Source organism: Crocuta crocuta, unplaced genomic scaffold (assembly GCF_008692635.1).
Source record: "Crocuta crocuta isolate KB4526 unplaced genomic scaffold, BGI_CrCroc_1.0 scaffold231, whole genome shotgun sequence".
NCBI lineage: Eukaryota > Metazoa > Chordata > Mammalia > Carnivora > Hyaenidae > Crocuta > Crocuta crocuta.
Genome location: NW_027528357.1, coordinates 7,095,454 through 7,167,542, shown reverse-complemented (window position 1 = coordinate 7,167,542; position 72,089 = coordinate 7,095,454). Strand labels below are relative to the sequence as shown.

The 72,089-nt window shown below is 40.6% G+C and overlaps 1 protein-coding gene, 2 long non-coding RNA genes and 1 other non-coding gene across 6 annotated transcripts in view; 2 read left to right on the top strand and 2 right to left on the bottom strand.

Moving 5' to 3' along the window:
• Nucleotides 1-1,283, top strand: part of LOC144223124 (uncharacterized) — a 35,419-nt gene extending 34,136 nt beyond the window's left edge. The window contains exon 3 of the long non-coding RNA XR_013332574.1: nucleotides 1,136-1,283. This is a non-coding gene — a long non-coding RNA (uncharacterized LOC144223124). The remainder of the gene's footprint in view (nucleotides 1-1,135) is intronic.
• Nucleotides 1,284-21,713: 20,430 nt separating this feature from the next.
• On the top strand, nucleotides 21,714-60,039 carry RNF125 (ring finger protein 125). 3 transcript variants are annotated; one of them, XM_077753830.1, is made up of 6 exons: nucleotides 21,714-21,952; nucleotides 36,746-36,899; nucleotides 41,068-41,162; nucleotides 43,261-43,351; nucleotides 53,431-53,538; nucleotides 58,872-60,039. In XM_077753830.1, exons 1-6 carry the CDS (start codon nucleotides 21,789-21,791, stop codon nucleotides 58,911-58,913), a joined length of 654 nt encoding a protein of 217 aa, XP_077609956.1. In that variant the 5' UTR covers nucleotides 21,714-21,788; the 3' UTR covers nucleotides 58,914-60,039. The 3 variants fall into 3 exon arrangements, with proteins under 3 accessions (XP_077609956.1, XP_077609955.1, XP_077609957.1); XM_077753829.1 differs by having other exon boundaries at nucleotides 56,174-60,039; XM_077753831.1 differs by lacking the exon at nucleotides 58,872-60,039 and adding an exon at nucleotides 54,636-56,158.
• An 8,779-nt stretch (nucleotides 60,040-68,818) lies between these two features.
• On the bottom strand, nucleotides 68,819-68,927 carry LOC144223172 (U6 spliceosomal RNA). Its single transcript, XR_013332602.1, has one exon. It is a non-coding gene; the product is annotated as a U6 spliceosomal RNA (small nuclear RNA).
• Nucleotides 68,928-69,986: 1,059 nt separating this feature from the next.
• The window catches only part of LOC144223151 (uncharacterized), a 5,625-nt gene continuing 3,522 nt past the window's right edge, over nucleotides 69,987-72,089 (bottom strand). Inside the window, exon 2 of the long non-coding RNA XR_013332596.1 lies at nucleotides 69,987-70,536. This is a non-coding gene — a long non-coding RNA (uncharacterized LOC144223151). The remainder of the gene's footprint in view (nucleotides 70,537-72,089) is intronic.

Here is a 72,089-nt window from a genome sequence, read left to right as displayed (position 1 = left end):
AACTTAATAACAAGTTTGATGTCCTTTATGCATTGGAAAACAATCCATGGCTGGGGGAATCCAGTGCCTCACACGCAGTGGGGCATCCTTCCGAAGGGCTGTTCATGAAAGAGCGAGTTTTATAAAATGTGAGAAGAGGCAATATGGAAATAGGGCATGATTGGCTCAGAGGTTGGGGATTTCCTTATAAGCCTGGCAGGTCAATCAGAATACAGAAAAGGTATTTTTCAGTTGATTGACTGAGTTCGCATATCTGACCTTATTTAGAATAAGGAAATAATTACAGATTCTTGGCAGTTGGGGATTGGCTGGCTAGATATACTGAGATTCTGGTCAAGTGAGCATTTACAGGGATGCGAAAATTATCTACGTTTTAGTTTGCTGATGTGGAACCCCAGGCCGGAGCAGCTCCATCTTGGGCCTAGAAATGTATTTCAACCGGACTTGGTCCCACATGACTCCCCAACACCCCCACTTCACTTGCCAATCACAGGTCCGGGTTGCCACCTTTGCTTCTGACTGACCAAGTATAAACTGGAAGTTCCCACAAACCCTCCTCAGCTTTGATTAGTTTGCCAGAGCAGCTCACAGAACTCAGGGAAACAATGTATTTACTAGATTCATGGTTTATTTCAAAAAGATATAACTCAGGAACAGCCAGATGGAAGAGACTTATAGGGCAGTGTATATGGGGGAGGGGGGGGAGGTGGAGCTTCCATGCCTTCTCTGAACACACCCCTACCCTCAAACCTCCACCCACAAGCTCTCCAAACCCTGTTCTTTTAAACTTTGATGGAGACTTCATGACATAGGCATGACTGATGCAACCTTCAGTCCCTCTTCCCCTTCTGGAGGTTGGAGGGTGAGACTGAAAGTGCCATCCTGTGATCACTGTGGGTTTCCCTGGCAACCAGCTCCCATCCTTAGAGGAGCCTGTCTGTGTTTATGTCACCTCGGTAAGATAAACTCTAATGCTGTAACAAAAGTCGCTGCCAGGGCTCCTATCACTCAGGAAATGCCAAGAGATTTAGGAGGTCTGTGAAACAGAAACAAGGATGAAGACAAAATCTATATTTCTCATTATAAATCATAATATCGTGGTATCTTACTTCACCATTTCTATTCTTTCCATCAGGAGGGGTGCAAACTCTAATCAGAGGCCTCCAGTCAGGTTGAGCAGTGTGCACAAGAGCAAGGAGATCGGATATTGGAAGGTGTGTTCGGAGTTCTGCAAGCAGTGGATTGGACAAGAGCGGGGATGTCAGGAAAGTAGGAGGGTGGCATCCCACCAAAGAAGGTAAGTAGGAGCACTTAGAAGGCCTTTAGGAAGCAAGGACTTTGTAAAAAGTTTTTAAATAGCAGTCTGAAGAGCACAGGGGACCTTCACATTTGGGCCTGGCCCTCCGTGCCTGCAGCACAAGGTGGGGCATGGAGCTCAGGGTCCTGGGTTATCCACTCTGGTTGCAAGTCCAGGGTAAGGTACCTGCTATGGAAAGAGAAAACAGTCTAAAACTAGAAGGAACTGGGGCACCTGGGCTGCTCAGCCAGTTAAGCATCCTGCTTCAGTTCAGGTCAGGATCTCATGGTTCCAGGGTTTGAGCCTTGCATTGAGCTCTGTGCTGACAGCTCAGAGCCTGCAGCCTGGTTTGGATTCTGTGTGTGTCTCTCTCTCCGCCCCTCCCCCACTCATGCTTTCTCTCTCTCTCTCTCTCTCTCCCTCTCTCCCAAAAATAAATAAACATCAAAAAACATTTAAAAACATAAAACCAGAAGGACCAGATAAACTGCACACTAGTGTCATGGAGTGCAAAGCAAAAGGGCTTTGGAGTCCATTGAGTTTAAATCTTAAATCTCCCACTCATTGTGTACATGACCTTCACCGGTCACTTAACATCTCTTACATTCAGTTTCCTCATTTGTACCTACTTTTCCATACACTTTGTAGTTGACTTCCCCAAATTCCTTTTACCTCAGCTGATCCATCTAAGATAATCACAAGAATCTCATTCTCTTTGCTAATAATTGAAACTGGGATGGCTAAGGAGATATAAAAGACTGCGGACTGAATGGTGTCCCCACAAAATTCATACATTGAAGCCTGAACTCACAATGATTCAAAAACAAAAAAGTAGTGCCCACTACCTCTAGCACCCATTCCATATAACCAGGGAATTTAGCTTCAGAACACAGACATAAAATTGAACAGAGTTGCAGGGAAATGGAAACAGAACCCTGATCAAACCTTGCCTGAAGCCAATGTTACATTTGCACATTTTTTTAAAAAATATGAACCAGTATAATTTCTTACTGTTTCAGCAAGCTTGGGCCAGATTCTGTTAGACTACAGCAACCTAGGTTTACTGTGAGATTAAAATCAAATAATGGGGAAGTGCATGGCACATATAAATAATAGTTATTATTATTTTAGGCAGGTGACTAATCTGTAAGTCACCCCATGTAGTGTCACAACTGGGAGATCTATATGGATATGGAGAAGTTTCCTCTCAGTGAGTGTAGCATCAGCAGAAATGTTATGGTGAACACAACCACTGTGGAAAAAGGAAGAAGACCGGAATTAGAGGTAGCTAAGTGACCTGGCATTTGCCCCTGGCAAACTGGATTTAGATTCTGGTTGACAGTGAAGAAGCCAGCAGAAGAACAAAACAGAACTAACATAAATGGTGAGACCTGCAGTCTCTTCCTAATCTCCATTTTTCGGCTAGTTTTCCTAAGCTTCCTAGCAAATCAAACAGTCAGATCTGCTTTAGAAATTTCCTGAAGTCCTGGGGCACCTGGCTGGCTCAGTCGGTTGGGCGTCCGACTTCGGCTCAAGTCATGATCTCATGGTTTGTGGGTTTGAGACCCACATCGGGCTCTGTGCTGACAGCTAGCTCGGAGCCTGGAGTCTGTTTCGGATTCTGTGTCTCCCTCTCTCTCTGACCCTCCCCTGCTCACACTGTTTCTCTCTCTCTAGAAATAAATAAAACATTAAAAAATTACTTTTAACTAAAAATTTCCTGAGGTCCTTTCTTTGCTGTCACTAGAGTTCCCCTTATGAGCTTCTCCAGAATGTGCTCTTCTATAAACTCTACTTCTCCTGCCTGTTTCAATGTTTATACGACTCAAACAGGTAAAAAATGGTCAAATTAAGGGAGCTCATCTAGTTCTTATTCCGTTGTACTTTTCTTTAGATTCAAATGCCTTCATTATATATTTAAAGCAAAGCAATAAAACATCTGAAAATTCTTTCAAAACCACACTGTTTACTTGATGGTAAGCAGCGTTTACACAAAACCAAAGTAGCCAGGAAGATAGTAGCTCTGGGCCACTGGACAGCTCTTCCTTGAATTGTTGTAGCTGGTAATTAAGCTGGTATATACATGGTATGATTGTTAGTGTTTTCTATTTTTATCAGTTGCTCCTCTAAATTCTGAAAACGATTCAGTCCTTGAACTACTTATGAAATCATTTCCTCATTTTAAGAAGCATGTAAAACAGATTAAATTCCCTGTTATGATCCTAAAGCAAAAATTAAGGAAATGTACAGGTTTGACTGCAAGGATGGTCCTTGCAGCATTATTTATAACAGCAGAAAGGAAACTAACCAAACGTCCAATACTAGGGGATTAGTTCAATCAATTACAGTACATGGATAAATGCCATTAAAATATGCAGTAAAACTATATAACTTCTCATGTGTCCATTAACGACAATATGAGCATATGAAGATTTTTATATATTTTTATATTCTATATTAATATAGGATCAGTGATAGTAACTAACAGAGATGGGGGTGCCTATTAAAAATCCTAGGTAGGAGGAGCGCCTGGGTGGCTCAGTCGGCTAAGCATCCGACTTCGGCTCAGGTCATGATCACACGGTTCGTGGGTTCGAGCCCCGCGTCAGGCTCTGTGTTGACAACTAGCTCAGAGCCTGGAGCTGCTTCTGATTCTGTGTCTCCTTCTCTCTCTACCCTCTCCTGCTCATGCTGCCTCTCTCTCTCTCTCTCTCAGAAAAATAATAAAACATTAAAAAAAAAAATCCTAGGTAGGGGCACCTGGGTGTCTCAGCCGGTTAATTGTCTGACTTCAGCTTAGGTCACCATCTCGTGGTTTGTGGCTTTGAGCCCCACATTGGGCTCTGTGCTTTCAGTGCAGAGCCTGCTTTGGATTCTATGTCCCCTCCCCTGCTGACACTCTCTTTCTCTCTCAAAAATGAATAAACTAAAAAATTAAACAACGAAAAAAGCATAGGTAAAGGGGCACCTGGGTGGCTCTGTTGGTTGAGTGTCCAACTAATTTATTTATTTTTATTTTTTAATTTTTAACATTTACTCATTTTTTTGAGATACATAGAGAGAGTGAGCAGAGGAGGGGCAGACACACACACACACACTCAGAATCTGAAGCAGGCTCCAGGCTCTGAGCTGTCAGCACAGATCCCGACACAGGGCTCAAACTCACAAACTGTGAGATCATGACCTGAGCTGAAGTCAGTCCCTTAACAGACTGAGCCACCCAGGTGCCCCTCCAATTTTTTATTTTGGCTCAGGTCATGTTCTCACGGTTCATGAGTTTGAGTCCCACATTGGGCTCTCTACTTACAGTGCGAAGCCTGCTTGAAATTCTCTCTCTCTCTCTCTCTCTCTGCCCCTCCCCTACTCATGCTCTCTCTCTCTCTCAAAATAAATAAATAAACTTAAAAAAAATAGGTAAGAATACTAGGCAAACAACGCTGTGTTAGGCTGAAAATTGGGGCAGGCCTACAAAGGTACAATGCAGCAACCAGCAAGGGGTGGTGCAATGTGATGGAGAAAGTTACTGTAAAGCAGTGATAGTGCCCACTGGGATAGACTCTGTTGCAAGCACATGTGGAAAACATCCTGATAACTCCGAGAAGTACTGATGCTCATGGAGGAAGGCTGTGGAAGACTCCTGCATCACTGAGAATCAGTACAATTGTTAGTGTGTTTCCATGTGTCCCATAAACAGATGAGGCTTGGAAAACTTGACATTTTTTCACTTTTTCCACAAGGAACAGTTTTCACTGCACAACATAGCTGACATATTTATACACCTTCAAAAGCAAATTGTTTTCAAACACTTTCAAATAATTTAGAAGACTTCATTTGCTTATAAAGTATGTAGACATTATTATTAATGATTCAATGTCTCAAAAATGCACTATATTCCTGCATTTTGTGCTAAGTATATAGATGAGAGAAGCAAGCTCATTTTAAAAGTAACAGCACAGGCGCCTGGATGGCTCACTCAGTTGAGCATCAAACTCTTAATTTCAGCTCAGGTCATGATCCCAATATTATGGGATCCAGCCCCATGTCAGGCTCAACACTGAGCATGGAGTCTGCTTACGATTCTCTCTCCCTCCCTCTGCCCGTCCTCCCCATTTGTGCATGCTCTCTCTCTCTAAAATATAAATAAATAAATAAATAAACCAGTAAATGTAGAGTACATGTGAGTGACTAGTTACAAGGAATTTCCACTTGCCATTTACCAAACATTCAACATGTCCTTACCATGTTTAGGGTCTTCTGCTAGATGTTAGGTCTATAAGGTTGAATGAGATTGGATCCCTAACTGGGAGGCAGACAGGGCAATCAATAATTGCATTTTAGTCAACCCTTGACATTAATGATTTCAAAATGAGAATTTATTTTTTTATTTGTTTAGAATTTCTTTTTTTAAATAAGAAAATCTTTAAAGGTCTTTTTATTTTTTATTTTATCTTGAAAAGTTATTTATTTAAGTTCAAATTAGTTAACATACAGTGTACTTTGGTGTCACAAATAGAACCCAGTGATCCATCACTTACATATAACACTTGTTGGCTCATCCCAACAAGTGCCCTCTTTAATGCCCATCACCCATTTAGCTCTTCCTCCCCCACTTCCCTTCCAGCACCCCTCAGTTTGTTCTCTGTATTTAAGAGTCCCTTGTGGTTTGTTTCCCTATATGTTTTTATCTTATTTTCCCTTCCTTTCCCTTATGTTCGTCTCTTGTGTTTCTTCACTTCCACATATGAGTGAAATCATATATTTGTCTTTCTCTGACTGACTTATTTTGCTTAGCATGATACCCTCTAGTTCCATCCACATCATTGTAAATGGCAAGATTTCATTCTTTTTGATTGCCGAGTAATACTCCATTGTGTGTGTGTGTGTGTGTGTGTGTGTGTGTGTATATATATATATATATACACACATATATATGTATGTATGTATACCACATCTTCTTTATCCATTCATCCATCAATGGACATTTGGACTCTTTCCATAATTTGGCTATTATTGATAGTGCTACTATAAACTTTGGGATGCATGTGTCCCTTCAAATCAGGATTTTTGTAGTCTTTGGATAAACACCTGGTAGTACAAGTCCTGGGTCATAGGTTAAAATCAGAATTCCTGAAATGAACAATATATCAGCATACATCAGTGATATAAGTAAGGCCAAATAATTAATATGCTAATTGTTCCTTTCTGCTGCTGACATAATCCCTTGTTAAGCCTTTACCTCAACCTTATTCTAGAATAGATGGTCTCCCTTGAGCAATTCTTTAGGCTGGAAGTACAGTGGGGGATTCTTGAGTGTGACTGAAGATTAGCCTCCAAATTTTTCAAAACTCATTACTGCTTTCTGTACCTTGCCTCTTCAGCCAGTTGCTCCCGTTAAGGTGCTAGTAGGGCAATATGTGGCTCACTCCCCAACATGGATTATTTCTCTTTCCCATTGGATAGCAGCCAAAGGGTTGAGAAACTAATGACCTCTCTAGGGGTATGCCCAACCTGAAAAACCCATCCCCTTCCCCAATGATTAATTCAGGACCCCAGGCCTAAGTTATTTAGGCCTTTCTTACTTTAAGTATGGCTATGACTTAATTGAAGCCAATAAGGAAAGTCTGTTGTGGGCTTTTTTGCAAGTGTTTTTGGATATCTTATGACCATTCAATCTCCAAGTAATTCCATGACCTGGAAAGCCTACCATCAGGAAATAGGTTACTTAATAGATGTAGCCCTTAGGAGAGGATTCTGTGTTGATGCTCACCCCAGATATGGCCAAAGAAGACATTGGACAGAAGAGATCTTCCCAGGGGATGGAGCTAGGACACAACAGAGGCAATGGAAAGGGCCATCCTCTTGTGGGTACAGCCTCAGGCTGGCAATGTGGTTAACCAAGGACCTCACCCCTCTGCATGGCAAGGAGCTCTTGCTGTTCCTGTCTAACAGGATAAGACATGTTTTTGGAACGGTGTGTTATTGTCCAGCCTTCTGTTTTATGATTTTTTAATTAGTTGCCTTGTTCTTTGTGTACTAGGGAGCTGGGGGTGGTTTATCATTCAGACTCAGGCCCCCTGAAGAGCTATAGGTGGGATTGATAAAGATGACAACGTGATGGCCCAGATTGCAGAGGCTGCTGCTGATCCCACAACTGCATGTCTTTGGGTTGACTCCTGGGTGAATGTGTCTCATAAGTGGGTCACGTGGGAAGATATATGTTGTAGATGTTATAGTGCACCACCCAGATCACCCCCTGTGACCAAAGCACTCATTCCAGGAGTGATGTCTGCTCTCACAGCCAGCTCTCACCCTAGAAATTGTCACACCTCCGTATTATGTCTGTCCTCAGGGGAAGCAGGCAGACAACATTACTCACAGAGGGGTAAGGCGGTGCAATGAGAGGTGGTACAAAGGCTTTAAAAGAAGGACAGCTCCCTGCCCACCTCTCCCTATGGGCTCCATTACAACTGCATCACAGATGAACTCCTCCCTCTGCCCAATCCCAGTCTCTCTCACAGTGGTCCATCCCAGAGTACTGCCTGATAACTTTACTGTACCTAAATTCCTACTCCAGAATCTACTTCCTGGGAATTCAACCTCACATAATAAAGGACAATAACAATATTGTTAGGAAATACTTAGGGCTTATTATGTACCAGACACTCTTCAAAATGATTCATACATATTAACTCACTTAATTCTCACAACCCATCATAAACTCTGTTCTATAGATGAAGAGAATGGGGCACAGAGAGGTTAAGTAGGCTGTCCAAGGTCATACAGCTGGCAAGTGTCCAAGCTGGGATCCAAGCCTAGGCATTCCATTTTGAGAGTTCTGTTCTGCCTCTCGACCACTTGGGTAGTACTCACTACACGCCAACTACCTCTATACCCAGTATCACTGCTGAGAAATTCAGAGCCAAGAAAAGATATCAAGTTGCTACAAGAAGAGATCAGCCCAGATAAAGCTTGGCAGCAGGCTCAGCTTGCCCATGGCCCAAAGGATCCCTGACTCTGGGAGCTCCTTGGCTCATCCGGGGCCTCCCTGCTGTCTCAGAAGGGCCAGTCATCAGCTTTATCAAGGTCAGTGGGGAGCAAAGTGCAGACCAAAGACACAGGGTTTTCTTTAAGCAAGAATCATGACAGGGACAGCTGCTGCTGAAGACAGGAGCCAGACTCAGAGGAGAGCCAGAAAAACGAAAAATCTCAGGCAGTCTGGCTCCACAGCCAGTGCTGTTCATACCTACTGCTTCTCAATAAGAAAGAGGAAGGGACGCATTTAAGGATGCCAGCAAGCCCTAGGGACGTTGAACAGACATTGTGGAAGAAATTCCCTCATCTGTTCCATGCCTGCCCTACAGGAGCAGCCATAATCTTAGGGATGAGTCACCTTCCTGCATCCCACATTCCAGATGCCGGTTCAGGACCTCAGGCCCCACCTCAGCACAGGACACTGCCCTGGCCACAGGAATGGTAGCAGGAATTAAGGGCTGTGAGAACGCAGTGGGGACAGTAGAAAGGTTTCCTTGAAGCCGTAGGTGGTAGTTATTTCACCACCTGCCTGAGAGAGAGATGGTCATGGAGGAGGAGGCAAGGCAAAAGGAAATGGTGCTGCTACCTCTGGATTCAGTCACCCCAGAAGCCCGTGCTGGCTCTGAGTTCGTAGCCGCATGAGCCAGTAAGTCTCCTGACCGGTTAGGTCAGCGTGACTCGGATTGGCTTTGCTCGCGGCTGATAGATGTGGCGTCTGCAGACTTCACTCACACTGTCTTCCCTGCAGATCTAGCGATATGTTTATGAGACAGACAGCCGGGGAAATGTTGAGAGAATTTTTTTTTTTTTAAGTATTCATTCAGACTCTTCTGTGGCAAGTGACAAGAGCCAATTGTAGCTATTTAAGCAAAAGAGAACTTTTTGGAAAACCAATGCACTTCACAGAATCCAAGGACAGAGTCACAGCTGGGCCTCAGGAATAGAGCAAAGCCTGAAACACTGTCGAGAATCCCAGGGGCCTCATCCTCTATCTCTGTCTGGTGCTTCCTGCCTTTTTCTCACTGCCCAAAGCCTTACATCTCTATCCTGCTGTCTAAAAAGAGGAACATGACTACGCATGGCTTCCGAATTTTACATGTTCTAGCTAAAGCAGAGAGAAATGGATTCATTTTCTCTCCTCCCTCCATTACTCTCTCCTTCCCTAGCTTTTGAAATCTCTCTGCCCAAATTTCAAAATTTCTACAGAACAAACTTCTCAACACAGCTTGGGTCAGGCAGCCATCCTTGAACTAATAAACAGTGACTGGTGGCTGGAGGAGGTGTGCTGGGTGCAAGGTCATTTCTAGGAAAGCAGTTACTCTTGCTGAACCAAAAGGAGAGAGACAGTGGGGCAACAATAAACCGAAAAGAACTTTGCAGCAATATTCACATGAGCAACAATGCAAGGACACAAAAGCAGTTTTACCAGGGCTATGGGATTATTTATGAAATAATTTTTCTCTATTTTCTATTTTAGAACAGAATATATAGTGTAGCAGTTAAAAACAGAAACTTCAGGGGCACCTGGGTGGCTCGTTGGTTAAGCCTCTGACTTTGGCTCAGGTCATGATCTCGTAGTTTGTGGGTTTGAGCCCCATATGGGGCTCTGTGCTGACAGCTGAGAACCTGGAGCCTGCTTTGGATTCTGAGTCTCCCTCTCTCTCTGTCCCTGCCCTGCTCATGCTCTGTCTCTCCCTCCCTCTCTCTCTTTTAAAAATAAACTAAAAAATTTTTAGAAAAACAACAGACATTTCAGTGCCACACAAGCCGTGTCTGCATTCCAGCTCTACCACTTACAGGCTGCCTGGCCTCATGCCAATTGTTTCACTTAAAATGGAGCAAACGCTCTCTAAGAGTGAAGGATGAATGAGAACAATAACAAGAAAACAATCCAATTTTAAAAATGGGCAGAGAATCTGAATAGACATTTTTCCAAAGAAGCCATGCAGATGGCCAACAGACACATGAAAAGATTAACATCACTCATCAGCAGGGAAATGCAAACAAAACCACAATGAGATATCACCTCACACCTGTTGGAATGGCTATTATCAAAGAGACAAAGAAATTACAAGGGCTGCTGAGGACGTGGAGAAAGAGAAACCTTTGTCCCCTGTTGGTGGGAATGTAAACTGGCGCAGCCACTGTGGAAAACAGGGTGGAAGTTCCAAAAAAAATTAATAGAACACTATAAGACCCAGAACTTCCACCTCTGGGTATTTATCCGAAGAACATGAAAACACTAATTCAGAAAGATATCTGCACCCCTATGTTCATCGCTGTATTATTCACAATAGCCAAGATATGGATACAACCTAAGAGTCCACTGATGGATGAATGGATAAAGAAGATGTGGTGTGTACATACACAATGGAGTACTAGTCAGCCTTAAAAAAGAAAGAAATTTTGCCATTTGCAACAACATGGATGGACATAGAGGGTATGATGCTAAGTGACATAAGTCAGAGCAAGGCAACTACTGTATGATTTCATTTACATGTGGAATCTAAAATAAATAAACCAAATGAACAAACCAAACAAAACCTATAGATACAGAGAATAAATGGTTGTTGTGGGGGAGATGGATGAAGGGAGCCAAGGGGTAAAAACTTCCAGTTATAAAATAAGAAAGTAATGTACAGCATATGGACTAGAGTCAATAATATTGTATTGCAGATTTGAAAGTTGCTAAGAGGAGAGCCTGGCTGGCCCAGTTGGTAGAGCATATGACTCTTGTTGGAGTCACGAATTCAAGCCCCTCATTAGGCAGAGAGCTTACATTAAAAAAAAAAAGTTGGGGGCACCTAGATAGCTCAGTCGGTTAAGCGTTCGACTTCAGCTCAGGTCATGTTCTCACACTCCGTGAGTTCAAGCCCCGCATCCGGCTCTGTGCTGACAGCTCAGAGCCTGGAGCCTGCTTCAGATTCTGTGTCTCCCCCTCTCTCTACCCCCCACCTCATGCTCTGTGTCTCTCTGTCTCTCAATAATAAATAAGCATTTAAAAAAAAAGTTGCTAGGAAAGCAAATTCTAAAAGTTCTCATCTCAAGAAAAACATTTTTTATATCTTTGTGTAGTGACAGAAAATCGACTTACCATAAGATATACAAATGTTGAATCATTATATTATACATATGAAGCTAATAAATTATCAATTATACTTCAATAGAAAAAGTAATTCACTTGGCACCCTACTGGTAACATAAGTGCCTTATAAGTAGTATCTAATATTATTTCTAAATTTTCTTTAATTACTTAAAATACCATTTCAACAACAAACAAAAAGTGAAAAGGGGAAATTTTCTGCTGCTTTCGTCTGAACCAAGCCATAAGTCATTGGCACTGTGAGAAATGGTCTTTGCTCAGGCCTGGAGGAATGAGACTGAGTTGGGTGCCTTCCTCTCCCGAGGAGATCAGCAGTTCACAAGATACGAGGGTTCCAGAGCTGCATTGCCCTATCGATTCGCTGTGAAGGAAATTTTTTATTTTCACAGAGGAGTTGACAACAGCAGAACCATTAGCAGCATCTCCTTAGAGCCATCTGGCATCGATTTTTCCACTGTCTCCTGAAAGAGGATTCTCCAGAGCCTTACAGTGAAGAAAACAATTATTTTTCCCTTACCTCGGCAACCGCTGACCTAGAATCCCCTGATTTTTCTGTATTCACTTTAATAATATAGAGACAAGCTAGATGGGAGGGTCCTGCTATGCCGTGTCAAAGGCCATTATTTCCGAGTCAGGCCTTATATGCGCCAGGGGCATGGTGGTTCAGTTTAGATTTTTTGTTTAGTTTTTACTCCTACAGTTTTTGTTTAATGGCAGAATTAATCTTTGATGAATGTTGATTTTATATTACTCTAACATAAACTTCATTCCATTTGAAGTCTTCTTGTCTTTTGGATTACTGCTACTCTACAGATCACCATTAATAACTTCAGTTTTCTTTTTTTTTAATATTTTTTATTTATTTCTAGGAGAGAGAGAGAGACAGCGTGAGCAGGGGAGGGTCAGAGAGAGAGGGAGTCACAGACTGAAACAGGCTCCAGGCTCTGAGCTGGCAGTCAGCACAGAGCCTGATGCAGGGCTCGAACCCACGAACCGCGAGATCATGACCTAAGCGAAAGTCGGATGCTTAACGGACTAAGCCACCCAGGCGCCCCAATAACTTCAGTTTTCAACCAGCCTTTTTGTCTCTCCATTCTGATTTGGCAATGGAGTTCCAGATAATTCTCTAAAGCAAACCTAATAAAGCAATACTGTCATTACATCATCTGAGTTTGTTAGTTCATGTATTATGGTTAGCAACTGCACCTAAAAGTTAACTACAAGGCAAACTTAGAGCTGCTTATTTTTCTTTAAGTGGAATGATCTTTGATTAGACTCATATGTAAATTAAAAAATTAATAGCTTCAAATCTGACAGACTGCATTGCTGTGTTTCTGATCACAAAATTGCTCACTATATGCACATTGGCATTTTTAAAATTTTTATTTATTTTGAGAAAGAGAGAGAGAGAGAGCACAGGAGGGGCAGAGAGGAGAAAGAGAATCCCAAGCAGCCTCTGCACTGTCAGTGCAGAGCCTGATGTGGGGCTTGAATCCATGAACCATGAGATCATGACCTGAACCAAAACCAAGAGTCAGATGCTTAACTGACTGAGCCACCCAGGCACCCCTACGCATGTTGGCGTTTTAATAGCAGCTGGTTTTACATGCTGGAAGAGTAGCCAGTTTTATACTGGAATCAAGAGAAGAAAATGGCCAATACAGTTGAGTAGAAACATATACAATGTACACTAAAACACAATTGTGGCAAATTCTTAACACGCTGTATCCAATTGCCCAGTGCCTTGAAGAAGGGTTTATGGATTTAAGTTCATTCCCTTTGAATGATCTTTTCTAAAATCTTGGATATTGTGCTTATAATAATGCTTATCACCAGTGATGACATGTTGTTTTGGTATATTGCACTGAAGTTGGAGAAATCCCACACTTTTAGTAATCCAGTGGAAGTATGAAACTAATAAGGTTAATCCAGCATCCACTGATTCATAACATCTGTTCCTCAGCAGTTTAGCTACTTGTAAAGGGACAGAGAGTGACCCCATGCAGCTATCACGCCCCCCCCACCCAACCTGGTGGGGCACCAGCTGTGAGAAGCTTTGGCATCTGGAGACTGCCTTGCCAGGTATCGTCATCTCGCCTGGTCCGTGAGTGTGCACCTGATATCCACATGGACCATGTCTCTCCACCCTGTCCCACTTTTCCAATTGTTTATTTTATTTTTTTCTTAAAATTTTTTCTTAAAAAATTTTTAAAAAAATTTTTTCTTAAAATTTTTCTTAAAAAATTTTAATGTTGATTTATTTTTGAGAGACAGAGAGACAAAGCATGAGTGGGGGAGAGAAACAGAATCCAAAGCAGGCTCCAGGCTCTGAGCTGTCAGCACAGAGACCAATATAGGGCTTGAACCCACAAACTATGAGATCATGACCTGAGCCAAAGTCAGATGCTTAATTGCATCTGAGCCACCAAGGCGACCCCCACACCCTACACCCCCGCTATGCTATTTTTTAAGAGAAGAAATTGATCTTTTAGCTTGAGGCACAGAAGAATAGCTCTTAACTCTAAGCTTCCCAGGAATTTCTGCATAAAATCTATACTCTAGTTGTTGCCACTCATTGAAATTTAACCTCTACCATACTTTCTGTGTGTTTATTTCTCAATTGACCTATGTTTCCAATTCTGAGGGCATCAGCTAGAAGTAAACAGTGTGTTTGGCCTCTGTACATGCTTGCATTTTCCATTTGTAAAATCAGTAGAATAAAGTTTACATCAGCTTTACTCCAGGGACATCTTTAATAGTATAAGATACTTTAAGTTACCTATATTGTGTCTTAAAAAAATCAAGTCTGCCTGTTTTCACCAAGTCCTATGTTATTTTCTAGATTTAGGAATTTAGAAGTTAAACTTCTAACACATTAAAAAGAACAAGCAGCGAAAACAGAACAGACTGAGTCCTCCCTCTATATCTGATGGTAGGATGGAAAAAATTGGTGCTGTGGACCTGTATGTTTGCAGAGTGGTCAGAAGCACAGACTTTTAGGCGGCTGAAACAATATAGTTTCAAACTCTGGCTCTACTATATACAGATTGTTTGGCTTTGGGCCAGTTTCTCTCTGAGCTTAAATTTTGAAAGGAGGATAAGAAAGAAGTATTGTCGTAAACACTAAACTATATACACACATATGTATAGAAATGTTCATGTATATATACATGGTCTAATTGTTATAACACTGACACTTATGTACATGTCTATATACGTGTGTGTGTGTGTGTGTGTGTGTATACTGCATTAAACATTGTTCATGATATAATCAACCAAAATAGTATCTGTTGTTCCCTAATTATTATCTGCTAAGTTAAAGAGGCCTTCCATATGGGAACATATTTACATACACTCAGTATATACTGATATGTATGTCCAATGGCAAACTATTTATATCATTGTTGGTGTCATACAAAATCACAAAAAGATCGTATATTTGTATGCAAATGCATTGGGTGTAGAGATTACTTTAAAAAGCTGTAATAAAAAAATAAACTATTATTTACATCATTTATTGTTACTTACCTTTTCACCATTTGTGATCTTATTTCCCCAATAGATTATATACCCCAGTTCTTCCCAAGTACTTAGGAACTTTATTTTTCTTTTTTTTTTTTAATTTTTAATGTTTTTATTTATTTTTGAAGGACAGAGGGAGGGGGTGGAGGGAGATGGAGCATGAGTGGAAAAGGGGCAGAGAGAGAAGGAGACAAGAATCCAAAGCAGGCTCCAGGCTCTGAGCTGTCAGCATAGAGACCGACTTGGGGCTTGAACTCACAAATTGTGAGATCATGACCTGAGCTGAAGTTGGACGCTTAACGGACAGAGCCACCCAGATGCCCCAGGAACTTAATTTTCGTTCAAATGTATCCATTTGAAATGTTGAAGGGTGCAATGCATACACTTTTGCCTTGTTGGGAATGCTTACTTATCTGCAAAATGAGAGGATTAGGTCAGATGCTTCCTGTGACCCTTTCCCCTTCCAAACATACCATGACTTCACGGTCATTGAAGTAAAACACCCTGAAGGTGGATTTGGTTCAATCATTATGTAGTTGTGCTACCCGCTAAAAGTTACAGAAATATTTACTGAGTTATTCCTGGAGTAAACCACATGCTTTGAGGATATGCTGTAGTATGACTGTTCACAACTGCAGTAAAGAGCAACGGGGCAGGGTGGCATGCGAATAGCTGCCCCAGACATGCTACCTGGGAAACCTAGCAACTTCTGGGAGTGAGACAGGCCACTGGGGAAACTGAAGACAATACTCAGATTGGAAAAACCAGTTATGCTGAAACCAAGGCAGAAGATCCAGGCCCTTGGTTGGTTGATCTCCTGATCTTTCATTTAGTAGAGCTTCATTTGTGATGATGTCCTTCTCCCTTTAAGAAAGGAATAGTCCCTCATTTTATCATCAAACAACACTTCAGATGGTGGAGGTCTGCTAAGCACTATTCAAGATCATTTCTCGGATATTTAGATTTCTGTAGAACACTATGACTCTTTATTACTTTCCATTGGTTAATGGATAGGAAGTTTTTAAATTGTCTTTGTAAATTCAGAACCATGTATGTTTCAGTGCCAGGATATTAACCAGTGTAATGTTGTTATTATTGAGAAAGCAGGGTCATGGTCATGGACAGATTAGGTTAGGAATGAAGGTAAGTGACTCTCTTCCCACCTGATATCCCTGCTGTTGTCAAAGTAACCAGAAGGGTCTGCTGCTTGCCCATTGTATAGAATCGTATTTCTCAAAGAATGGCCCATTGAACTCTGCATCAGAACCAGCTGGGCAAATGTCAGAAATGCTGCTTCTGGGGTGCCTGGCTGGCTCAGACGGTAGAGCATGCAATTCTTGACCTGGGCACTGTGAATTCCAGCCCCATATTGGGCGTGGAGCCTACTTTTTAAAAAAAATGCAGCTTCCGTAGCTCATCCTGGCCCATAAATTCAAATATCTTGTAATGGGACTATTTTAACAAGCTACTCAGGTGATTCTGATACTAGATAAAGTTAGACAACTCTTGACATAGAGTGACTTGTCAAAATTGCAGATACTGTCATGTCATTCTTCTACCTAAACTCTCAATTGGTTTCACAATATCACAAATCAACTTGAAAGTTTTTAACCTGCCAAATACATCTTTCATACATACAGTCTCTGCCCAGGTCTCTAGTTTTTTTCTCTCTCCACCACCTGCCCTGTGCTGAAAATTCCAACCGACAAGGAACTGTTTGTAGATTCTCCAAACTTTCTTCTTTGTCTATACTCACTAGGTCCCTTCTTTCTGGAATGCTCTGCCTTTCTTTCCTTCATTCTAGTTTCCCTCTATCTGGAAAGCTCTTTCTTTCCTCACCTCTTCATTATATCCCCCTGGGATAAGTTAGCACCGTTGCTCTTTCCCTGTCTACACATGGATCTTATATCAAATTATAAATGCAACACCACTTTTCTGTCCATCTTACCTAATACGTCAAGAAAGTCCTTGAGGACCCAGGACAAATACGTCAGTGAGTTTGGTTACAAGCAACAAAACTCAACTTTGAGGAAATTAACCGAGAAAAAAAAGGAAGTATTGGTAAGATGCTGCATAGCTACAAGATATAAAGGAAGTGTATCGGCTTAGGAAGGACAGACACCAGAGAAGCTGCAGATCACAGCAACAGGAACTTCTACCCAGGCCAGGGGAGGCCCATGACCTAGAAAAAGCAAAGCCTATGATGGGCAGCCCCAACAAGTCATGTGGGATGATGAAGGAAAAATTCCACCAAACAAAGAGTATGTGGCGTAGTTACAGAAGAAGAGTGTGTGGTGCTGTTACCGAAGAAGAGTCTTGCTCCCAGTTGCACCGCCCCTCATCCCCCGTGTCTGGTGCAGACCCCGACACACACTAGGCTCTTACTGAATGTTTGGAAAATGAATGATGTCAGAGAAAGAGAGAGAGAGAGAGAGAGAGAGAGCTAACACTACCTGCCAGACAGTGAGCAAGTGTTTCGATGTTATTGCAGTCAGTCTCTCGCAATTCTACAAGTACACATTATCTGTTTTTCAAATGAGGAAACTAAGACCAAAGAAGCAACGTGCCAAGGTCACTCAGTGAGCAAGCGAAAAAGCCTACGATCTTGAAAATGTACTGTACTGCCTTTCTTCAGTGAGAAATATATAATGTTTTTCTCCATGAGAAGTGTACCTTATGTTGAGTTTCATTTTGTTTAATAACATCCCTTTCTTTAATAGAATCCCTTTTTAAGTCTTAGCGATACTTTCATGTTATCCACAGTAGAGGAAGACCAGTATTGTATGAAGTTCATAGACATTAAGGACCGGATTTCTCAAGGGGTACTTGGATGGCTTAATCGGTTGAGTGTCTGGCTTCGGCTCAGGTCATGATCTCACAGTTCATGGGTTCAAGCCCTGCTTTAGGCTCTGTGCTGACAGCTCAGAGCCTGGGGTCTGCTTTGGATTCTGTGTTTCCCCTCTCTCTCTTTGCCCCCCCCCCAACTTGTGCTCACTATTTCTCTCTCTCTCTCTCTCTTGCTCTCTCTCTCACTCTCAAAAATAAATAAACTGGAAAAAAAAAAGGAACCAGATTTCTCGGGTTGGACTCCCAACTCTGCTTTTTACTGTAAGTATGATCTACGGTAAGTTTTTAAGCTATCTGTACCTCTCTTTCTTGGAAGTAAGGATAATATTAGTTACCTATGTCCTAGGGTTATTATGAGGATTAAATTAGTTAACACATATAAAGTACTTAGATTAACATCTGATATATAGTTAAGTGCTATAACAAAATAACATTGCTTGTTCTTTTTTAACTATTGCTTTTCCTACCATAGCACGTATGGACTATAATACATTTAATCATTCCTCTATGAATAGAAATTTTGTCGGTTGCAAAGTTTTGGTATTATAGACAATGCTACAAAGAGCATTCCTGATTGTGCCTCCTCATGCACATGTTTGTCCACATATTGGTTGAAGGAGTAGAATTGTTGAGTTAAAGGACATTTGTTTGTAAAAGGTACTAACTTTTACCTATTGCAATGGATATACACAGTAAAATGTCAAACTGTGCAAAAGATCATATATTAAGAGTCTTTCTTCCCACTCCATGTGATATCAGAGATGTTGATTATAAGGCTTTTAAATTCCCTTTATACTAATTTATGCTTCTGATGCTAGCCAGGACCTAGAACCTGAATTGTGAATTCATTCTCTGGCTGACACCACCACCATCATCATCATCATCATCATCATCGTCACCAGTTTGTTAAGAATCTTGCAAATGATATCTGATACTTCATTTTACCTAGCTTTCCATATTACATTTTCCTGCTTTATGTTACTTAATTTTGTCTTATTCTTTTTCTAAGATTCTTAGTGCTTCTTATTTTTATATAAGCCCCTTAGTGAAGAGCACGTAGATTTTTAAAATAAAAGATCTAGAATAAAAACACTGTTTTGTCACTTATTTGCATTATGTGGCCTTTGTTAAATTCTCTGAGCCTATAAAATGGGAACAATAGTATCTTCCTTAGGAGATTAGTATTGTTACATATGTGAATATAAATATATGTGTCACTTCCTACATGTCAGGTACTTTACATCCATTATCTCTAACTCTTGAAGTAGTCACAACCAAGATAAGTTGGAAGGCAAATGCATCAGGCTATGAGAAAATCAAGGAGATAGTATGAAACGGATGTGGTGTAGAAAGTCACCAAACCAAGACCTGAACTTTGGGTTGGAGGAAGTTGAGAGTGGTGGGTATTGGCAGGAAGACTTTAGACAGAGCCAAAAAAGCATGTGTAGAGGTCCTGAGGTTAGAGAAAACTTAGTTACTCAAGAATTGAAAGTAGAGAAGTTTAGGACCATGAAAAATAAGGGAGAGAGTGATAGCAGATGGGGCCAAAAATGATTATTTTGAATTCCCATCTTTCCTTTCTGGTTTTGGAGATTGCTTTGTGTAGACATGATTGTTGGAGCTATTCCTGCCATCTTTCTGCCCTGAGGAAGACACTGGGATGGCACGAGGCTGGGGACTTGAGGAAATCACTGAACTACTGAGCCAACTCTGGAAGTGCTCACTTCTGGACTAATTTACCTTATTAGATAATAAATATCCTTATTGATTAAGGCAATTTTAGCTGACTATCCCGAAGGCATCTTAACTGATTATATTTAATGAAAGAGAAAGATCATGCAGGCCTTTGTGGATCATATTAAAGATCTGGAGTTTAATTCTAAGGGTTATGGAGAGCCATTAAATGCCACTGGTGACTGGTGATGAAGCAACTTTTAGACAGATGGGAGTGGAGTGGTTCAGTTCAGAGCCCAGGCTGGACCGAATAAAGAGAGGAAAATTAAGAAATGGAGACGTAGATGGTATAGAAGCAGGTCACGAAATTTGACCTTCAAGAGGACATAGGGCAGGAGCTGAGAGACATGTGGAATCAAGGGAGGGTTTGTTTTTCTCTTAAAGATAGGGATGGCTATCTTTCCTTTACCTCTATTATCCAATTCATTAGCAAACCCCTTTAGGTCTTTCTCTTAAGTGTATTCCAAATCTGTCCACCTCTCACCTTCAACCCAGATAACTCACTGGTTTGAGCCACTGTCGTCCTCACTAGGATTAATTCAGTGGCCTCCAACTGGTTTCTCTGCTTCCATTTTTATTTTGTTCTTGTCTTTTTGAAACCACGAGGCAGTCATGGTAAATGAAATCATGGTTTTGAAATACAATCCAAACTCTTGGTCTTGGTTTATAAGATTGAGTATATATAATCTGACTCTTCTCCTATCTTCCCACATCCCATCTACCTCACTGTCCCCCTGTGCTCTGGCTCCACACCGCTTCTTTCTGCTCTTTGTTCCTTTCTCACTCACTGGTCCCAGTGCTTAGCAAGCTTTTTCCTACATCTTTGAATGGCTGACTCCCTTTCATTATTCATGACTGATCAAATGACTTTTTTGCCTCATCCCAAAAGTTTTCTCTGACCTTCTTATCCTCCCCCATCCACATCTTCAGTCCTGTTTTACCCTATTCATGGCTCTTATCATCTGAAATAATCTCGTTCATTCATTTGTTGATTACTTATAGTTCTCATTAAAAGTAAAGTCTGGGGGAAGCTGGGTAAAGTTTATGGGATTAAATATGTATTATTTATATCGTTGCATGATATAGGTGTGTGTTATATATCACCATGTGTTATGTATAAATGATAAGCATGTGAATCTAATTATCTCAAAATAAATGTTTTTGGTTTTTTTTATTTTTTTTAAATGTTTTTTATTTATTTCTAGGAGAGAGAGAGAGAGACAGCGTGAGCAGGGGAGGGTCAGAGAGAGAGGGAGTCACAGACTGAAACAGGCTCCAGGCTCTGAGCTGGCAGTCAGCACAGAGCCCGACGCGGGGCTCAAACCCACGAACCGCGAGATCATGACCTAAGCGAAAGTTGGACGCCTAACCGACTAAGCCACCCAGGCGCCCCTTTGGTTTTTTTTTTTTTAAAGTAAGTTCTGTGAAAACTGGGATTTTGTCCCCTTGTTGGGAACTGTGTCGCCATCAGCAGAAGGAAGTATGGCATACAGTGGGCACTAAAGAAGTCTTATTAAATGTGTGACTTAATAAATGATAGATTTAGTCATGTCTAAAAGAGAATGGGGCGGAGTGTACCAACAATAGCAGGAGACCCTGAGCCAAGGAAACCGGGATGGTAGAACTTAGCACTAGAATCCTTATCTTCGAGTTGAGATTCGAATCCGCCTCATACTACCTCTCCATTAGTGGAGTATTGATTAAATGACTGAAGCCCTGATTAACACTGTCTTAGGCGACACTCGCTCATATTCCGTCTTTGTAGCACATGGTGATTACAACAGCGCAGGCCAGATAGGACCATCACTTCACGTGTGGGGTCTGGATCCCAAAAAGCATGGCTAGGCCCTCACTCTCTTCAACTTCCAAGAGTGGGTCAGGAGGCTGTTTGCAACAGCCTGGAAGGCTCACTGCCTGCCCGGGTCCTGGGCTCTGCAGTTGAGGTTTCAGGTTTCAATTCTCCCAGGAGCACGAGAAGTCGCGGCGTGCTCGGTGCGGCTGCCGCCTCCGCCGCCGCCGGGTCTCTGCTAAGGCTGCGCTGGAAAGCGGATTCCGGGCGCGGCCGCGCACTCGCCTGCCCGGGACGGAGGTGGGGCGCCGTGGCTGCGGCTGCCGCTGAGCTGCTGTAGCTGGGCGCGCAGGGAGGCGGCGAGCACAGCTGGGCCGGGACTTCCTTCCTCTACCGCAGGACAACAAAACAACCCGGCAGCAGGCACCGAGCTCTTGGCAGCTGTCTGGGCGAGAGGCGCAGCGATGGGCTCCGTGCTTAGCAGCGATAGCGGCAAATCCGCCGCCGCCTCGGCCGCCCCGCGGGCCCTGGAGCGCAGGGGGGACCCGGAGCTGCCCGTCACGTCCTTCGACTGCTCCGTGTGCCTCGAGGTGTTGCACCAGCCCGTCCGGACCCGCTGCGGCCACGTGTAAGTGCGGGGGGAGCTCGACTCGCGCGCCCGCCCCTGGGGAGGGAGAGATGGGGGAAGGCATGGGGGATTTCAGGAGCCAGCGCTTAAAGGTAGCTACTGCAGGGAGGCACCTGGACCTGTCGACTGCGGGCCTCGGGAAAAATGGACAGTCGGAAGGTGACACAGGATTGCAGGAGGCGAAAGCATTAACAAGCGGGCTGTGCAGCGCCTCCTCGCATCACCCCAGCTGTTTGTTCCCAGAGCCCAGGTGCAGAGCCCCAGGGATGGGAACCCCAGGCGCGGGACCCGCCGGGAGCCGGGGCTCGCCCAGTGGGGAAGGTGAAATTGACTGGAGAGCCTGCACCTGCCTGGGCACAAGGCAGTGGGCTCCTGCAGAGCATGTCTCCCGCGGAGCTCAGTGAATCGGGCGGTGCTTCCCTCTCCCCGACCTCCCAGCCCCCCGGAACCCGGGTCGGTTTTGTTTTGCTGGCTTTGTGCACGTGTTCTAGAACGCCCACTGAGGCCAGCTTCTTGAGCAAACAAAGATCTGAACAACTATCCTTCCATCCCCACCTCCCTTTCCTAATACAGACACTCAGGCCTCTCAAAGATCAACCCAATCTGGAACGTCCAAGCGATTCTGTAGTCATAAGAGTTTAAGTACCTGTCAGGGCGGGCCTGGTTGGGACTTGAACGTTAGCACCGAGCCCTTGAGTGTAGCCGTTTAAACACCCAGCCGCAAAGTGACGGGAGCTTGCAGACTACCTCCCTTACGCAGCGCTTCCCTAAATCGCCGGAAAGTATAGATAAAAATAACTGTCTTAAAAACCAGGTACCATGGAACTAAAACTTGCTGTTAGTTTCTAAGAAGAGTTTAAAAACAAAGTCACTATGTAAAATGGGCACGTCCTTACTGTGTGCTTGAGTAACTAGTAATGGGAGTCGGATCTGTGGGCTCGTTTACTGTTTACGCAGAAGCTTGCTTTCCGTGGCTGCCTGGGTGTGTGGCCGAGTGTGTGCCTGCTGGGATGGGGGGCGGGGGGGGGGGNGGGTGGTGGGTGGGGGGTGTGGTGGTTGGGGGGGTGGGGGGGGGAGGGGGGGTTGCATAGAGAGCGGAAGCTGGCTTAATGTCTTCTTTGGCCGGCCGTTTATAGTTTGATGAAGCGCCAAGGCAATACCGCAATGGCTAGTGTCTTTGGCTTACCAGGAAAAAAAGTAGCGTATTATAAATGCAAGTGCACAAGATGTTTTTAAAAGGGCTGAGGTGGTCCTTGACACCTACAGACTAGTAACCGAGAAGCAGTTTTCACCACCGAAAAGCCCTGTAGTGAGCCAAGAAAGAAAAATGCAGCCCACACAGTGTTTTAAATAAAGAGTGCCCTGGGCATTATTTTGTGGCTGTATTTTCAGGGCCTTTTGTTTCAGCTTTGTACTTTAAACTCAAGTCTAATTGACCTCCTGTCCGATTACTGATGTTGTTTCCCAGCCGTCCAGATATAGTTCATGGACATAAACCCGGAGGCGGAGATGGAAGCCAAGATATTGTTGTGTAACAGTGTAACATATCGATTAGTTCAGGGCAGTAATAACCTTGTAGTGATTACATTTAAATTTAGCCCGAATGAGAATTAAAACTTTAAAGTTGCACCAAAGATGCACAGTGGGCATCAAATCTTGAAGATATCTTTTGTAGAACTGAATTGGGTGACTTTACTATTGGAGATTGTTATCTGATTGGGGATTGTTTGCTACCACCCCTCACCCCCCACCCTGTTGGGATTCTGAATACTATAACTTAACTTTTTGCAGGGGTTGTGGCTCTGCTGAAGGATAATATAAATGTGTAAAAAGTTAAACCTTTTGTTAATCTTTTTCTTTGTTAGAGTTTGAATAGGAAACCAGCAACTGGAAAAATAGTCATGAAGTAGCACAACAAGAGCTGTAGGAATTGCCTTCCCTCACTTTACTGTTCTTTGTTTTGACAAATCTGTGTCCATTGTTCTGGCTGTGGGCAGAATTTCCATATTCCTCCTTTTGGCAAATTTACTTGGGCCCCTTCCGTTTATAAATGTTAACTCCAATTCCTTCTGCACTGGAAACCGGTGAGTGCTATTAACACCATTTGTACTTCCTAAATGAATTACTCTCTTCCATTGACCTTCTATTGGAAAAATAAAGACATGCAGATGAAACCACTCTGTGTTAACCCAAATTGAAGCGAATCTCCAAACTTTTTGAACTTGTTTGTGTATGCTGATTTCTGTTTCTAAACTGATGTTATAGACTGCATCGGGGTGGCTCAGTCCCTTAAGCGTCCCACTCTTGATTTCAGCTCAGGTCTTGATCCCAGGGTCTTGAGTTCAAGCCCCACATTGGGCTCCATGCTGGGTGTGGAGCCTACTTAAAAAATAATAATAATAATAAATAAAATAAAATAAAATAAACCTATTTCAAGTCAAGCAAGTTATTAATATGGCAAAAATACATTGAATGAATATGTATATAGCACTCTATAAATCATATTGTGATGCAGTAGAAACACTGGGCTTGAGAGAGAGCAGGATTTGCAATTCAGCCCTGCCACTGACCGACCAGCCGTGTGAAAGACATTCACCACGTTGCTGAATGTCTTTGACTCTCTTTCTTCATTTGTAAAATAGGGTGAATAATGGTATTTTTATGAATATTTAAAAAATGTAAAAGTAGCTCATGGTAAGGCCTCAGTGCAGGATTTCTATTTCTTTTAAAGTCATTCCATAAAACAAAAACCCACAAACAGTATTATTTCTTGTCTCCGTATTTCTTTTGGAATAAAACCGGGCCATAAAAGACAGATCTATGACATTTTCAAGATGTCCCAGATAGCCTTTCTTTTAGCTTAGTTCTTTTTCCTTTGGTGGCCTTGAATTTATTTATTTATTTATTAAAAAAAATTTTTTTTTTTCTGAGAGAGAGAGAGACAGCGTGAACAGGGGAGGGTCAGAGAGAGAGGGAGATACAGAATCTGAAGCAGGCTCCAGGCTCTGAGCTAGCTGTCAGCACAGAGCCCGACACGGGGCTTGAACACACAAACCGTGAGATCATGACCTGAGCCGAAGTCGGACGCTTAACCCACTGAGCCACCCAGGCGCCCTGGCCTTGAATTTAAGAAGTTCTATTTTAATGTTCTGTCATTTCAAATTTACTTTATTCATATCTCTGTATCAGTTGTTAAAACATATTTGGTGGAAGTGTTTCCTACCTCTATTTTATGTTCTATTATGGGAGGGGAGAAGGAGTAGATAAGTTGAAGCTGTATAAAGGAAACTGAAAAGGAATCTGATTTATATTTAAAATAAGTATTCAAGGAAATTTGTTGACCAGCTGGATATGATAAAGGGGGAGAAAGGAGTGGAAGGCAATTCCTTAGTAAGATAAAACGGGACAGAGTTCAGCTCAGGAGGTAGTTAATGAACTCGTGATGGGGCTTGTTGAGTGTACAGTGGTCTGAGAGGGAGATTTCCAAATGGAAATATCCCAAAAGCACTGGGAGAATGGGTTTGGGGAAGGGTCAGAGCTAAGGGAGTTATCTAAATGGATCAAGAGGTTGAGGGGCACCTGGGTGTCTTTGTTTAAGCGTCCGACTTCTTCAGCTCAGGTCATGATCTCTCAGCTCCTCTCATGGGTTCAAGCCCCACATCGGAATGTATGCTGACTGCTCAGAGCCTGGAGCCCGCTTCGGATTCTGTGTCTTCCTCTCTTTCTGCCCTTCCCCGTTCACACTCTGCCTCTCTCAAAAATAAATAAAACATTAGAAACAATAAATGAGAGGATCAAGAGGTTGAGAAAGAGCCTAACAAAGCTAATAGGTACAGACTGGAACATGCTATAAGGTCCAAAGAGCCACCTATACCATGGAATACTCCATGGCAATGAGAAAGAATGAAATCTGGCCATGTGTAGCAACATGGATGGACCTTGAGGGTGTTATGCTGAGCGAAATAAGTCAGGCAGAGAAGGACAAATATCATATGTTTGCACGTATAGGAGGATTAGGAGGAACTTGACGGAGGAACAAGGGGGAGAAGAAGGGCGGAAATGGTGGGGGAAAGGGAGAGAAGCAAACCATGAGAGACTCTTGAATGCTGACAAAAACTGAGGACTGATGGATGTGGGGGGAGGGGGGATGGGCATGGAGGAGGAACTTGTGGGGATGAGCACTCAGTGTTATATGGAAACTAATTTGACAAAAAACTGTTAAAAAAAAAAAAAAGTAAAAAAAAAAAAAAAACAAAGAGCCACATCTTCATTGAACTGAGTTGGATTAAATTGCTCTATGTCACCGAATTTGTTTACTTTTTAAAATGAAGTCGTTGAGGATAATTCTGATGTACTTTCAGGTAAGTGGGTTAAAACTTCCCATTGTGGTCAAGTATGAGCAGGACAGCCCACACCAACCTGGTAATGCTCTAAGTAGAGTCAGAGAGTTTTCTGATGAGTTTTAAAGTGACCTAGAAATATACATCAGTGCTTTCATTCTTTTTTTAAAATTTAGCCCCTGTTTTATTTTTTATTAAAAATTTTTATTAAGGTATAATTAACATAATATATTACTTTCAGGTGTTCAACATAATGATTCAATATTTACATATATTGGAAAATGAACACCATAAAAAGTCTCATTAACATCGGTCATCATACAAGGTTACAGATTTTTTTCTTGTGTTGAGAAATGTAAGGTCTATTGTCTTAGTGATGTTCCAGTGTACAGTGCAGTATTAACTATAGCCACCATGCTGTACATTAAAGCCCCACGACTTATTTATTTTATAGCTTGAAGTTTGTACCTTATGACCCACCCGTTTCGCCATCCCTTTCATTGTTACAGGAGATGTGCAATCTCAAAAACTTTTTTAATATCATGTTATTTTATTTTTTTAATGTTTATTTTTGAGAGAGAGAGAGTAAGAGAGAAACACAGAGCATGAGTTGTGAGTTGGGGAGGGTCAGAGAGAGAAGAAGACACAGAATCCAAAGTGGGCTCCAGGCTCTGAGCTGTCAATGCAGAGCCCAACAAGGGTCTTGAACTCACAAACCGTGAGATGATGACCTTAGCTAAAGTCAGATGCTTAACCAACTGAGCCACCGAGGCATCCCCCAAAAACTTATTTTTTAACACAAAACTAAAACTATCTATCTTATTGTTATTACACATATTTATTACCTACTTATACATTTATTATCTAGTGAGGGTTCTCCAGAGAAACAACCAATAGTATATATATATGTGTGCATGAGAAAGACTGATTTTGAGGAATTGCTTTACATCATTGAGGATAATCTCTTTTAAAGTCAGCTGATTATAGATGTTGACCACACCTACAAAACACCTGCACTGTAACACTTGGTTGTTTGATTGAATAACTGAATCCTATAGCCTTATCCAAGTTTACACGTAAGACCAACCATCACATCTATCAACTGAATTTTTAAGGGTTATTAAAATCTGGTTATCAAAAACAAAAATTGGATTATCATTATCTAGTAAAGGGCCTTTACTAGAAGGCCCTTTAGAAGTCTCCTAAGAAGTCTGGCTGTCAGGCACCCATGCACACATCTATCTACATGTTGCTCACGCAGACAGTAGGAATCCATACAACTGTCCCTAAAATAAAATCATTGTTCGTTTGGCTTCATCATTATCATTTCGGTTTGGTGTGGGTTGTTTGGTTAGATCTGCTACTGTCTGAGGTGCTTTCATTTATTGATCCAGCAAACATCTCCTGCCCTGTGCTGAGCACGTAGACACAAATGCTTGTGTTCTTGGAGTTGGCATTCTCATGAAGCAGGTGGACATAAGCAAGATTGAACATTAAGTATGTTCACTTGTCATGTAGAGGTGGGTGTTAAAGATAAAAAAAAAATAGGTGAGGAAATGGGATGGGAAGTATGTAGGGGAGCTGCAGTTTTAAGATATTTAAAGCAGTGTTTCTCAAATTATCTGCTGTAAAGAACCACTGAGGTTTTGTTTTGTTTTGTTGTGTTTTCAGTCCATCACTGACCAATACTTTTATAAAATAAAATATATATTATGGGAACATGAAATTTAAAAATACCAAAGATATATAAAATGTAAGTCCCCGTTTTAAAAGTTATTAATTATATTCAACAGATGTAAAACTACTCAGTCAAATTTTTGTACAAGCTTCTGAAAATACTTCTCTCAATTTCTATACCAAAGTAAGCATGAACTATTAATCAACAGGGCCTTGACAGCCTTTTTCTAGAGGAAGTTAGAAGGTGAGGAAGGCAGTTCAGCTTGAGAAAAATGTAAGGAGTGGTTGCATAGGGTGTGGGACATTTATTTTATTTTTTAAATATTTATTTTTGAGAGAGAAAGAGTGCGAGCAGGGGAGGTGCAGAGAGGGTGGGGAGGGAGGGCAGTACAGAGTATCCAAAGCAGGCTCTGCTCTGACAGCAGAGAGCCCCATGCAGGGCTTGGACTCACGAACCATGAGATCATGTCGATTGAGCCACCCGAGGTGCCCCTAAATGAGGATCTTGATCGAGAGTCATGGCGGGAGCTGATTTAAAAGGATGGCTCTGCTACTGTGGTGAGAATGGACTACAGTGGGAAGACCAGGACTGGGAGAGTGAGTTAGGTGGCCACTGTGACAATCCAGCAAAGAGCCCGGGACCAGCAAGGAAACAGTGGAGATGGTGAATGGTAGGATTTTAGATCAATATGAAGGTGTACCTAACCAGGTGGATTCAATATGGAGTGTGGGAGGAAGTAAGGAACCAAGGCTGAGTGCAAAGTGCTTGGCTTGAGCGAAAGTTGGGGTTGCCGTAGTTGAGATGGGCAAGACTGGGAAGGTGGAATGAGGAAAAAGGTCAGGTCAGCAGTTCCATAAGTGACAGGCCAAGTTTGGGACAACCAAGGGATCTTGAGTAGGCAATTGGATATGTGAGTCTGGAGTTCAGAGGAAGATCTGAGCTGTAGATAAATGAAACTGGGAATCATAAGCATATCATTGGCTATAAATTGATGGGACTGGATGAACTTATTGAGGAGTAAGTATATTCAGAAGAGAATAGAGGTCCAAGGACTGAGCAGTAGTGCATACCAACATTTAGAAGCTGAGACCTGAAAACCAGGGGCACATAGAGTGGCTCAGTTGGTTAAGCATTCAAATCTTGGTCTCAGCTCAGGTCATGATCGCATGGTTCATGGGATTGAGCCCCATGTTGGGCTCTGTACTGAAAGGGAGGAGCCTGCTTGGGGATTCTTTTTCTCCCTCTCTCTCTGCTCCTCCCCTGCTTGTGCATGCTCTCTCTCTCTAAAAATAAATAGATAAACGTTAAAAAAAAAAAAAAAAGAAAGAGAGAGAGAAAGAGAGAGAGAGAGCTTGTAAAAGAAGGAAGCAGCTATAGGGGTAGGAAGGAAACCATCTGGTGTCCTGGAGGCCAAGTGAGTGCAAGAAGCACTTGGGAGGGAAGAGGGACCCTCTACATCTAGTGCTGCTTGAAGGTCAGGTAGATGAAGATTGAGAATTGATCACTGGATTTAGTAATGTGGAGGCTATTGGTGACCTCGAGAAGAGCAGTTTCAATGGAATGGCAGGTGCCAAAGACTAATTGGAGTGGTTTGTTGAGCGATCATAGGAGTTAGAGACAAGAAGCATAGAAAGCCCTTTCATGGAGTTGGGAGGCAAAGCGAAAGAGAAAAATTGGGGCAATAACCAGAAGGAGAAGAAAAACGGAATATACCATATGGTTATGGAAATGAACCAATAGTGAGGGGGAAACTCATGCACGGGAGAGGAGAGAATTTCAGGAGCAATGCCTTTGAGTAGGAGAAAGGAGCTGGGATTTACAAGCCAGGATTGGGGAGTGGAGGAAGGCTTGGCCTTAGCTAGGAAAATGGACAGTTTATCCATTTCACAGGATGTAGAGCATTGAATGGGCACAGATGCAGGTGAATTGAAGAAGTGGAATATTGTAGAAGTTCCCATATGATTGCCAGTTATCATTGACGTGTTATTTGACCTGTGATTTGACCTTAGCATGAAACATGGAAGTTTAAATATGAACATCCAGACCCCTGATGCCAAAACAAATGTATATAGAATTCCTACTCCTCTCCTTGTGCTTGGGAAGCATCACTTAAAATTGGGTGATTAAAGTCCTTTGTACCATCAACGTCCAAAAACTCTGGAGAGCCATTGCTCTAAATAAAAAAATGCTACTTCCTACATTGCTGCTCCTTAAAGTCTGGCACTTAGTAGATGTTCAATGTCAGTTGAATTAATGAATGATTCTAAACTAAAATGCAGATTGAATACTTTGGTGAATGTCCATCAAGCAGGAACAACCACTCTCTAGTGCCAGCCAATGGATGCTATGTAGTTGAGTAACAGATAGCAGTTCCATCATGTTGTCTACGGCCATACCACCCAGAACACGCCCGGTCTCGTCTGATCTCAGAAGCTAAGCAGGGTCCGGTCTGATTAGTACTTGGATGGAAGCAGTTCCATCATAGTTTTTGAACTCCATTCTTTTTATGAGGTTACTCATCTGTCCCTGTATTACTGAGAATTTCAGAAAGATGTGATTAAGCTGGCCTGAAATATGCCTCCTCCGGTGGTTGGACTGCTCTGTGTTTACTTAGCAACATTAGTATTGTCATAGGCAAATTAAATATTAGTGATGTTACATTATGTATTCTCTAACAAAACCTAAATAATGTAGCAGATTGAGTTTGATGCCGAGATTTTCCTTAGAAATTGGCTGTGGGCCCATGGACCAGCAGCATTGCAGAATCTTGGGCCCCATCTCACATCTGCTGAATTGGGAACTGTTTTAAAAGGATGTTCAGATGATTTATAGCCATGTTAAAGTTTGAAGCACAGCTTTAGCCAACCCTATTTAATTGACAGCAAAATACAGCAAGTATTGAGGACAGCATTTGAAGGTTATAGAGAGGCACCTCTCTAAGATTTTAAGTTAAAAAAATAGATTTTTTTCAGGGCGCCTGGTTGTCTCAGTCGGTTGAGCGCCCGACTTTGGCTCAGGTCATGATCTCATGGTTGGTGGGTTTGAGCCCCACTGCAGGCTCTGTGCTGACAGCTCGGTGCCTGGAGCCTGTTTGGGATTCTGTGTCTCCTCTCTCTCTCTGCCCCTCCCAGCTCACACTCTGTCTCTTTCTCTCTCTTTCAAAAATAAATAAATACTTTTAAAAAATTTTTAAAAATACATTTTTCTTTGGGGGGTTAAATTTTAAATCAACACATAATGTGGTTGGAGATATGCAGAGTCAGGTTTTGAGGCTGAATGATGGACTTTGAGCAGAATCTAACTGAATACATAAACACATCAAATGAAATCTTAGGGGCAGTGGGTGGCTGGAGGGTTTATGCTCTCAGAACAGCTGCTCTCAGGCCTGTCCAGGCTGATCGATGCAGGGGAAGAGGGAGTGCGGTGTGTGGGGATGCGTGTACGTGTTTATTTCCCTGCATTGGAATATTTTAGCTTAAGATTCTTATCATCACTTTGAATAACAATAGCAATTCCCCTTATTCTGTTTACATTTTTGAGTTTACCAAGCCTGCTCAAGCTTTTCATTCAGCTTCATATTGGCACACCCACCGTGAGGCAGCCTCTTGTTGAGAACAGAAATAAAATGTTACATTGACCTCATGTTGCCAGTGGCTCTTCCAGAGTCATATTTGGGACCATGTCTGGATACTTCTTTTGCCTGTCTAGCCCTAGGCCCCGTAGAGTCCCTAATGTATCCCTTCCCTCTTTACTATACATAGGGCTCCGTTTTACCTCTTGAGATTGGGTACATAATTGTACCCAGTGTCCTCAGCAAGCCTTTCCTTATTTTTCTGCAATGCTTTGCTGACCTCTTCATTATAAGGATCTTACTGGTAACCATGTAATTTCGGTAAATAGCAAGGACTTAATAAATTAACTCCTGGGAGTGGGGTATTTAAGTTTCCATCTAGTTTCAAAGATTGTAGAGTCATTATCCAGTTCCTAATTCATTTCTTCAGGAGCTGCAAACTACGCGTGATATAAATGAATGTGGAGGATGAGTATTCCACAGGATGGGGGCATTAGCCCACGTGACCACAGGGGAATTGAGGCCAGACTTGGAGAAGACTAGCTTCTCAAGAGAAGCCAGAAATTTGGGTTTAGTTGTAAAATCTGATTTTAAAGCAATGGCAACTAACTTAGAATTTTTAAAAAATATTTATTTATTTTTGGGAGAGCACACGTGGGGGAGGGGCAGAGAGAGGAGTACAGAGAATCCCAAGCAGGCTCTGTGCTGACAGGCTGACAGCAGCGAGCCCCATGTGGGTCTTGAACTCTCAAACCCATGAGATCATGACCTGAGCTGAAGTCGGACGCTCAACTGGCTGAGCCACCCAGGCACCCCTGACTCAGAACTTTTGAAAAGATTTTAGTAGTTAAAAAAAAAATACAATTGCCTTCTATCCTCAGCTTCTGTTTCTCACCTAATTTCTCCTCATCTGATTAGGTCGTTTATGATTGATCACTCTCAACCACCTTACAAGGGTGCGGAGGGGGCAGACAAACAGGAATCGCTTATTGTATTCAGTTCTATCCCTTGGGTTTTTTCAGAAGGAGATAACACTGTTATTGATGGGAATGTTGGGCCCTGCCCAGAAAATTCTCCTTTGATCCATTCCTCATAACTGATTTAGTTATTTCAATTTGCTGGGTAGCTACAGTGTGCCTGGGGTGGGGAAGAAGGGAGGCCTGCAAGATTCTGAATGGTTCTGAGCTGTATATATTTCAGTGCTCTTCTTCATGCAATGTTGTTGTTTCTGGCCTATTGTCACTGGGGCATTTTTGTTTTGTTGTGCTGTTTTTCAGCTTTATTGCGATGATACAGTACAGTTCACACAAAGTATACGAGTTCGTGAATTTTGGTAATTGTCTACAATCCTATAACCACAAATAAGACCTAAAACAGTTAATTCCATTATCCTAAAAAGTTCCTTCAAATTCTTTTTTTTTAAACATTTTGTTAAAAATGTTTATTTTTGAGAGAGAGAGTGTGCAAGTGGGGGAGAGACAGAGAGAAGACAGGATCTGAAGCGGGCTCTGTGCTGACAGCAGTGAGGCTGATATGGGGCTCAAATTTATGAACTTCGAGATCATGACCTGAGCCAAAGTTGCACAGTCAACTGACTGAGCCGCCCAGGTGCCCCGAAACATTTTTTTTAATGTTTATTTTATTTTTGAGAGAGAGAGAAAGAGAGTGCGAGTGCAAGCAGGGAAGGAACAGAGAGAGGAAGCCAAAGGATCTGAAGGGCTCTGAGATGGCAGCAGATAACCCAATGTGGGCCTCAAGCTCACGAACTGTGAGATCATGACTTGAGCTGAAGTCTGATGCTTAACCAACTAAGCCACCCGGGTCCCCCTCCTTCACATTCTATGTGGACAACCCCCTTCCCAACCCCTGGCTCCAGCAACCCAATCTGCTTTCTGTAACTGAGTTTTGGAATCGTACAATAAGTAGTCTTTTGTGTTTGACTTCTTTTACTTAGTATAATAGGGCATATATTTGTTGTCATTTGGTATGTCATAAGTCCCTTTGGCGCACTTCCAAAATAAATCCTAAATCTGTCTGTCCACTTACACTGTCTACTGTTTCTTTGCTGGTCTAAGCCATCACCTTCTCTTGAACTGATGCTTCCAATGACTTAAACCTAAGCGCCTTGCTGTGGCTCTTGAGCCTCTGTAATCTGTTCTTCAGGGACCCAGAGTGATCTGTTTAATGTAATTCAAATTGCGTCACCCTCCTTCTTAAAACCCTCCAGTGCCTTCCCATGACCCTTAGTTATGGCTTTATGATCCATCTCCTGACCACTTTCCTCCCCTTTCCCATATCTCCAGATATTCTCCCTGGGGCCCCCTGCCTTTCAAGCATGCTGGCTTTCTCTACCTCAGCTACCTCAGAAGATGGTCCCTATCTTTTGTACCCTTTGTTTTCAGCTTGGAAAACCATTCCCAGATCTTCCTTACAGTGGTGCCTTCAGGTATCATCTCAGGGACCACCCAGCTAAATACTCTCTCTGCCCCACTCACTCTATTTTTATTGTCAACGTTTTCTTCTTCTCAAAGCATTTATCATTTGCCCATCTATTTGTTTACCGGCTTATTGCCTCTCTCCCCATTCTGGAAGTCTGAGAGCAGGGACCTTAGGCACTGCCACGATTTCATCCCTGGCAAGTCGAACACTAGCTGGCAATAGTAAGCTATTACTAAAAATGTCAACCAGTGCATGAATGTTTATATGGGTGGGTCTAGGGAGGTTTGTGCAGATTTACGCATTCTCTCATAAAGTCTTTTCTATGATCATGGATTCACTGTTCTTACTAAAAGCAACACATATTCAATTTTTAAAAGGTTTGCATTATCTCTCTTCAGCCTTTTATTATATTCCAAATTGTTCTGTACTCTTTAAATTTATTTAAGTAGGGCGCCTAGGTGGCTCAGTTGGTTAAGTGTCCGACTTTTGACTTTGGCTCAGGTCATGATCTCACTGTTCGTGAGACTGAGCCCCATGTCAGGCTCCAAGCTAATAGCGATGAGCCTGTGAGCCTTCTTGGGATTCACTCTCTGCCTCTCTCTCTCTGCTCCTCCCCTGCTCGTGCGCATTTGTACGTGCCCTAACACTCAACTCTCTCTCAAAATAAATAAATAAATAAACTTAAAAATTTTATTTAAGTAATCATAAATGCAGCATAATCTTTTCCTCACATGGAATTTAGATGCCCTTAAAAATACTTTTAAAATTTTTTTCTTTTCATGTTCCATTAAAAATGTCAGGTGTGTCATCCTCCAAAAATTTGCCTTCCTAAATGTACAACTAAATTTTTCTTAGGAGTAAAGAAACTTAAGTCATAGCAAGATAGTTAATTTTCAGGGCACCTGGGTGGCTCAGTCTGTTAAGTGTCCGACTTCGGCTCAGGTCATGATCTTGCAGTTCGTGGGTTCGGGCCCCGCATTGGGTTCTGTGCTGACAGCTGGCTCAGAGCCTGGAGCCTGTTTTGTATTCTGTGTCTCCCTCTTTCTCTGACCCTCCCTTGCTCATGCTGTCTGTCTCTGTCTCTGTCTCTCTCAGAAATAAATAAACACATTAAAAAAAATTTTTTTAAAGATGGTTAATTTTCCATAACATTTTCCCCCTAATGTTTTATTATGAAAAATTTCAAACCTACAGCTAAGTTGAAAAAAATTGTACAGAGACTTAAGCTGCAGTGGCATCAAATTTCTTTCCTTATTGGTAACACTTTAAAAACGCATGGTTTTTATGTATTCATAACGAGCAAGCTCACTTTGTTCCGAAACACCTTAGTCTCGATGTGTTTTCTCCATTTAATAAACACTTTGGTTAAAATGGGTACAACTAATTGACTGATCTACCAGATTTTCAATGAATATTCTCTCATATAATGCAATAGCACCTATGTACTGCTCATTTGAGAGTTTCATGCCACGTCTACCACTGTAAATGTAGGAGAGTTATAGTGAGAGACTTGGTTTTTTTTAATGCGTAAAGTGTGCTACTTTCCATGAATATCTCCTAGGCATTTCCATTGTTGTAGTTATCAGTTGTAGTTACAGAAACACGTGCAGAACCCACAGAATGACTGTAGGAGTGCACTCTGTAAAGCCCACAAGTTTATACAGGTACACCCACAGTCTTCCAGTTTTGCTGCTTCTGCTGGTCACTAGGAGGAAATGAGATGACTTAAAAAGGACTACAGATCTTTCTCGACTCACACGGGGTTTGTCCTGAGAAAGCCATCCTAAATTAAAGTAAGTTGAAAATGCATTTAATACACCTGACCTACTAAACATCATAGCTTAGCCTAGCCTACCCTAAATCTGATCAGAATGCTAACATTAGCCTCCAGTTGGGCAAAATCATCTAATACAAAGCCTATTTCGTAATATAAGTGTTGAATATTTCCTGTGATTTAGTGAATGCTGTACTAAAAGTGCGAAAACAGAATGGTCCTGTGGGTGTAGAACAGTTGTAAGCGCATTGGTTGTTTCCCTGCACGGCTGACTGCGATCTGCCTGGCATTGTAAGAGAGCATGATACTTGCATATCCCTAGCCTGGGAAAAGATTGAAATCCAAAATCTGAAGTATAGTTTCTGCTGAATGAGCAGCAGACAGAGGGCAGAGAGAGAGGGAGACACAGAATCCGAAGCAGGCCCCAGGCTCTGAGCTGTCAGCACAGAGTCGGATACGGGGCTCAATCTCATGACCTGCAATAATATCATGACCTGAGCCAAAGTTGGACACTCAACCGACTGAGCCACCCAGGTGCCCAGACATTAAAATTAGTTTATAAAAATAATAACGTGTATGGTATTTTGCCTTCTCGACTTCTTGCTATTTTCTTATCTAAAATACAAAATACCACAGAGCAAAGACCTATTTTCTCCCCCAAGTTCCCCCCAGAATTAGAGAGAAGAAAGAACACATTGAGTATCCTTTGGGTTATAGTTTTAATTCTGTTTATAGAAATTCTATATCGCTACTTGGTGTTCTTTTGTTTAAATGCATGCAGTGCCTGATGTGAGTTGTGACTCCAGAGAAGTCTTATGGGAAAGTAAAAGACCCTCTGCCAAGTGTACGATGCACATGCACATTGCATTTGGCAGCACAGCTCCTGGCGTACAAGGTGCCTTTAAAATACAATGTGCATAAACAAACACATAGTCGTGGCTCTTTTATACCTTTTAAGGAAAGTGATGTATTCTTGGTTTGTTTTGGGTAGATTCTGCCGTTCCTGTATCGCTACCAGTCTAAAGAACAATAAGTGGACCTGCCCTTACTGCCGGGCATATCTTCCTTCAGAAGGAGTTCCAGCAACTGATGTAGCCAAAAGAATGAAATCAGAGTACCAGAACTGCGCTGAGTGTGACACCCTGGTATGTGGCCTTCCGCCTGTGCTCACCGTTCCTGGCTTAGACTGCTGAGAAGATTGTTACATGGCTAATCATTTCACCTGTGCCTTTGTCTTCATCCTGCCCTGACTTTCTTTTTTTTTTTTTTAATATTTTTATTTATTTCTAGGAGAGAGAGAGAGACAGTGTGAGCAGGGGAGGGTCAGAGAGAGAGGGAGTCACAGACTCTGAAACAGGCTCCAGGCTCTGAGCTGGCAGTCAGCACAGAGCCCGACGCGGGGCTCGAACCCACGAACCGCGAGATCATGATCCATGCGAAAGGCGGACGGACGCTCAACCGACTAAGCCACCCAGGCGCCCCTGCCCTGACTTTCTAAAGTTTATTGTCTCTGCCTCTCCCTTTCCTTTTCTCCATTCTCATATGTGTAGGCTATGGTGCAATTGGCACCTGACTCCTACCATCACCTAATTTTTCAAACAAATGCTTTCACCCACCACTTCCATTTCCTCCCTTCCCATCATCCTGTGACAACCACCCCTTACCCCCTCCCCCATCATGTTGCCTACTGGCATAATTCCAGTGGCATAATTCCTCCTATATTCTGGACTTTGCACTGCTTCTCTCTATTGATCACATCTTTCTTGGTGCGGGTTTCCTACTAGCGTGGTTAGATCATGTGAGGTCTTGAAGACCATGGAAAAGATTCTAGATTTTATCCTAAATGCAGTAGTGAGTCATAGAGTATAAGCTTTTGATCGGGTTTATATTTTTAAGATATTGCTCTAGCATGTGAGTGGAGAATGGTTAGGAGGGGACAAATCGGGATTGGTGAAGCCAGTTTGATGGCTACTGGGATGGGTAACGGAAGAAAGGTGGGATAGGGCGAGAGCATTAGACAGGGAATACAGGATTGTTTTGAGGGGTATTTAGGAGAGACAGTTGAAGGAAATCTGTAACTGACTGACTGGATGTGGGGGTGAGAGTATAAAATGCCAAATGAATATACCTCCCAGGTTTCTGACATGCGTAGGCGAAAGTGTTAATATAGGGAGCAAATTTGGAGAAGAATCCAGAGTTAAGTTTTAAATATGTTACATTTGAACTGCTAAGGGGAGGATAATTATCATACAAAGTCCAGAAATCATAAGAGAGATTACATGCTGAGGATCTGAATTTTTTTAGAGAACCTTTCTTGATTGTTAATCTTCGTTATGGCCTGTTATGTCTTCTTAGTACCCCATGCTTTCGCTTTGTACTATTTATCACCATTTGGAATAATTATGCTTTTGGGACTTTTAAATTTAATGTCAGTTATCCCCACCAGGTTTGATTTCTGAGGGTAAGGACTATGTCTGTTTTATTGGTAACTGTGTACCCAGCACTTTGAAAACTGGTACATAGTTAGTGCTTAATATATTTTTTTGAATATTTATGTAAGATTCCATAACCTGTTCGTGGCTGTCTGATTACAGAATTTATGCCTAGTCTTCAGAGTCAGACATCTGGGTTCAAACACGAATTCTGTCACTCATTATTTGTGATTTGGGGACGTTATCCCCTAGGTTTTAGTTCATCTTTTTGTAAAATGAGGAAAAAGATAGTGCTCATGGAGTGCCTGAGTGGCTCAGTCGGTTAAGTATCCTACTCTTGATCTCAGCTTAGGTCTTGATCTCAGGGTCATGAGTTTGAGCCCTGCATTGGGCTCTGTGCTGGGTGTGAAGCCTACTTAAAAAGAGTGTTCATGCCATGGGATGGTTGTAAAGGAAAATGATAAAACATGTATGGCTTCTAGCACTGTCTGAAACATGGTAAATGCTCAAAATCAATAGCTTTTAATATTTATAATAGTAAACTATTGCTTATTTTTACTTTGATATGTTTTGTCATCATATAAAATTCAACATGCACAAAACCCAGCTCACTATAGTGTTCTGTCATCCAGCTTATATCCCACCTTTGGTGTCTGTCAGAAACAAGAATATTCTCTCAATTATCCTAGGTAGAAATCCCCTTCCTTTTTTCACCTCTTATATCTGATTATTCAGAAGTATTTTTATTTTTCCTTTGAGATATTCCTTATATCTGTCTCTTCCTTTTTTAAAAAAAAATTTTTAATGTTTATTCATTTTTTGAGAGACAGGGAAAGACAGAGCATGAGCTGGGGAGGGGCAGAGAGAAAGGGAAATACAGAATCTGAAGCAGGCTCCAGGCTTCATGCTGACAGCACAGAGCCCTATGCTGGACCTGAACCCACAAACCACGAGATCATGACCTGAGCCAAAGTCGGACACTCAACCAACTGAGACACCCAAGTGCCCCTCTGTCTCTTCCTTTTCATGTTACCCCTCTTGCCAGGAATATTGCCATTCCTTCTTTTTAAAGTGTATTCCTTATTTTCAGAGAGAAAGAGAGAGAGAGAGAGCCAGCTGAGGAAGGGCACAGAGAGGTGGGGGACAGAGGATCCAAAGCAGAGAGCTCAATGCTGGCATCGAACTCACGAGCTAAGAGATTGGCCTGAGCCAAAGTCAGACACTTAACTGACTGAACCACCCAGGAGCCCCACCTTGTAGAGCCATTTTAGACTCTATCTATTCTTCAGGGTCACAGCCAGATTTCCATTTCAGAGGCCTGGACTTAGCGTTGAAGTCTCCAGTATCAAACAGTTTCCTACATTTGGTTTTGCCTCCCTCTATTAGATTATAAGCACCTGTAGAGCAAGCCAGTGGCTTAGGTTTTTTCTGCCATCTCTTACAATGTCTTCTACAATTTTGTGTCTAGAGTATACACTCCATGAATTTATCAATTCATTTGTCAGTATACAGTCCCCACATTTCTAATTTGTATGAAGAATGCTTATCTTGTGGCGCCTGGGTGGCTCAGTCGGTTAAGCGTCTGACTTTGGCTCAAGTCATGATCTCATGGTTCGTGGGTTTGAGCCCCGCATCGGGCTCTGCGCTGACAGCTGGCTCAGAACCTGGAGCCTGCTTCAGATTCTGTGTCTCCCTCTCTCTCTGACCCTCCCCTGCTCACACACTCTCTCGCTCGCTCTCAGAAATAAATAAAAACAAAATTTTTAAAAAAAGGGAAAAAAAAGAATGCTTATCTTTGTTGTTCAAGGAATAAAAGAAAGAACTTTTAACAAAAGTAATAAAGAGATGTGAGAGAGAATTGATGTATAAAGTTGGATGTTAAAAGTCAGAAAACAGCGTGTTTTAAGACAGCTACCTCGATCGGTCCTAGTTTGTACATCTTTTAGGTGGATATTCGTGAAACGAGGATTTGTTTTCACTTTTCCACCTGCTTTTATATTTGTCTTTTGTTAAGCAGTTACAACAGTTTCCTTGACAGGGTAGATTTCATGTTTGAGGTTTAACTTCCGTAGCTTGAGCAAAACGAAGCAGGGTGGGTCGACCACCTTACCACAGAGGTACAAATCTTCTTTTAGCACTAGATCTTATCAGTTTCTAATGAAACATTTAGTAGAGTATGTGTTACTTAGCCACAGCCAGCCTCATGGTTAGGATCTCTGAATGTATATCTTGAGGAACAAGGGCTCTTTATTCTGCTGTGGTAAAAATGGACTGTAAGAACTGTCTTTTATGTTTGCTCTTAATGGGGCCATTAAGTATACTGTGTATTGTGAATTCATGTAATACTACTGAATATATGATAAAACCACGGTATATATATCTTTCCCTGAGGCACGGGATTTCCTTTACTTACTATGACCATCTTTAAAATGAAAATCCATCTATTGGCTCTCTTGGTTTTCATTTTCCCTCTGTCTCTTTTTACTGTTTCTTTTTTCTTTCTTTTTTCTACCTCGCTCTCTTTCCTTCTCCCCTTTTTCTTTCTTATTTCTTACCATTACCAGATTAGGTAATAGCATCCAAAAAAAGTAAATTTGAGTTCATGTATGTCTTTCCACTTTAAAAAACATGCACTTTCTGGAAGAACCAAATTCAAGAACTCAACATTTGAGTCTTCTAAGTATTAGAGAAATTTCTAACGTGTTATTCTTGACAATGCCTTAACTTTGTTGTGCTGTTGTCATGAATGCATCCTTTTAGTCAACTGACCCCACATGATGTGTGATCTTATTTGAAATAATGGAAGTAACAAAGCTGGATCACAAGACTTCACTGAGCCCCTTTTCAACAGGGAATTTATTTTAAACTTGCTTTTATATAGGTTTGCCTCAGCGAAATGAGGGCGCACATAAGGTCTTGTCAGAAGTATATAGATAAGTATGGACCACTGCAAGAGCTTGGAGAGACGGCAACAAGGTTTGTTTCAACACAACATAGTTGAATGCTAAATTTGATATGCCTGCAGAGAAGTTAATAGGCTGGACCGGTTAGCCATTTCATTGTGAAAATATATACGGAGTTGTGTTCAGGCTTTGAACCATAACACCTACTATTGGTAATCATTTTACGAAAGAATTTTGCTTTCTGTACTTCAAAAACTTTGCATGGGTGGTACCAACCGAGCACAGGAGAGATTGGAAGAACTTCCTCAGACAAGTTTGTATTAAGGAAGATCCAAAAATAAAATGTGGAACTGTTCAAGTTCCTCAAGGCTCTATTTTCTGACTAACAGATTGAAGTAGATCCTGGTTCAGAGCCTACTCTTTTTCACTCCTCCATGGCCATTGCTCAGTGCCCCAGCTCATTTCCTGTTGTGCTGCTGGTTGGTCTGTAGAAGGGAGGAAGTAACATCTCAGTACCTAGTCTACCAAGGGAGAACAGGCCTGGGGCAGGCATCTTGAGCCCTATACTTTTTGTGGGTACTCTTATGGGACTGGGAGGAGAATGGAGATGGTTAGTAGAGGCAATGAAGAATATTGATCGTTATTATTTTTTCCTTTAAAAAAAGAAATGAATCTGAGCCATGACTATCTTGATGGCCAGAGTAATTGCAAAGGTTGGAGTCTCTCCCTACCAAAAAAATACAGAAATGATTTGTGTTTTCCTGCATAGGCTGATGGCTTTGAAACCATTAAATTCAAGTATAAACTCAGTTACAAGTAGCGATACTCAGTAGGAGTGTGATTTTTTTTTTCTCTCCTGAAGGAAAATGTAGTTTTACTTATTTTAAGAAAATACACTCAAAGCTTAAATTTCCTAACCTGAAAGTCTAAATGATTGTCCCCTTCCATTGTTTCACTAGAGATTGCTTTGCAAATGTATCCATTATCAGGGTTCGTTGTATACCATGATGTTATAAACTTAAAATTTATACAACTAAATTTAAATTTTAGTTTAAAGAAGAGTATGAATTCTACTAGATTGGCTACAAGGACCAGTAGGAAGGAAGGATAATAAATGGGTTAAGAAAATATATGGGTTTGATTTCAAGGTTGTTAGGCTTTATAAAAATATATGCAGGCTAATTTAAATCCTAATTTTTTCTGCTGATTGGAATTAAATAATAAACAAAATAACAGAGAATGAGGAGGGTTGTTGATTAATCAATCTTCTCAGACTAATATTTGCATTTAAGATAGAAATCTTTGCTTCATAGAGGAACTTACTGCTTGCATGATTCAAATTTTTAAAATTCTAATGGGTTCAAGTCTTAGGGAACAGGAAGTTGTATCTGTGATAGAAAGTGAGCAAAAAATTCCAAGGCTCCTTATTGTACCTATGAGTTTAAGGCAGTACTGTCTAAGAGAACACGTATGTGATTTTATTGTTTCTAATAGCCACATTAAAAAGGCAGAAAGAAACAGCGATATTAATTTTTAGTATATTTTATTTAACCAAAGATAGCTCAAATATTATCATTGGAACACGTAATCAGTATAAACGTTATTGCGGTATTTTGCTTTTTTATATGGTAAGCCTTTGAAACTCACAGTGCATTTTGTACTTCCAGCATAACTCAGTTTCGATAGCCACTTTTCAAGTGCCAAGAGATGTACATGGCTAATAGCTACTGTACTGAATAGCACGGACGTATAGGTCAAATACTCCTTATATACACCTGCAGTTATATCCTGGTGGGGCTGAAGAATAAAACAACACCCAGTTATGTTACCTGAATTAGGAAAGGGAGGAAGAAAAAGAGAAACAGTAGCCCAAGAGACAGCTGGGTGATGTGGTCTCAGTTAATGAGTGCCCAGACTGCACTTCTCCTCCAAAGAGAATAAAGTGTTTCACGTGCTGTAACTGCTTCTCCATGGTGCCCCTGTGAGAATGCTTAACTTTTCTCCATGAGAAAAAGCATAGGCATCTGACCATTATCAGGATCGGCAAAATCATGGCAAATCTGGAAGTTTCCAGAACAAGGGCTGGAAACTAGATCTGCCTACATTCTATTGTTTACCTCTAGTTAAACACTAGCAGTTTTCATCATTTTTGTATTCTCTGCAATTTCCAGGTGTGTGTGCCCATTTTGTCAGAAGGAATTGGATGAAGACAGCTTGCTGGATCACTGTATCACTCATCACAGATCAGAAAGGAGATCTGTGGTAAGGAATTTTGTTACTATATACTTCTGCAAAGTCTAAGTTCAATATACTCTAGAAATCCGTTCAATAGGCTTGTGTTTATGGGTATATAATGAAGGATACTTTATGTCAAGGTTGTGGTAATTCTGTGACTGTTAACAATATGTGCGTGGTAAGGATTATGAATGTGCAATCACTCTTTCATTAAGGAACTTAGACATTATTTCTTACAGATAATTATGGGCATAATCAACTAAGATCAAAACTACACAGCTAAGATCCAACTTGAGTATACTCACTCTGGTCATGTCCTAAGTTAAAAACATTTTTTAATAATGCAAATAGGGTTATCACAGTAATTCACTAGAAATGAGAAGTAGAAAGTTATTCATCTTTGATCAATCTATTGTTATATTTCACAAGCTGAGTATTTATCCAGATGCTTGCACATTAAATATACATATCGCTCATCATTTCCTAGGTTCATCATGATGCTTCCTTTTTTTTTCTTTGCAGCCTGGCATTTTAGTTCTGCTTTGCAGTGTGGCTTTCATTTTGGTGTAGTTGTGAGGGATAGCAGGGTGGTGATGGGTACATCCTCATTTACTTAGCCATTTTACTATTTTTTGTACACTTGTTACCAATTTTAGCATTTGAATTCATATTGCACATTTGAACTCTTCTTTCTATTGGATTTTTTTTTTCCTGAGGGGAAATCCTTAGATTTATCTTTCTGGGACCAAGAGAGCAAACTTTTTAATAGTTCTTGAAATATACTTCTGAAATGCATTCCAGAAAGGCTGAGTCAATTTCTATTTGTGTCAGGGATTTATAAGTAAACCACTGTCACATTAACCTGGCCAACACTGGGTACATTTATTTCAAAATTAAAATAAAAGTGTCGCCTGGATGGCTCAGCTGGTTAAACGTCTGACTCTTGATTTCGGCTTAGGTAATGATCTTGCAGTTGTGAGATCTAGCCCCTAGTTGGACTCTTAGCTGACAGTATGGAGCCTGCTTGGGATTTTCTCCCTGTCTCTCTGCTCCTCTTCTCTCTCTCTCTCTCTCAAAATAAGTAAATAAATAAACTTTATTTTATTTTAATATAAAGATAAATAAATATTGAGAGAGACTGAGACAGCATGAGTGGGGGAGGGGCAGAAAGAGTTGAGAGAGAGAGAATCCTAAGCAGGCTTCACACTGCCAGTGCAAAGCCTGAGGCAGGCAGGGCCCGAACACACAAAGCTATGGGATTGTGACCTGAGCAGAAATCAAGAGTGGGACGCTCAACTGACAGAGCCACCCAGACACCCCTAAACAAATAAACTTTAAAAATAAATTAATTAATTTAATTCAATTAAAATAAAAGACTTAGCAGATATAAAATAATACCTTGAAGATTATTTGAGTTTTATTTTAGTTTTATGTTATATATATGTATATATGTGTATGTATATACACAGACACGTGTATGTGTACCATTTATATAGATATTAGGGGTTTTTTTTAAATTTCAATTTTAAGCTTTATTTTCCTCCGTAAAATCCTTTTGGAAAGTGATGAGATTGAAACATAGTTATATTAGATAGATAGATAGATAGGGGCGCCTGGGTGGCTTAGTTGGTTAAGCGTTCGACTTTCGCTTAGGTCATGATCTCGCAGTTCGTGGGTTCAAGCCCCGCGTCGGGCTCTGTGCTGACTGCCAGCTCAGAGCCTGGAGCCTGTTTCAGTCTGTGACTACCTCTCTCTCTGACCCTCCCCAGCTCACGCTGTCTCTCTCTCTCTCTCTCCTAGACATAAATAAAACATTAAAAAAAAAAGATAGATGATAGATAGATAGATAGAAGGATAGTTCTTATAACAATCCTAGAAGATAGATGTGATTACCTCCATTTTGCAAATGATAAATTGAGGCTCAGAGAGTTTAAGTAAGTCTTACAAGGTCACACAGCTGTTAGGCAGCAGAGCTGCCATTTGCACACAGGAGTCTAGCTCCAGAGCATGGTGCATCCCTGTGCTCTACTAGCAGGTTCAGAAGAAAAGCCAGACAATATGATCAAAGGTATTTGTTATTGACCCTAGGCTTAGGAATTTTGGTTCTTGGAATGATTTGATATGTGTCGGGAGAGTAGGGGAGACTGTCATGGGCTTTTACTGCTTTAAAGTTGCTCTGTGGGTGGAACTGGGCTAAGGAGTCGTTTCATGATAGGTCCTTGGGGAGCTAGAGGAAGTTAGAAGAAAGCATTAGGATGGCGTCATAATACCTACCATTTACTGAGTTCTAAGTGCTTGCTTGTCTCCTGGCTACCTTGTGAAGGTATTATCACACAGCCTGAGCTCTCACCACTAGTACCCAGGTGCTGCTCTGGCTGGAGGGGCACCAGGTGCTTTGGGCCACGGTCTTGGGCTGCATCACAGCAGGAATCTGGGGCAGGCCGTGTACTGGTCTGTCCACTGGCACTATGTACCTGCTCCAGCAGAAGTCCAGTCCACCTGCTGTGCTCAGTTTGGCTATCAGATTAAAGGAGCCCATGGAAGCTAGGTCTTCCTTGATTTAGAGGTCATAGAGGTCATTGAAGAAAACTGACCTAAGGGCAGAAATAAACCAGGAAGGGTGGGATCCGATTGCCCATCGAATTCATAGTTAAAACCTAGGCTTTGGAGGAGATAATCTTTGGTACAAATCCCAGCAAATCACATTAATGGCTTTGCCTCTATGTCATCGTTGGTAAAATGGGGATGATGATGATGATGATGATGATGCCCTTTCCACCGGGTGGTAGGAAATGAGTCATTTGATAATGGTGGGCTGCCAGCACTTTTGCAACTACGTAAAACCAAGGCTAGTAGAGATTTCAAGGAAGCCGTGTACTCCACAGCTGGGGAGCCCAAGCTGGAAGGGGTGTGAAGTGGTGAATTTCACAAGACCAGGACACAGTCGTGGCCTTGAGGTAGGAGCAGACTGTTCACAAAATCCATGATCCAGTAATACACGAGGGCTGTCTAGGTCGCTTCTAGAACAGAAGACCTTCAGTTTCCTGTATTAATGTGTTATGCTGGGATGGAAAATCAAGACATGTGTCACTCTGAAGGATTTAGAGCCATTAGAATTCAGTAGATACTTTATTATGAAAAGGCTGGAAGTAGGTCCTGTGGCATAGTTAGGGTCCACATGGCTTAGGGATCCTCAGATGGGGAAACACCTCCCAGAAAAGTCCTGCATCCAAGGCTGATTCTGGATTGGTGTGGACGTTAACAAGGAATCATTGCTTTGAGGGCTGGGTTGCTGGGTTTGCTTACAGATAAGATCCGTGACATCATCTGACCTATCTCGCATAAGAGGTTTCATGGCAGTTAAAGATTTGAGCAAATGATTCTGCCTTCTAGATAAAATTAGCTAATTCAGAGATCAACCCACAAGCAACTAATCTTTTCTTTCCAAGTTGCGTAAGACTAGGGTAATGGGTTAAGAACATAATGGAATGTTGAATTTTCTCACATGGAGTTTTAAGAACCAATAGCTCCTTGGGGCGACTGGGTGGCTCAATCAATCAGTCAAGCATCTAACTCTTGGCTTCAGCTCAAGTGGGGCTCTGCACTGACAGCACAGAGCCTTCTTGGGATTCTCGCTCTCTCCCTCTCTTCTCTGTCTCTCTCATGCTCTTACTCTGTCTCTCAAGATAAATAAACTTAAAAAGAACACAACAACAATAACCAACATCTCCTTTTTGTCGCACAGTAGTTATATTCTGCAGTATTTTATTTAAAAAATTTTGTATCTGTGGAATATTAAACCCAAAGGAGGCCAACGACATAAGCAGCTTGCTTCACATTGAATTGTGAGACCACTTTTGAGAGAAATTTGGTATTTTGTCTTCTAAAGGGAAGATGTTTCCACAAAAGCCATACTTTCTGGCTACTCTCTTCCCCCCGAGCGTTCTTTCTTCAGTGGTTGGCTCTTATTTATCTTTTAGAACTCCTCTTAAATCTCACTTCCTCAGGGAAGCACTCCCTGATGACCAAATTACTTTTAGCTATTGGTTTTCTCTCCTCTTACTTCCTTACTCATCACAATTTGTAATTGTGGATTCATTTCATGTCTGTCTTCTCCCTGTAAGTTACTAGGTTCATGAAGTCATGGAACTTCTTGGTTCAACACTGCCTGGCCAGCTATTAGAAGAGAAACTAGCACATAAGAGGATATAGTGATTATGAAAAATAAGATATTAAAGAAAACGTAATTTCATTCAAAGGATGCAGTAGTCTCTTATTCTCTGCCTTGCCCCTGAGATTCATTCCTTAAGGGAAAGTACAGGACTTTTATTGGCTTGGAACATAAACTGTGGTGATAGAGCTTGAGCCACCTGCCCCACAGAGGTTTATTTCTGTGGGTATTTAGAATATCTGTGACTCAGCTGGGCAGTGGGGGAATATGTCTTGGAAGGAAGAAAAATCTGTATTAAATTTGCTTTCAAACTCTTTACTAAATTAGATGTGCAGTCCGGCACCTTAATTTTGATTACATATTTGCGTGTAATTATTTTTGGTGCATGTCTCTTTTCTTTCTCTCTCTCTCTCAGATTCAGAAATTTTAAATTACTTCCCCAAATGGCACTTGGCATCAGATAGTTGCTGTGGAGGTTAATCTAAACCACAGATAGAGCTGGATGTCCATTGTAATAGAGTTCCAAAGGTTGGTGGTAGCTTCTAATATGGCGGCTGTTTTTCACCTGTGGTGTTCACCATCAGATAAAGTCCATTCTGGGTTGAGGCCAACATCTGTTGAATGCACACTGCACAATGGTTGATTCCTAATCTGAGTAGCATGGCCCAGGAGCACTGAATACAGGCAATTAATAAAGGATGAGCTGATACGAGTAATCGGCAACACTGGGGAGAATATAGGTGCACACTTAGGTACTTGGTAATGATTAGTAACTCTCATACCATTTCTCTCCCCTTCCTATGCTTACCCTCTCCCCCTTCAGGCCAGATCCTTCAGTGTAAGACACAAAAAAAAAAAAAAAAAAGAAAAAAAAAGAAAAAAAATTAAAAAAAAGAAGCAAAAAGGGAAGAGAAAACAAAAGAGAAAGAAAAAGATATGACATGTTTATAAAGATATGAAAAATAAACAAAATTTGCTGAGAAAAAAAAAGACACAAAAGAAATCTTTAGAGTAGTATAGCTGTTCTCCTGTTGTCTTACAATGTCCTTTTGGTAGAACTCTCCTTAGTTACACAGCTAAATTTTATGTACAACAGAAGGCTGAAGTCTCTTCTCCACTAGTTCCTATTAACTTCAGACTAAAAACTTCAAGGTTTTCTGATTCTTTCTCCTTCACTCAATCTAAAAGCTCCTGAATCGTTGGGCCAGGGCTTAGCATCTCTATACCTCTGACTCTTGACACAGGGCCTCCAGAAACCATAATAGGTGCTCAAATGAACATCTGTTGAGCAGAACTGGTCCCAGCGTATCCTTCCAGACTCGTCTCCTACTACTTGCTGCAACATGCCCTGTCTTCAGCCTCCTACAGCTTTTCCCATTGCCTAAGCAGGTCTGTCCTTTTAGGATCTCCTGCCTCTTCCCACATTGATTTCTCTGCCTGTTGATGCTCCTCACTCTGGCATTGTTGGCTCATTCTTCCAGACTCATTTCAGTTACCAGCAGCTTGGCCGAAGCCCTTCATCATTTCCTGGGCAAAATTAATGATTCTCATTTTAAGTCTTGAACTGTGGTTTGGAGTATAACACTTGAACGTGTAGTGTAACATCTCAGCTACAGCACTTGCTATGCAGTAGTAAAAGTATTTGCTTAAGTGGTAACAATAGCAACCATTTAGTATTTCTGCCAAGGATTGAGCTAATATAATGACTGAGCTTCAGAACCTTAAATGACATCTTTTAAATATACAAACAGCCCCGCAAAGCAGAGATAGTTCTCATTTTACAGGATGAGATTAGTTACTTGCCAAGGTTCAGTCAGTGAGAGGTAGGTAGAGATGAAATGGGAAACAATTTTCCAGGTACTGGGAATCCAGGACTAAACAGGACACTTGTAGTTTCTTCCCTCATGGAGCTCCAGCTATTCAAGAACAGGGATCAAATAGTAGTAAATATATGTTGTTCATTGAATCCTTAGTATGTACCTAGCACATTAAGGACATTATCTCTAAACATCATAACTGCTCTACAAGGTAGGTGGTAGTATCTTCACTTCAAAGAAGAGGGAAACTCATGTGCTAAAGGTCACACAGTGAGCAAGAACTTGAACTTGCAGGGACTTGAACCCAAGGCTGTCTGATTTCACAGGCCACGCAACCCAACCCTATCTTTACTGGTTTCCTTATTCCAGGTGCCTAGCACATAGTAGAGGCACAATAAAGAGTACTGAGTGAACAAATCTCTATAACTAGTATCCCTTCCTTCACACCACAAAATATTGTTGCTTTTTCTTAAATATTTCTTGATCTCAGCTGTGTTCTCATTACTACATAGGGGTCTCTGGATAGATTAAGTGCTATCTTGGGATAGAATTTTGTGATTAGAAAATCAGAAATGATTATAAAGCAATAGTAACTTAAATGATGTAATTTTATTAAAAATAAGACAAATATAGGAGTGCCTGGGTGGCTCAGTCAGTTAAGTATCTGACTTCGGCTCAGGTCATGATCTCGTGGTTTGTGAGTTTAAGCCCAGCATTGGGCTCTGTGCTGACAGCTCAGAGCCTGGAGCCTGCTTCAGATTCTTTGTCTCCCCTGTCTCTCTCTGCCTCTCCCCCACTCACACTGTCTCTCTCACTCTCAAAAATAAACATTAAAAAATTTTTTAAAAATAAAAATAAGACAAATATTAATGGAGTAGTTAAAAATTCAGAAGTATATGTAGATATTGAAACAAAGACCTCCATAAAACAGTAAGAAAAAATTACATAAAGACCTCATTGAAATGTAAAGGAAAACGTTATCATTGAAACAGATAAATTGAACACTGTTACAATATGAAAAGAATGTTAAATTGTCTATTAAGAGGCCTAGATCCCCGTTCTGATACTTACAGTGCTATAAATTTAATTTTTTTCTTTTCTGAAATTGGGTTTCTGAGGGAATAGGATGATAAATTCACTAGGTTGTGAGGATCAAGTAAGAATAGCACCTAATTTAATGCCTAACACATACATTGCACTTGATAATGATTCTGCATCTTATATTTTATTTTTTTAAATATGTTTGTTTGTTTGTTTGTTTGTTTAGAGTGAGAGCAGGAGAAGGGTAGAGAGAGGGAGAGAAAGAAGATCCCAAGCAGGGTCCACACCATCAGCTCAGAGCCCAACTCAACGCTTGAACTCATGAACCAAAAGATCATGACCTGAGCCTAAATCAAGAGTTGGATGCTTAACTGAGTGAGCCGCCCAGGCACCACTGTATCTCATATTTTAAAAGATGAATGCATGAGGAAATGGAATTAAAAAAAAAAAAAGCCTAAGTTAAAATGTAATAAAGTAGTTTATGTTAAAGAAAGTCATTTATATTAGTCATTAGGGATGTACAAATGAAAACCATGATGAGGGGCGCCTGGGTGGCTCAGTCGGTTAAGTGTCCCACTTCAGCTCAGGTCATGATCACAGGGTTCGTGCGTTCAAGCCCTGCGTCGGGCTCTGTGCTGACGGTTAGCTCAGAGCCTGGAGCCTGCTTCAGATTCTATGTCTCCCTTTCTCTCTGACCCTCCCCTGCTCACGCTGTCTCTGTCTCTCTCTCAGAAATAAATAAAACATTAAAAAATTAATAAAAACAAATTAAAACCATGATGAAATACCACTACACACCTATCAAAATGATTAAAATTAATATGTTAATTTATTAATTAAATAAATTAACAGGGCATCTGGGTGACTTAGTTGGTTAAGCCTCCGACTTCGGCTCAGGTCATAATCTCAACTGTTTGTGAGTTGGAGCCTTGCACTGGGCTCTGCAGTGACAACACAGAGCCTGCTTGGGATTCTCTCTCTCCATCTCTCTCTGCCCTTCCTCTACTTGTGCTTTGTCTCTTAAATAAACCACAATACAATTAAATTTAAAACAAAACATATAGATAGTACCAAATGCTGGTGATAATTCATACATTGCTAGTGGGAATATATAACAATAAAACTCACCATAGGACCCAGCCCTCACACTCCTGGAAATTTGTTCTAGAGAAGTGAAAACATGTTTATGCAAGCATCTGTATACCAATATTCACCTTAGCTTTACTTGTAACAGCCAGGAACTAAAAATGACAAATGTCATTCAGAAAGTAAATGGATAAATTGGCACATTCACATCATGGAGTCCTATTTCAACAATAAAAAAGAAGGAACTTTTTGATGCATTCAACAACCTGGGTGAATCTCAGGGCCATTATGCTCCACATGAAAAAAGCCAATCTCAAATGTTTAAATAGTGTATAATCCTATTTATATAACATTCTCAAAATGATAAAGGTCTAGAGGTAGAGACCAGATCAGTGGATACCAGGGTTTAGGGAGAGAAGACAAGTAAAGAGGTGGCCCAAGGAAGTTTCTTTGTAATGACACCGAATTTCTGTATCTTGATTGTGTTTGTGGTTATATAAATCTATACATGTGATAAAATTTCATAGAATTACACATGCACACCCAAAAAAACTGAGTTCATGCAAAAATTGTGGACTCTTAAGTGAAGTTTGTTGTTAATTGCCAATTTATTGGTTTCGGTAATGTACTGCAGTTATGTAAGATGTTGCCTTTGGGATGGGGCACCTGGGTGGCTCAATCATCTGAGCATTTAAGCGGCCCACTTTGCCTCAGGTCATGATCTGATGGCTTGTGGGTTTGAGCCTTACATTGGGCTCTCTGCTGTCATCACGGAGCCCACTTCAGATCCTCTGTCTCCCCTTCTCTCTGTCCCTACCCCGCTCATGCTTGCTCTCTCTCAAAAATAAACAAACATTTAAAACTTTTTAAAGAAAAGAAGAAGAGGGGCGCCTGGGTGGCTCAGTCCGTTAAGTGTCCAACTTTGGCCCAGGTCATGATCTCACTGCTTGTGAGTCCAAGCCCTGCTGACAGCTCAGAGCTTGGAACCTGCCTGGGATTTTGTGTCTCCTTCTCTCTCTACCCTCCCCTGCTTGCACTCTGCCTCTTTCTCTCTCAAAAATAAACATTAAAAAAAAAAATGATGGGGAAGGTGACGTGGTCATAGGACCTCTGGCATTATCTTTGCAATTTCTCATGAGTTTATAAATCTTTAAAAATGCAAAAGGTTATTTTTTAAAGCCATTACTGCTATTAAATTAAGAAAATATGTGTAAATACTAATTGATACCAGCGTGTTATAATCTATATTGCTAGTGGAAATAAAAAACTTTAGGGCAATAGATATTATGAACTATAAATGTTCATAATTGTTGACTGGCTAATTTCCATTTCTGGTAATTTATTCTAAGAAAATAATCCCTAAAAGGTAAACACTATAGATAATATCATTTGTAATAACAAAATATCTGCATACCAAAAAAGTTTTATGTATTTCAGGAACAAGGCAACTAATTAATCTATTATTCTTTAAATAATAAATTTTTATTGTTTAAATAATAAATTGATAAATATGTACAGGGAGTGCATATAAGAAATAAGTGCAATTTTACTTAGTATTGTTAATATTTATGCAGTTTTAAGATATTATGCTGAGGGGGTGCCTGGGTGGCTCAGTTGGTTGGTTAAAATGGTTAAGAGTCCAACCCTTGATTTCAGCTCAGGTCATGATCTCATGATCGTGGGATCAAGCCCCATGGCAGGCTCCACACTGGGCATGAAGCCTGCTTAAAATTCTCTCTCTCCCTCTCCCTTTGCCTCTCCCCAGTTTGCGTGCACATGCACATGCTCACACTCTCTCAAAAAAAAAAAAAAAGATAGATAAGATAGACGGATGGATAGATAGATAAAAAACAAAATATTATGCTGAGGAATGGCCAATAGATTCCTAAAGTTAAAATTCACTTTGCTGAGCGGTTATTCAAGTTTTTAAATTCTGACACTAATGATTATTTTAAATTCCTTCTTGAACTCTTGGTTTTCTTCATTTCCAGTTCTGTCCACTCTGCCGATTACTACCTAATGAAAACCCAAGCAGCTTCAGTGGCAGTTTAATAAGACATTTGCAAGTCAATCACACTTTGTTTTATGATGATTTCATAGTAAGTATATTTTCTTACTTTTACATTGTTTCTATGTGCTGTGTGTTAACCTTACATTTTTAAATTCAAGCATATAAGATTATGGCGGAAAAAATGTGTATAGACCTGAAGTTAAGTATTAGCATTAAGTAGGAAATTATAAAAATATAGAATTTTATAAACTTGACTATTAATATGAGTTATCTGCCTTAGACAAAATTATTGTCTTTGTGATCAAGATAGTCATTGTGTAAAGTACTAGATTTCACTTTCAAATTATTTTAAGTTTTACTTTAGTCCCCCCTTAAGTATAGTTTAAATGTTTTCGAAGTTGAAAACTTATGTACCTGAGATGAGATGAAATCTCATCAGTAATGAAATGGCTCAGAGTTTATTCTGCATGCAGTTACCATTACATTGAATGGCTAAGAACACGTATGGTAATATCAGTGTAGTAAGACACACAGGCCTCATGTTTTATTTCAATTCCATAAAACACAAAACTCATATTTATTGAGCTTTTATAATACTGAAAAATTTTTATTATGAAAAATTATAAATATATACAAAAGTAGCCAAAACAATACCGTGAACTCCCATGTATCCTCAATAACTACCCAAGAGTAACTACCCACTCATGGCCAATCTCATTGTATTAAGAATTTGAGGGGGAGGGCATCTGGATGGCTCAGTCAGCTTGTACCTTTTGACCACCTTCATCCAGTTCCCCCTCCCCCACCCAAGCAATTTTTTTTTTTTAGGATGGAAGAAAAGTTAGATGTAGTATGAATAGTTCTAACTTATGACTGTATTTCCCATGATCAGAAATGAGAACAACAAGCCAAAAGTTAATGTAGCCTTTGTTCTACTTTGCTCTGTGTGTTGCCATGTGAGGGTAATGTGTGATCCCCGAGTCCCTGTCAGCAAAGGGGTATTGCCTATTCTGGAAGGAAAATCATTCAGAGCCACATTCTGAAATAGTATATTTTATTGTTTCCTCTACCTAAATACATGAAATATTAAGGGCTAAATTTAACTTTGCATATAATTTTCACATGATTTTTTGACTGCTTTCTTTTTATCCAGTTTCTTTTTTTTTTTTTTAATGCAATTTCAAGATAGAATTCAAGAGCTGTTGAAGACTGTCACTTGAAAATTTTCTCCCTGCTTTTAGATCTGCCCACTGTGGTTATCTAGATTCAACAGAAAAGGAGCTTGGGTCCTGACCTGGGTTGAAGTAATGGCTCGGTCACAGCTCTGTGACCTCGGGCAAGGTATTTAACCACTGAGCCTGTCTGTTCATTTGATAAGTGAGGAGAGTAAAAGCACTTCGTCCCCTAAGCTCTTGAGAGGCTCCAATTCGATAGCGCATGTAAAGTGATATACACGGTTTAGGCAAGGGCATTAGGCAAGCTGGAGATGGGGAGACCATAAAAGCCTTTTACATACATAAAAGTACTAGGGCCACTTGAAGAATCGAACAGGCTACACAAGAGAAGCTTCATGTTCTCAGCTCCAGAGCTCAAATAGTGTCTTTTCTGGATGCTAAAGCACACAGGACCTCAGCAGAGGCTGGTTCCGGTCTATCCGTTCTCATATTTTACAACACACAGGACTTCCTCTTTCCCTTAGCTCCGTTAGGTGTTTTAAAAACCAGGTTGATTCCATATTTGTTCTGGCTATTCACAGTCCATTCTTCTCAAGAATTTTCAAAGTGTGATTCAGGGCTGGTCAGGAGGAAGTGACTTTGATGAGAGTACTTTCAACCCACTCAAAACCATATTGTTGGATGTGAAAGTAAGGTAGAAGCAGTATTACTTGTTTTGACTTTTTGGTTTCCCAAGCTACCAAGTACTATACTAAGCACTTTAGGCATATTATCTCATTTTATTCCTTACAGCAGCTTCTGTGAAGTGTGTATTGTCTGACTATCCTCACTTAGCTATGAAACATCTGAAGCTCAAAGGTTAATAAGTTGCCTAAGAAAAAAACCAGGATTGGTCCAAATCTTGTTTTTGCCTAGGCCTTATGGTTTTCCTTTGGATTTTGTTGATTTGCCTTTGTGCTCTTATGTTTTAGAATAGATTTCCAATAGAGACTTTGTTTATTTTTATTGCAGAAGAGGAGATGGATTGCAGAGGATAAGGCTCTTAGTAGCTTTTGTTTTATTTCCAGCATGTGCTAACTTAAGTTTTGAAAGCCATTTTAAACATTGAGAGCCAAGGAGAAAGAGAGTTTTGTGTTCAACATATTCTTCAGAAATGGATATTCAATGGTAATACAGGGATTGGTTAATTCCAGAGGAATGTCTTGATTTTACTCCATATTAAAAGTTTACTTGGAACATAGATAGCACCCTGACCACGATTTATAATGTTGACTAAAAATTACTAGTTTAAACTCCAAATCAAGACTATTCTACTACGACAGTAACTAGGTAATTGTTATGCGTTAAAAAGAAATAGAAAAACACACTAGCCCCAAAGCAAAAGTTCTGGGATAAGTTTATGAGAATTTCTGTGGAAACTTGGGACAGGTCACTAAATTCAGGGCTCTACTTTCCTGCAAAATGAAGCATTGCCTTGACCTTTATCCTCCAGTTGCTGAAAACTATCATCTCTGATTGTATGTTTCTAATTATTTTTCTTCATTGTAGGATTTTAATATAATTGAGGAAGCTCTTATCCGAAGGGTCTTAGACCGGTCACTTCTGGAATATGTGAATCACTCGAACACCACATAATTATATCCAAAGGAAAGGGAAGGAGACCATACAATTGCACCATTTGTTAAGATGCTGCTTGAACAATTGGAGGGAAATTGTCAATGTTCTATGGGCAAAAATGTACAACACAGTTATATGTTTGTCCATGTTTATTGTTGTATTGCATTTTAAAACTGCTTTCCTTTGGATGGTTTAAATCTGTTTTACATTCTTGACTTTCTTAGACACTTAACAAAAATTAGTTTCCATCAGCCATCAAGGTATAGAGGAGAACATAAGGCAGGATATGTGAGTGTACGATCTTTATTTGCAAATTGGATGATACTATGTATAATGCTGTACATTAATAACTATCATCATGGTTGGGCAAGATAACTAATATTTGTTCTATGTAAAAAGATGGAGAGTGAAACCAAGTATAGACATTCAAGGAAACATGAAATCTGCTCTAGGGCTTATCTAATCTCTAATAGAATAATATGGGTAACCTTGTATCAGAGTGGAAAAGGAGAATCTTGAAAGTCAGCAAAGCCTGCTTAACCAAATTGTAAAACAACACTGTAAACAAAGTAACTGTTGTGTTAACAATGTATGCTTAATACTTAGACTTTTTATAACTATGCTCAATAAGAATTTACTATTATATTTTTCAAATATTTGTAGCTTATTATTTAGCAATATTTCTATAATATAGGTAATTTCTTAAGGACCTTTAGCTGATATTTATAGAAGTGTTCACATCCATAATTTTTAGTGGAAAACCCCAAGGGCTTTGATTTTTTTTTTTTTTACTTTAATCTTTTAGAAAAAAATATATAAAATATAAATACTGAAAGCCAAACCGAAAATGTAGGAAACAGTTTTAGAAGTCTGCCACTCTGGACTTCCTCTGTGTGTCCACTCACAGTTATTAACTGTCTTCCACAGAAGTAATCACTACAGTGATATCAATACCTAAGTGTGTATTTTAATCTGTAGTTTCTCTTTTCTTTTCTTTAAAATTTATTAGTTGAAGAACTTGGTCTTGGATAGAGTTATCCACAATCTGTATTTTGCTGCTTGCATGCTCATGGTGCAATTCAGCACATTCCTCTTTCCTCTGAATATTGACACATGGATCCAGATATAATAGACTCAGGTTCAATCCTTTTTGGCAAGATTACAGGTCATGGTGTGTCCTTTCAACAGAGGGCACACAGAACGATGTTCTGTTCTCTCTTTTCATGATGTCAGCTGAAATTGATACTCAATGCCTAGATCCATTGATTTATTGTGAGCTGGAGGATATTCTAATTCTATAATTTCTCTTCCACTTATTAGTTGGAACATTTTTATAAAGAGATGTTTCCCCACATCTACTATTTGGTTAACCAGTGGTCAGGTTTGTATAGGAAAGGGAAAGTAAATATTTGTATTCTCCCTGTATTTACTAATTTTCAAGATAGTAAACTTGTTGCCTATTCGCTTCCGGAGATCACGTTTTCTTTCTTTCTTTTTTTTTTTTTTTCTTCAGTGTTATGAACTCATGGATTCAAACATGTGTGATAGGCCTCAACCCATTTCGGATATTACCTTATTGAAGTTTAAATTGTCCCATCTCTGGCTATTGGGAGCCATGCCAAGTTGGCGCTGAGTTGTTTTGACACTACGCTAGCCATCTTTAATAGCTTCCTTGGTATCTCAGAAGACAAGATATTCCAGGCTCAACTTGTGTGTTATCTGCCCCAGACCTGGAATCAGTTATCACTCTAAAAAGCTTAGTTACTTTCAGTGAGAAATGGCATTTCAAAACCATAATCAGGGCTCTAAGGATGCTCATTGCTAGTAGATTGGCCGTTTCTAGGAAAGAGCTAGGACATATCTATTTTTTTTTTTACAAGGTAAAACACTTTGTGAGTTTATTGTAAAACTTCCAAATCAAGTTGAGTACTACAGGGATTTTACTTAGTCCTTTCTATTACTACTGTATCTCCACTTTTCTACAATGGGAATCCTAGTTTTCAAGGACACAGGGCATGATAGAGTTAAACTAGCCCACAATTATTCACTTTCTTTATTTACCTTACACGTGCAGCAGCCTCAGAATAACAGTGCTAAAACCACCACCACCAATATGATAACTGAAGCCATTAAAATGTTTTCGTTTGCTCTTCCCAGTCTCTATTTGTAAAAGTCCTACTATATCAGCATTTCCAGAACATATTGGTGTAACATACTATACTCTCTCCCTTCTATCACCCATTTAGTCTTACTTCTTCAAGTAACTGTATATTCAGTGCTTGTCACTAGTGGTCATCTGTGATGACTCTGTTTTTCATATCTGGTTCTTTAATGATGAATCCAGGACATAGAATGATGTTTCTGTATTGAAAGTAAGCAAAGGAAGCTATTGAAGACTAGTGATAACAGCTGAGGATAAAATATTTGGCTCTACTTAGCTTTGTAATTGTAATCGTTATAAACTCCGTTCCTTACACACAAGTGTACTCATAACCACAGTGCCCCAAATGTTTTATAATTACCCATTCCTTCATTAAAGTCTTGCTTACTATTCTGCCATCCCCTATGAGGTAATTAGAAAAACATAAAACCGGATGAAATCTAGAGGGCCTTATTTCCTCTCTTTTAGATACCGGTTTCAAGCTTGCTTTTCACAGCTGCAAACAAGTAGGAAGAGATTTTTGGTTTCACAGGCTCTTGTCCTGCAATTTGGATGGATCATCCAATAAAGCAAAATCTGCTAGACCACAAGTGCAAAAAGAGCGGAATTTCTCAAAGATAATCAGACTGAAAGTCTAGTCCCTACAAAAAGAACAACAATATATTTCTGAGCTTTAGTACTGATTATCCAGAAAATAAAGCTCTGTTAATTCAGAGCCACACAGAAGACGTCTTTAAACCTGGAAAAGGACAAAACTTCAAAACATTGAAAACTACATTTTAAGTAAAGCTTTAAATCATCTACCGCTATTACCTTGAGCACAGCAGTTCTGCATCCCGTCCCTGGATTCCTCTTAGGGTGATTTTGCCACCTACAGGACAAACAGGGTGCTGGCCGCCTAAGTTATTTTGCCTTCTGAATTGTTTTGAGTTGTAAAATCGTGACGTGCAAATATTCATTGTTTCACTGTGCCTTTAACCTTTAATAAGAAGGAATTTATAATTCATTGTTTTAAAAAATGAAAACCACAAATCAAACTGTTACACTGTACATCTTAAACATAATTATACAGTGATGTATGTCCATTTCTCAATAAAACTGGGGGTTTGGGGGTGGGATAAAAAACAGTATTTGAAGCTGTTGACTTTTAACAAAGTATTTCTCTCACTTTCTTTATCGTGCCTCAAGGCAATTTTTTCAAGGCCTTATAAAGGAAAAACTGGTTGACGTGTTATTCTTTAAAAGCGGAATTCTTCTAACCCAGCACAAACCTATGGAGATTTTTCCTTCATGGGCTTTTTAACCCAAGTTTCTAAAATGTAGGTTGAAAAATTGGATTGTGAGTCTAGGAGAAAGAGAGTTTCAGATCCAATCTCCTAAGAGATCTTGTCTCCAGTGATGTTGCTTCATTTCTTTACTGGGTGCTAGGTGGTTTTCATTTTCAAGTGGGCTTACTCCAGTTATTCAGTGTTTATCATACCATTCATACCTTTAACGATTGAAATGATTTTAAAAAGTTACTAAAGATTCGTTCTTTTATTATTCAACTACAACAACAAATCTGTACAGTGATCAGAATTTAAAATGTACAATTCTTTTCCTTCTGTAAATATGTATTATTGTTAAAAATAAAGAATGGCAGGACCATTGCTTTCATTAAAATATCTACCGTGTCTGCTTTTTTTTTTTTAATGTTTATTTATTTTGAGAGAGAGAGAGAGCAGGGATGGGGCAGAGAGAGAGAATCCCAAGCAGGCTCAGTACCTTCAGTGAGGAGGCTGACGCAGGGCTCGACGCAGGGCTCGATCTCATGAACAAGGAGATCATGACCTGAGCCAAGATCAAGGCAGCCAACTGACTGAGCCATCCAGGCACCCCTACTGTGTCTGTTCTTAAATACGGATCTTGATAGTTTTTTATACAAACCTAATTAGCTTTTTAAGTTGTCATTGTTCAGGGATATCTATCACAAACATATGCTTTCATTTAGGCCAGTCGTTAGGTCATTTTGCCTCGCAGGAGACATTTGGCAACATTAGGGACATTTTTGGTTGTCAGAGCTGAGGTGCGCTGTTGGCCAGGGATGTGGCTACGTAAAGGCCAGGGATGCTGTTCAACATCTACAACATATAGGACAACTCTCCACAGCAAAGAATTACACTGAGGTTTAGAAACCAAGATTTAGGCCAAGGTAATGCTGAGCATCATGGAGTACTGGTTCTGTATCCAAAGGGCTTCGTTGAAATTTAAAATGTAAGATGTAAATAGACTCTATAATTCCTATTCCTTGCTAAATACATACTATGTTTGGGGTAACAACCATGTATACCTCAGATCAAAATATATTCAAACAGATGAAAGCTTTTGGGGTTTTCCGCAAGAAGAGGTACAGGACAGAACACAGGGGTTATTGACATGACCTCTGATGACTGTTTACTGAGTACATCCTAAAATATAGAAGCAACACAGAATGGATTGAAAAGACTTACCTTTATGACCTAGATTATCTTCACTGAAAATAAGACAATACATTGCAGAGGGACACCTATGTCTGAGATCTTTAAGGCTAAGAAATATTTATTTCTAGCTTATTACTGGAAAATAATCTGGTATTTTAATCTTGGGGGTTTCAGAGAAGACTACACATGGGTCTTGGAATAAGGCTAATCATTGCCACAGAGCAGCCATATGAGAGCCCAGTGAAGGTGAGCCCCCCAGGGAGAGAATAATCAATATAGATTAGGTCATGCTGCAATTACAAGCCACCTCAGACCCCCGGGCTCACCCAGTCAACTGTAGATCCTGCCTATTGTCCAGAGACCTGTTCTGCAGTCTCAGAATCCCAGACTGTTTTGATCTCATGGCATTTGTATATTATCATGGGCTTCCCCAGCCACCCCTCACCACAATGGGCTAAAGAGTTGATTACACAGGTCATTCCACTCACACTGCATTTGCCAAAGCAAGTCATGGCCATATGTAATTTCAAGGCATTGGGGACACAAAATCTTCTAAGGTAGAAGAGAACTGGATATCGGGAGATAACGCAGAAGCACAAACTGGGAAGAGTTGGTAGACAGCGGGCGGTCCCTAGGGGAAAGGTATTAAAAATAGTGGTGGAGAGGGGCACCTGGCTGGTTCAGTCAGTAGAGTGTGCCACTCTTGATCTTGGGGTCATGAGTTTGAGACCCACCTTGGGGGTAGAGTTTACTTAAAAAGAAACAAAAGGGATGGGGCGCCTGGGTGGCTTAGTCGGTTAAGCATCCGACTTTCGCTTGGGTCATGATCTCGCGGTTTGTGGGTTCGAGCCCCGCGTCGGGCTCTGTACTGACTGCCAGCTCAGAGCCTGGAGCCTGTTTCAGTCTGTGACTCCCTCTCTCTCTGACCCTCCCCTGCTCACCCTGTCTCTCTCTCTCTCTCCTAGGAAAAAAAAAAAAAAGAAACAAAAGGGAAAAAAACCCACATATCGAAAGGAGAGGCAAAAAGTCAAAACGAGACTAGCTTTTTAGAAACATGAACTGATACTCATTTTGCTATGGTAATTTTTGCTTAATTTTACTCAAAGTTTGGGATCATTTCACCAAATGAAAGATCTTTCAATTTCTCAAACATAAAACAATAATTTCATTTTTTAAATCACTTTTTCCTTTCATTAAAAGAAATGTCAAGTGCGTTCTCAGTTCCTTATAAATGTATTTTGTCAGGATACCTCATCAGAACCACTTGTCTTACTTGTTATTGCATTTTTCTGGGCCCTCCCCAGATGTAGAATTAGAATGTCTGAAATTCTGATGAATTCATCAGCAACTTATCAAAATGTATTCAAATCCATCCATTTCTCACCATCTCTGCGATTACAATTTTAATCGAAACCATCTTCATCCCTGCAGTAGGCAGGCCTTCTTGTCTCCACTTAGGACATTATGGTCCATTATACATACAGCAGTCGGAAGGATCTTCAAAACCAGATGTCTGATTATGTCATTTTCCCTCCCCACTGCGTAAAATGCTCCCAAGGCTTCCCCTTATTACTAGAATAAAATCCAAATGCCTTCCATTCTCTTCAAAAGACTTTCATGATCTGGCCCATACCTACCTCTCCAGTTTCACTTCACTACACTCTTTCCCTTGATCCATACCAGCCACACTGGTCCCTAGGTTCCCTGAACACACCAAGGTTACAAGCATCCCTGTGCCATGGTACTTGCTATTCCTTTTGTTTGAAGTCTCTTTCTCCAAAGTTTGGCGCGTCTGCCTCTGAATCATTCAAACTCTCAGCTTAAATGTCATTTCTCATCATGTCTTTCCTCATAACTCTAGCCAAAGACTCTTCCCCATTTTGTCATTTGCCTACCATAGTTTCTTCTTAACTGTCATTAGAATTTGAAATTAGTGGGGCGCCTGGGTGGCTTAGTCAGTTAAGCGTCCAACTTTCACTTAGGTCATGATCTCGTGGTTCGTGGGTTCGAGCCCCGCGCCGGACTCCGTGCTAACTGCCAGCTCAGAGCCTGGAGCCTGTTTCACTCTGTGACTCCCTCTCTCTCTGACCCTCCCCTACTCATGCTGTCTCTCTCTCTCTCCTAGAAATAAATAAAACATTTAAAAAAAGGAATTTGAAATTAGTTTACATGTTTATTTTCATTTTTATTCAGTGTCCTCTCTTGATTATAAATCCTTTGAGTGCAGGTATACACCAGTAAACTATCCATCTTAAATTTTTTTAATGTTTATTTATTTATTTTGAGGGCGGAGGGGCAGAGAGAGAGGGAGAGAGAGAGAATCCCAAGCAGGATCCTCCTGACATGGGACTCAGTCTTATGAACTGTGAGACCATGTCCTGAGCCAAAATCAAGAGTCGGACGCTTAACTGACTGAGGCGTCCAAGCTTCCCCTACCCAACACCTTAATGAGCATTTCATTTTTTACTTTTTTAAAAAGTTATTTATTTATTTTGAGAGAGTGAGAGATCACAGGAGAAAGGCAGAGAAAGGGAGAGAGAGGGAGTCCCAAGCAGGCTCTGTGTTATCTGCACAAAGCCCAATGCAAAGCTTGAACTCATGAGTTGTGAGGTCATGACCTGAGCTGAAATCAAGAGTTGAACACTTAACTGAGTCACCCAGGCATCACTGAAATTAGTAAGCTCAGATCATGATCTTAGAATTCATAAGAATACCTCAATAGGTAAGTGTCTTAGCTCAGACTATTATAACAAAATACCATAGATTGGGTGACTTACACAACAGACATTTATTTCTTATAGTTCTGGAGGCTGGGAAGTTCGAAAGCAAGGTGTCAGCAGATTCAGTTCTTGGTGAGGCCCGTACCTGCCCTTTAGATGGCCACGTTCATATAGCAGAGTCACAGCAAACTGTTCTCTTCCTCTTTTAATTAAAGAATTAATCACATCACGGGGGCATCCACTCTTCCGAACTTGTCTAAATCTAGTTACTTCTCAATGTAGTAACTCCAAGTACCATCACATTGGGGGGTAGGACTTTAACATGAATTTTGAGAGATAACATTCAGCCATAATAATAAATATTCAATGAATGTAAAAACATAGTTAACAATGAAGAAACATTGTAAAGCACGTTTACAATATAAAACATGCAAATATGACTAGTGATCAAAGATATTAAACAAAAAACTCTAATGATATAATTTTTTTCTCTTAACACAATGTCTGGCATAGCATGATCTCTCAATAGATATTTTTTTTCAATCAGCCTGTCAGCAAAATTTCTCAATCGATAGTTCTTCACACAAGAAAGATGTGGTAGAACTGACACATTGTGGTAGGGTAGCGTTAGTGGTATAATGTACACATTCCAAAGCAATTTGGTAGTGGTATTATCCCGACACAATGATTCTACTTCTGGAAATGTTTCCTGGGACTCTAATCCAAAATGGAATCTATGTGCAGGGTTATATTTATTGTACTGCCATTCGTATTAACAACAAAAAAAAGGAGGGTATAAATTAGAGTCCAATATTTTTTTTATTTTTTTAAAGACCTCTTTTTCTTTGTTGTTTTTGGTTTTGTTTTGTTTTTAAGTAATCTCTGCACCCAGTATGGGGCCCAAACTCATGACCCAGACATCAAGAGTTGCATGCTTTACCAATTGAGCCAGCCAGATGTCCCAAGTCCAATAATTTTTAAAATGTGGCCTTTTGATTGACACTGTCATTAAATACGTTAATACATTTTTCAGTTTACTGTCAGGTCAGTCTGGGAATGATTTTATACCTAAATTATCACATTTAAACTCTGGCATTTATGGTTGGTTTTAATTTAACTCCCAGAGAGCAATCCTATTCAATATTTCCAAATTCTTAGGAAATATTTTATTGTTGCTCTAGTCCTCCTACCCCTGATAAATCACAATGTTTCATGCCTCCGTGATTTTGCATACTTCTTCCTTGGCTAAAATAAATATCATGATTTCTCTGAAAAGACTTTTTTCAGCCATCCAAGTAAAGTCAACGACACCATCCTTTATGTCATCACTATCCCTCGACCACACCTCCATTGCTACAGTTATCATATTTTTTTATTTATATGCCTAATGCTCACGAGACTGGAATTTCTTTGAGGGCAATGAATGACATTTATCTTTACCTTCACAGAGCCTTACTATAAACTCAATAAGTATGTCTTAGTCTGCTAGGGCTGTCATAATGAAATACCATATACGGGGTGGGTTAAACCACAGAAATTTACTTTGTCATAGTTTCGAAGGCTGGAAAGTCCAACATCAAGGTCCATCAGGGTTTGGTTTCTAGTGAGAGGTCTCTGGCTTTCAGGTGGCCACCTTCTTACTGTGTCCTCACATGACAGAGAGAACATAAGAAAACTCTTTTATAAGGGCACTAATCCAATCATGAGGGCACCTTCATGATCTCATCTAATCCTAATTACCTCTCTCAAGCCCTATCTACAAATACTATCACATGGGGGGGGGGTAGGATTTCAATACATGAATTGGGGGGGAAGACAGTTTATTGTAACATGTTTGTTGGATGGAAAAATGAATGGCTGATGGCTGATAAATGGACTAGAATACTCATGTTAGCTCCTTAGCATATTTTTTTCTTACTAGTAAAGTATATTTGGGGAGCAAAATTATAATAAAGACAGCAGCTTTATCTCTGAATTTGCTCAATATTGTTTACCTAGAACTTAGCACAATGCCATGCATCTTTAGGCATTTAACAAATATCTGGGGAAAAATTAGTAAATAAATTATAGTTTGAGGAGTATAGGCAAGATGTTCTTAATGAGTAAAGCCTTTGAGCTGTATGCATCTCTTTTCTCTAGATATACAACCGCAGGTCAAGTGAGCCAATCTACTATACAGCTTCTCTCAGCGACAGGGCTCTTAAGTAGCAATTTAGGCCACTGGTATAGATCTTACAGGAGAAGCAGTATTATTCTGCCTTCATTCAGTACGTTTGGAAGTAAGGTGCTAATTCTGAGAGACCATTGTACATTATATATTACAGTTGCTGATTTTAATTTGCTCCACATTATACAGTGTAGTAATTTGCTACAGAGTTCACTTAGGTAACCAAATAAAATGACCTAGCCTGGGTAATCAGATAAAATGAAGAAAATGTTTGAAAGACTATTATATGTTTTGATATAAAATACATACATATTTTACTATGCCTCTAAGTGTATTTCGCTTTGTCCCTTTGACACATTTTATTAATGTATGGAAGAAGGTCAAAATTTTATAAGTAAAATCATACTGTCCTTTGACAGTATTTCAAAAGTGTGTTCTCCAAATTTTCAGTCTTAAGGAACACTGGTTGGAAAACTATCCGAAAGAGAAATAATAACTTTCTAATAAATTTTAATAATGGAGTCAAACTCTTAAAAACAGAAAATATAATGGTGGTTGTCAGGGCAAGAGGGGAGGAGAAAAGGGAAGTTGTTGGTCAGCGAATATAGAGCTTTAGGTCCAAAAGATGGAAAAGTTCACTTGTCATATAACAAGGTGCATATAGTTAACACTAGACTATGCACTTAAAAATGGTTAAAATGAGGAGCCCCTGGCTGGCTCAGTTGGTGGAACATGCAATTCTCAATCTTGGGGTTATGAGTTTGAAGCCCATGTTGGGTGTCGATATTACTTAAAAATAAAATCTTAAAAAATGGTTAAAATGGTAAATTTTATGTTTATTTTTACCACAACAAACAAACAAACAAACAAGCAAGCAAAATTCATATGTGGGTAAACTAAATATGACAGTGTGTATATAATTCTGTGCCAGCTTGGGAAATTATAATTGTCAGTGAAATTTCGGAAAGAGGGATCATCTCACTGGTAAAGTTCTTGAGATTTCAAAAATAAAGTATTTAAATATAGAGACTGAACAACTCTCCTCCCTGTTGCTATTTCTTCCGCCCACTGGTCTCTCTCCAGACTTGGGATAAAGTTTAAGGCACACAGCTTTGCTTGCTTCTTTTTCCCCTACTGGCAGTGGTTGTACCTTCTCTTAGATATTTATTGTTTTGAGTCACCAATCTGGATTAGTATCACTTAATTATAGGATTTTTGATGAAACTCTTAAGAAGGCAGTTTTTGTTTTTGTTGCAGTGCTGTTCTTAGTGTTGTTTCTCACACTGAGTATCTTCAGCTCAAATAAACTAGTATTTGGGGACCACTATGAGGGAAGAATCTGCCTGGGACTAAAGGGAATCCAAGGAAAGCAGAGCCAAGAGAAAGTGAAAAAACTAAATCCTGAGGATATATTTTGGGCCTCTGGTTTGAAACACATATCATCTCAGCTTTACCACTGGAATTATGTGAACTAGAGAATTCTATTTATTGCTTAAGCCATTAAAAAAATTTTTTTTTTTAAGTTTGTTTATTTTGGCAGACAGAGAGAGCAGAGGAGGGGCAGAGACAGGGAATCGTTCACAGGCTCTGTGCTGTCATCGTGGAGCCTGCCTCAGGGCTTGAACTCACAAACTGTGAGGTCATGACCTGAGCCAAAACCAAGAGTCAGACACTTTAACTGACTGAGCCACCCGGGCGCCCCAGCTTAAGCCATTTTAATACTTGGATTTCTATTACTTGCAGGGCAAAGAAACTTGACTGATAGGGATTCCATGCAATATTTCTGCATCCTTTATTTAAAATTATTTTTAAATATTTATTTTTGAGAAAGTAAGAGATTGACAGAGTGCAAGTTGAGTTGGGGCAGAGAGAGAGGGAGACACAGAATCCAAAGCAGCCTCCAGGCTCTGAGCTGTCAGCACAGAGCCCGACACAAGTCTCGAACTCATGCTGTGAGATCATGACCTGAGCCAAAGTCAAACGCTTAACCTTAACCTACTGAGCCTCCCAGGCGCCCCAATATTTCTGCATTCTTAAAATTCATTTCCCCCAGGGGTGCCTGGGTGGCTTAGTTGGTTAAGCGTCCGACTTTGGCTCAGGTCATGGTCTCACAGTTTGTGGGTTTGAGCCCCACATTGGGCTCTGTGCTCACAGCTCAGAGCCTGGAGCTGGCTTTAAATTTCGTGTCTCCCTCTCTCTCTGCCCCTCTCCTGCTCACACTCTGTCTTTCTCTCTCTCAAAAATAAATAAACATTAAAATTTTTTAAAAAAATGCATTCCCCCATTAACTAGTTCAAATTGAGTTCTGTAATGTACAACCTTAGAGTCCTAAGTGATACAGACATCAATACCAGAAATGGATTACTATTTCAGATCATCAGAGAAAATGCAGACCTAGCTTACCTGCAGCTAAGTTGAGGGTTGGGGTAGTAAATATTCCTGCATTGTATAAGATTTTGTAGGTAGATACAAAGCAATTGCCTACACTATATCCTTAAGTTTATTGAGCCTAAAGCATATGGCTATGAAGGGTAAAGCTTAGAAAACTTAGCAGCAAATCATTAGTGGGTCAGTATGCCAGTTATCAGTCTATTAATTCTCAGTTCCAAATTTATTATTTTTGCTTACGGTGGGAAGATAGATCTGGGAGCTTAGATATTTTTCCTTTGCCAACTAACACAATAATACGTTTTTCCAACAGAGGGCACTAGAGAGAAACTGCAAGAGGAAAGGCATTTTGTTTCCCCGGGTATATATTTGCTGGTATAGGCTTGTTTCCCACAGCGCACAGAGCCAACCTCAGTTTCTGCAATGCACAGTGGCCAGCAGCACCCAGCAGACAGCATCCACCTCCAACGTCCCCCTGGATGGTTTTGTAACAGAATGCCTCCAACGGACCCTTCTCTGTAAAAGCTTTCCCTTGCACCCTGCATGCTTCTACCAGCATTATACCACAGAGACTTCTCTGCCATCCGGTGAACCCCAGGCGGGTCCTCTCCAGCAAGGTCTGGATTTCCATCCCTTGGTGGTCGGGCGCTTCTCTGGGTACTCCATTTCAACTTTTTATTGTGCAGGATGGAACGCTTCATGAATCTGCATGTCATCCTTGTGCGGGGGCCATGCTACTCTTCTCTCTGTATGGTTCCAATTTCAGTACATATGCTGCTAAAACAAGCATTCAAGCCTATATTCTTTTGAGTCCTCTGTACTTCTTATACCAATCCCCTATTAGTTAGAAAAATTTTATATTAAACTTTCTCTGTTCAAATTACTGTGATTTCCCTTCCCAGATTGCCCCTCAACTGATAAATCAGATTGATTTTTCCTGAGTACCTTCAGTAAGGTGTAACAACAAATTTGCATGCACCTAAGATTTTCCTGAATGTGAACAGAAAAAAAGAGGAGTTTGGAACTAATAATGCTGAGGTCCAAATCGAAACAGTCTGAAATACAGAGGTCAAGTTCTCTGACTCACACTACTTTCTCTGTAGAAGATTAAAATGATGATTGAGAACATGGGTATCCTGTCACCTACAACAGAGGGGAATTAATGGAGGATGTGGTTACCCTGACACCCTGGGCCACACCACGGCACCTCACACTGGCTCCCCTCCTGACAAACAGGATGACACTACCATTGCAAACTACATTTTAGGACTGGAATTCAGTCTGGGGGCAGGGTACTAGTCTAGAAGAGAAAGAAGACTTCTCTGCCACTCCAGTCAGTTTCTTCACCCATCCTGTCCTAAGACAAAGTTTGTCAGACTGGGTACATGTTGTCCCCAGAGTTCCAGCTAAGAAACAGAAAATCTATGAGTATAGCCCAGACTTGGTTCTTCACTTAGCAGCCAGGCTGACCTGATAAAGTTTTTGGTGTTTAATTTTAGGAAATTACCGTAATGTGAAACTGACAGGTGACTGTGGTTTTATTAGAACTGTAGCACCAACAAAACCCAGTCTGTATAACAGGCCTGTGATTCACTGAAATCAATGGGATAGAATGTCTTAATTCTTTAGACAGCCTCAGGCCATTCTTGTACCTGGTACGGTTAACAAGTGAATTGCAAATGCAGTATACCCCTTCCCTCTCCCCAAACAGGTTATCTACTCTAATGTCCTTTTAGGTGCTCCCTTGGCAATAGGAATGATTCCAGAAGGCGATACTAGAGAGCCACATTAGTTGACAAGAGAATTGTCACCACTGTCAAGTCAACCAAATGATGCCCATGAGACTCAGTGCTTCTCTGCTTTGCTTCATTAAATCTGTCCAGCTGAAAATGGTACATATCCTGTGATTTCTTCCCTTCTCTCCACGTTTTAAATGTAAGTTTTCATAGTAGTTATATTTGCTCTACATTGTGGTATGTAAAAGTTGGTTGATAGGGACGACATTTTTGAGTTAGTCTAAGGCTGTAGGAGCATGCGATATTAAACTAGATCAGATTAAGGGTCTACTAAAGGAATAAAGTATTTGGAGACACTGGACTGGAAAAAAGCAGTTTCATGACATTGCCTCTTGGAGCAGAGCTGGAAGGTACTTTGGATTTTCTCCTTTAGAAGCAGTGTATGCAATATGTATTGAAAGGGAATGGCTGGAATAACTGAAATGTATGTATAGAAGGAAGGGTGTGTATTTCTGCTGGAAGATTCTTCTACTTCTCCAAAACTTAGGTGCTTTGTTTGCTTTTTAGAACTGGTGTCAGGCTTTTGCCTCCATTGTTACACTGGAACTAATCTTGTTACAGTTGTCTTTATCTAAGCCATGTGCCCAGAGGATGTCCATAAATCTGTGAAGTAAAGGGGAGCAGGGAAAGAAAAAGAAAAATGGTGAGGAAGAGAAAGGAAAGTTGTTTAGATGCTTTAGTTTTAAATTTACATATTTCTCTCAAAGATTAAAAAAAAACACCAAAGAAAAGTTGAAATAGGAGTTAATTTGTTGGAACTACTGCCATTTCTGGTCTAATTTATGGTTCTGCTTCTTAGGATGGCATATTCGATTCCATGAAACAATTTCAGCTGCATTCAAAACGTCTGTTTCATTTTTGGTTTGGTCTCTCTACTGATTGGCTTTCTCTTTTGGGGCAAAGGAAGGGGATGCTGTCCCTTAGATCATGTTAACATACCTTCCAAGTTAGGTCCTAATAGAAACTGACTGACCTCTCGTGATCTCAATTCTAGCTTCCTGAGAGAGAGTATAACTGGCACAAATTGGGATTATATCCCCTCTATTTTAATCAATGGTAACATGGAAGTTGGATTCTGTGGGATAAATAGGGCCACTAGGGCCACTAATAGGAACATTAGTAAGAATAATAGCTATACAATAGCGCATAAAATACTTCTGATAGGAAATTAAATGTTATTAAATAGCATGAAAGATGCATATTCATAACGACATTTATGAGGGTTGAAATTTAACTGTCCCAAACTAGGATGGACTAAAAGAGTAAATTTTTTTTATTTTTTATACTTAATCTCACTTTTGTGTTTCCATTTGTGCTAATTTGCAGAGTTATGAAAAGAATTCAAACTCACAACAGCAAGTAACTCAGTTCCTTCTCTTTGGGGGAGAGGAACCACTTTTGCGGTGTTTCATTCTCCTCTGCCTTCCTATTTCCTCCTAAAGGGTTAATTCAATTAGAAAAATGGATCGGGGTCCAATCAGGAAAGAGAGCTCTCAATAAGCAGTTCAGAAGAGGATGTTTAATATGGAAAACAATTACAAAGATGTAAGGAGAGCTGAATGACCATGTGTGACAGTGAGGTCAACACGGAAGCCACTCAGAAAAGGCAGGGACTGCCCAGCAGGCTCTAGGCTCTGGAACCCTGGAGTGAAGGGTGGTCTTCCAGAAGTTAAAACCATGACCAAAACAAAGCCACAGCCAGAAGCAGAGGGAAAGGGGGGGGGGGGGGGGGGGGGGGGAGAGAGAGAGAGAGAGAGAGAGAGAGAGGTGTCTTGGCTTCTTCCTTCCAGTCTCTCATCAGTGCCTCCCATGAGCTGAATATAGACAGAAGTCAGCTGATAGGGGAAATGAGAAACAGTCAGCAAGGGCCAGCCTCAGCAATATACACCAGAACCAGAACAGGTGACAGGTAGGGAGGCGGATCTGATAGTCAACAAGCAAATGTCTGGCTTAGGTGCTTTCTAGCTACAAGTAACCAAAGAGCCAACTGAGAATGGTTTAAACTAGGACTTAACAGGAGGCAGGACAATTTCAGGGTTGATTAGATTATTAGAAGGGCTCAACTACCTAAGGACCTACATTCCTTCCATCTTCTAGCCCTGCCATTGATCAGGATACTGGCTTAGCCTTTGGCTTATTCTTTTCACGGTTTCTTG

Coding starts and splice junctions, on each gene's coding strand:
- RNF125 (XM_077753829.1), top strand. CDS start 21,789: ATGGGCTCCGTGCTTAGCAGCGATAGCGGCAAATCCGCCGCCGCCTCG. Junction 41,163..43,260: donor CTTGGAGAGACGGCAACAAG/GTTTGTTTCAAC, acceptor TGCAATTTCCAG/GTGTGTGTGCCCATTTTGTC. Junction 53,539..56,173: donor TGTTTTATGATGATTTCATA/GTAAGTATATTT, acceptor TCTTCATTGTAG/GATTTTAATATAATTGAGGA.